At 50.3% G+C, this 60,974-nt stretch overlaps 1 protein-coding gene and 1 pseudogene across 5 annotated transcripts; both read left to right on the top strand.

Annotated features, from left to right (window-relative positions):
• Window positions 1-448: 448 nt before the first annotated feature.
• Window positions 449-28,615, top strand: LOC118679460 (annotated as a pseudogene).
• A 5,972-nt stretch (window positions 28,616-34,587) lies between these two features.
• NOM1 (nucleolar protein with MIF4G domain 1) lies at window positions 34,588-50,696 on the top strand. Of its 5 annotated transcripts, XM_036356150.1 has the most exons (12): window positions 34,588-35,288; window positions 35,349-35,716; window positions 37,787-37,914; window positions 39,516-39,711; window positions 43,626-43,949; window positions 45,818-45,928; window positions 46,622-46,786; window positions 47,540-47,661; window positions 48,251-48,383; window positions 49,041-49,172; window positions 49,448-49,557; window positions 50,390-50,564. In XM_036356150.1, the coding sequence occupies exons 1-12, from the start codon at window positions 34,610-34,612 to the stop codon at window positions 50,562-50,564; spliced, it is 2,643 nt and encodes an 880-aa protein (XP_036212043.1). In that variant the 5' UTR covers window positions 34,588-34,609. The 5 variants fall into 5 exon arrangements, with proteins under 5 accessions (XP_036212043.1, XP_036212044.1, XP_036212041.1 ...); XM_036356151.1 differs by having other exon boundaries at window positions 34,588-35,716; window positions 43,626-43,748; window positions 50,390-50,696; XM_036356148.1 differs by having other exon boundaries at window positions 34,588-35,716; window positions 50,390-50,696.
• Window positions 50,697-60,974: the final 10,278 nt, after the last annotated feature.

Below are 60,974 nucleotides of genomic sequence, written 5' to 3'. Positions count from 1 at the left end.
TCTCCTCTAATGAAATTCAAGTTCGGTTAAGCCTCTTAGGCTGTGACAATACACATGGCGGGCTGGGATGGGAAGAGCGCCGCGGCGCCATACGCAAGTAGATGAGCACACGTCTAACACGGTGAGGCCTCCCTCCTCCCCCCGGCTCGGGAGCAGCAGTGGGTGCGGCTGTGCGAGGTGCGAGGCCGGCAGCGGGACGGAGGGTGACTCCGGGCGCAGGGGACGGCGCAGGCCACCGTGGCTGCGCTTGTTCAACTAGGTCTCTCTCTTCCCAAAACGAGGGTAAGAAAAAGCCAGATTAGCAACGACGGAGGTTGCATTCCTGGCTAACCAGGTCCGGCCAAGAGGCAGGAGCAGGAACCGATCTCTGAAGTGCCACCGCGGCCTGGCGGAGAGCTGCGCTCTGCTCCCGAAGGCGCACGCGAGAGGAGGACGGCAGGGGAGGGACATGGCCATGAGCCCGGCGGGCGCCCTCCGCAGCCATCCCCGCGCCCGCTCTTCCCGGACGCAGTTACAGAATCAGAGCGACATCCGCCCGTCGGTTAGTGACCGCAGGCCAGCAGAGGGCGGGGCTTGCCCGCGGACACCGTCGGGACACCACACCGCTGTCCTTCCTTGCATCCTGAGGAGGGTGACCCTGGCCTGTTTGGGGGTGAAGAGACTTCTACAGCCTCTGTCTTTCTCTCTAGTGTCGCGCAGTAGTCCGCCAGCCTTGCCTCCCCATCCTCGGCGCTGCCCAGGAGCTGAGGAGCTCACCAGCAGCACCCAGCTGGCGCCTCGCAGGGGACACGGGGCTGACCACAACGCCAGTGGCTGGAGCAGGGCGGCTCAGCCCGTCTGGAAGGGGGTTCTCTGCTCAGCTGACAACCGCGAAGCGGCCCCTGCAGTGAGTGACAGGCTGACACAGACAAGAGGCGCAGCCGACCACCCCACAGAGCCGAAGCCCTGCGACGGGAGCCCGGCTGTGACAGTCACAGCCCTGCCCCGCTTAGGAGCTCGGGGTGACCCCCAATTACGGCCAGTGCAGGGGCGCTCTTCCCCTGGAGGCAGCCTGTGAACCCTGCGAGGCTGAGCGGTCTCAAGTCCTGCGTTTCCACCCCTGCAAGTGGCCACCCCAGGCCGGGCTCCCTGTGTCCCCTGATGTGACAGGTTAGGGGCCCTCACAGGGGGCGCTGTCTCACCCCAGCAGGTCCCGTGCCCCTGGCCCCTCACCTGGGCGGTCTGTCTGGCCCCTGCTCCCAGGGCCTGGGACTGGGCCCCTGCCGCGTGGAGGAGGTCACCGCGGCCGCGACCATCGAGCTTTGGGAGCAGAACCAGGAGCAGGAGGGTGCCGGCTTCTCTAACGTCAGGTCCCGCTGTCACAGGCAGGGAGGGGACCAGGCCTTGCCCTCCGCTGCCGGGGACCAGCAGCCATAACTGAGAACCCTCCAGGTGTCCCCAGCACCCTCCCCTCTTCTCCATCAAGTGCTCTCATCCTGAGCTGCTCTGAACCTCCAGTGAGAGCAGGTCCCTCCTGCCTCAGGCGACCAAAAGGGACACTCCCGCGGCCTCTGGCTCTTTCTCCTGCTCCTTCTGAAAGGAGAGGTGACTCTATGAGAGCTGCTGCACGATTTCAGCCAGTCTTGAGCCTAATGTCTCTGTAAACCTGGAGGCACTATTGTAAGTGAAATGAGCCAGACACAAGAGGACCAGTCCCAGGGGGCCCATCACGGGAGGCTCCAGAGACCTGGCACGGGATGGGGGCGGGGTGTTCAATGGGACGGAGTTTCAGTTTGGGAAGATGAGAAAGTGCTGGGGATGATGGTGGTGATGGTTGCCCAACAGTGTGAATGTACTTAATGCCACCGAACTGGACGCTTACAAACTATTAAAATGGCGCCCTGTCCAGTGTGCTCAGCGGTTAGAGCACCAGCCCACTCACAGAGGGTCTTGGGTTTGATTCCCTGTCAAGGTCACATACCTGGGTTGCAGGTTCAATCCTCCGTCCTGGTTGGGCCAGGTATGGGAGGCAACCAATCAGTGTGTCTCTCTCTCATTGCTTCTCGGCCTTTTGGCTAAGATCAAGTGCAGTGTGTCTCTCTCACCTTGATGTTTCTCTCTCCCCTTTCTCTCCCTCCCTTCCACCCTCACTAAAAATCATTGGGAAAAAATACTCTCCAGCCGGGGCCGGCGTGGCTCAGTGGCTGAGTGTCGACCTATGAACCAAGAGGTCACAGTTCAATTCCCAGTCAGGGCACATGCCCTGGTTGCGGGCTGGATCCCCAATGGGGGACGTGCAAGAGGCAGCAGATCAATGATTCTCATCATTGATGTTTCTATCTCTCTCTTCCTTTCCCTTAATCTCTGAAATCAATAAAAATATATTTTTAGAAAAAGAAAAAATATCCTCGGGTGAGGATTAACAAAAATAAATAATAACTTTATTTAAATGATGAATTGACATTATGTGTATTATACCACAACAAAAATTTTTGTCAAAATATCTCTGTGTAAGAGACTGAACTATTTCCAGGGTAAAAGAATAGGAGTCAGAGATTTTTGCTCAAACTAATCTGGTGGGAGCGATAAAGGTTTGGGAGGGATGAGCGAAGGTGGGTTCTATTTCTGAGCTGAGCGGTGGGCACATGGGGTTAATTATACGGTCATCTGAACTTTTGCATATTGTAAAGTTTTCCACGATAAAGCGTTAGGGAATGAAAGGGGCATCTGTCTGTCGTTTTTCAGTACAGGACATTGCTTCTGTGATTCCTCTGCGATTCACTGCACGGCCCGAGATGGCACAGCTCTGAGGTCGCGCTAGTTAAAAGCCTTACGGATAATGACGGATTAGGACATGTCTACCCGCCTCGTAACGGCGGCTGTTAGAGCGAGAGCTTCGCTGTGGGCGGGGGAACCAGGGCGATGGGATTTCAGAGCTACTAGTCAACAGTGCAATCTGGGCACAGCTGATGGGAGGAGAGGGGCAGACAGCGGCTCCTCGGGGAAGGCTGGAGGCCAGGTGCCTCCCTGCCTCCGTTCGCTCTGGGGGGGGGGGGGGGGGGGCGGCTGCGCTGTGTCTGCACCTGCGTGTGGATCCTCGGGTTGGGTCGCCGAGGCCGGGAGGGGGAGATGGGGGATCCTCCAGAAAGGCAACTCCAAACTAACTGAACGCGGGGCCAAGTGATGAGAGTGAAGCTTGGGGTGAGCTGCCGGCCGCCCCGCAGGCCCCCTGCGCACACCGCACCGTCCCGTCCCGTCGCGGGACCGGCACGGAGGCTGCGAAGTGGGCTGGGCACCCGGGGCTGGAGGCTACGCTGCCCTACGTGGGACACCCCCGTGCTTGGCATCGTGTCCCTTCCCGAAAGCCCTTACTCGCGGCAGCCCCTGACCTGATGGCATCGAAGCTTCCTCCCCGTCGCCGCGGGGCCGCCTGGGCATGGACACACCCACAGTGCGGTCCGCGCCCTGCGCGTGGCTACTGCGACCTGGGCCAGAGGGTTTGCTCGAGGTCTGCTGCTCAGGTAGGGTCTCTGGACTGTGAAGCTCAGGGCCGGAGCCCGCACGGTGACAAATGTCCGAATTAATGACTCTGCCCGGCGGGGTGAGGGGGTGGGGGGGCTCCGGGGGAGGCTCGCCCTTGACCCAGCTGCTCACATCCCGCAGCTGGGCCTCACCTGGTGCGGACCACGGGGGATGCGCGGGAGGGAGGCAGGAGTCGGTGATTCAGGACAGCGGGAGCCCATCGCCCGCCCTCTTGGGGCTTTCTGTTTTTGTTTTGTTTTTTAGCTTTAGCGCGCATCGTCCTACTATAGCCAACTCTCCGTATCTATATGCACAGAGAGGTGATGCCGCGGAGAATACACTGGGTGGGAGTGGTTCGGAGAAAAGAGAGGCCAGAAAGTTCTGAGCCGCTTACCTCCTGGGAAAGTCGACGGCGCTGGGCATGGCTATATTTATATCGTGTTTCCACCACATCTTAAAAGGTCAAGTGCGTATGGGATTGTGAGATGTATACAAAGGGAGGAATTATTATAATTCTATCATAATTTACTACTTGGTCAAAATAAACTAATAAGATAAATAAATGCAGCTGCTCGTGCCCAGTTGACTAATATGACCTGGATAGAAATAAAATATTGGATGAGCTGAAGAGGTCAAGTTTAAACTAGATTAGCCACAGAGTCTCAGTGTGCCGTTTCGATGTAATTAACATGATGATTTAGTGTGTTTTTAGCTCAGAATCTTCGCAAGCAGGGTTTTTTGTAATAACGTAGAAATGAATACACACCCGTCCACGCTGCAGGGGAATAAAAGGTTGTAATATTTTTGCATTCTCTTGGCAGAGTAATCCATTCCCATCAATCTCGCGCCCTGCCGGGCACCCGGGTGTTTGTCTCCCCATCATTCACAGCCGTTGTTTAATGTGGGGTAGCAGCCACAGTCGTCATTAATATATTAACCTATGGCTCAAAAAGGCCTTGCCATAAACCAGCGCATGACTCCCCCTGACAGGTTTATATCGTAGGGCGTGGAGATATTAACCACCGGCGGCACCAACCTCAGGGATGGGCCTGGTGTTAATAATCAGCTGAAGGAGGCAGGCGGCTGCCAGCAGGAGGAAGTCAGGAAGCGACTCACAGAAACCACCTCCATGCTCCTTGGGGGGGGGGGGGGGGGGGGGCGCGACTGTGCAAAACACTTGGAACAACCTTATCATCAACAACTTGCTCCAGAAAAAAAGGGGGGGCGGTGAGGAGAGGGTTTGGCCACTGGGGTGGGTAGAGCGTCAGCCTATGCACTGAAGAGTCACTGGTTTGATTCCCGGTCGAGGGCACATACCTGGCCCCGGTGAGTGTGTGTGTATGAGTGTGTGTGTATGGGTGTGTGTGTGGGGGGGGGGGGGCAACCAATCGATGTGTCTCTCTCATCAATGTTTCTCTCTCTCTCCCCCTCCAGTCATCCCTTCCACTCTCTAAAAATCAATGGAAAAAATATTCTCGGGTGTGGATTAATAAAACTAACCAAATAAATAAAATAACTGGTTTAAAAAGAAAAGAATGAGGGTGTCTACATGCTATAAAATGGAATGAGTGATCAATGTTTTATGAAAAGTGAACATGTAGTAAGGTTATCTGCTCTGCATCCTAGCATCCAGGGCTCTCAGAGGAGCGGCTGCCTGCTGGCTGATGCCCCGAGAGTAAGCCACCCGTGGCTCCCTGGCCGCGCACAGCTGGTTCCTTACTGGCCGTGCATGTGGGCCTATGAGAGCAGGTCACAGGCCCTCAGAGAAGTGGGCCTGACTGCAAGCCTGTGTCTGTGGGTGCCATTTCTCTGATCCAGATAATTCCTAGTGCAAAGCTTGTCTCATTTAAGCCCATGGGCCTCCCCTCCTGCTCATCCTAAAGTGCAAATGTAGCTCAGTTGGTTGGGCGTCATCCCATGCACCGTGGGGTTGCAGGTTCGATTCCCAGTCTGGGCAGCTGCCCTGGTTTGGGGGCTCAAGCCCCAGGTGGGGCCGTGCAGGAGGCCCCCGATCCGTGTTCTGCTCTCACAATGATGTTCCTCTTTCTTTCTCTCCCCCTCTCCCTTCCTCTCTCTCTAGAAAAATCAATAAAATATTTTAAAAATAAAAATAAAAAATAAAGTACAACCCAACATGGATGAGCTTTGGCAGGAAATACAAGGACCACTCTCAATGAGCCATTGCCTCCTTCTTTTTAAGTTTATTTTTAATCCTCACCCGAGGATATTTTTCCATTATTTTTCAGACAGAGTGTAAGGGAGAGAAGAGGGAGAGGAGAGAGAGAGAGAGAGAGAGAGAGAGAGAGAGAGAGAGATCAATTGGTTGCTTCCTGGGGTGGGGAGCAAACCCACAACCAAGGTACGTGCCCTTGACTGGGAATCTAACCCATGACCCTTCGGTCCGAGGGCCAATGCTCCAACCACTGAGAAACACCAGCCAGGGCATTGCCTCCTTCTTAGCCTGAAGGTCCACAAAGAACAAGTAGGCATTTCTGGGAAACCAGAAATATGAAGGAGAAAGAGCAGGAGAAACAAGAAACAGGGGACCAAGAAGCCATAGGTACTTACAATCCTATGTTGTTTAAAAATATACAGTGTGGCCCTAACCGGTTTGGCTCAGTGGATAGAGCATCGGCCTGTGGACTGAAGGGTCCCAGGTTCAATTCCGGTCAAGGGCATGTACCTTGGTTGTGGGCACATCCCCAGTGGGGAGTGTGCAGGAGGCAGCTGATCGATGTTTCTCTCTCATCGATGTTTCAAACTCTCTATCCCTTTCCCTTCCTCTCTGTAAAAAATCAATAAAATGTATTTTAAAAAATATATACAGTGTTTGCAAACACACTGACATACCTATGTCATACATGTGCCTATATGTGCATTCTGCAAAGATGTGCATGTAGATAATAACAGTGCTAATCTCCAGGTGAGGAGGATGTGATTTTTTCATTGCTGCATTTTTTTCCATTTTCATTTTCCGAACCCACGTTCCAATTACATAAACACATACAATGCTTCTGAACTTATAAGAAACTTTTTTTTTCCAAAATAGAAACAATCAAGTGATCTGACATATTACAGGAAACAGAACAGAACTTCAAACAAGACTCTAAATAATATCCTTGGAGATCCAAGGAAACTGCATTCGTAAAACAGGGGCAGGGTGCCAGAAAAAGGGGGAAAATGACACTAAGAAACTTTAAAGAGAGCGCTGACATTGAAACAAGCCCACATCTGAGCCGGACCTGTGAACCAGCCCAGGGTTCGATTCTCGGTCAGGGCACATGCCTGGGCTGCGTGCTGATCCCCAGTGTGGGGTGTGCAGGAGACAGCCAATCAGTGATTCTTTCTCATCATTGATGTTTCTCTCTCCCTCTCCCTCTCCCTTCCTCTCTGAAATCAATAAAGATATTTTTTAAAAAGAAAGTCAACAGAAAAGCTGGAAGATAGAGCTGAGGAAAAAGGCCAAGAGATAAAAATATATATATATGGGAAATAATAGAGTTAGAACATCAATAACCCCCAAATCCAACATCTAACCAACAAGTGTCCCAGAAAGAGAGCGTAAAGAAACTGTGGGGGGGGGGGGGGGCGGTGCAGGAAGGAAGATGGCTGCAACCGGAAGGGCCGACTGCAAGACAGTGCGCGAGTGACAGAACTAAGGGAGAGGGTGTAAGCGCACGGGGAGTGTGTGTTTGTGAGTTGAGGGACAGCTGTGCTCCAGGGGACTGTGGGGGACTGCCGGATGGGGTTCCCCTGACGGGACAGCCTCACTGCTGCTGGGATCACTCCCGGAGGAACCAGCTCTGACGCCGAGACTGGGCCATCTTGATGGGGAGAGTGGATGTTGTCGGAAGCCTGAAAATCCCGGGAATCTACAACATCGCCCAGGGAACAGCTGCGAACCCAGGAACACCGGTCCCCAAGCGGCCCAGCACGCGGATTCGGAGGAGCTCTGCACCCCCGCACAGAAAGGCCAGATTTCGCCTGGGATAAGGTGGGGTCTGTGGTCCGGGTAGGACAGAGAAACGCGGGAGCTGGAGGATCCAGGGAAGTCTGAGCCCAGAAAAGTCCCCGGCTGCTGGGGCTGGCATGATCCGCGAATGTGGAAGGGGATCTGCAGGGATGCTAACGGAAGGGAACTCTAAAAAGCAACCTGAACTGGGCGCAAAAGGGCAGCCTAAAAATGTTAACAGTGTGCCGGCTGCTTAGACCCAAGGGGAAAAAAGACCGCACAGACTTGCCCCACAGAGCCGGGGTTCACGCACTTACTCTGGCAATTCTCTCTCTCTCTCTCTCTCTCTCTCTCTCTCTCTCTCTCTCTCTCTCTCTCTCTCCTCTTTAAGTCCTTGCTTTTGATTACTAAGCCCAATACATAGGATCACCCAATTGGGGACACTCTAAGAAACTGCAGGGGAAAGTTGTTTTTGTAGAACCTGGGGATCAGAGCGGGGAATAATCATCAGAGAACCAGCTCTGGGGCAGCTCATTCCCCCAAACCAGTATTAAGTGCCACAGGGGAAAAAATCTGAACACTAGCTAGAGAGGACCTATAGACACGGAGGTCAATCCAGAAACACTGCCACCAAGGGGTTGCATCACAAATTGACTCTTCTATAAATACAAATAAAGGAGCATGAGAGGAGAAGCCTGCCTCGAGCCTAAGAGCAGCAGCCTCATGTGGCCTGCCCCTGTCCAAGGAGCAGCAGCTGTGTGAGCAGCCCGCTTCCCTGTCCGAAGAGCAGCAACCACACGAGCAGTCCGACCTGTCCGAGGAGCAGCAGCCGCATGAGCAGTCTTCCTACGTCCGAGGAGAGGCAGCCCTGCGCAGCCCGCCCCCATCCGAGAAGCAGCAGCTGCGCACAGCCCACACCCTGCACTAGTCCAAGGAGCAGCAGCTGCACAAGCATCTTGCCCTCGCCTAAGCAGCAATAGCCACACGAGCAGCCTGCCCAATCCGAGGAACAGCAGCTGTGTGAGCAGCCCGCCCCCATCCGAGGAGCAGCGGCAGCCCACCCTGGTCTGAGGAACAGCAACCACATGAGCAGACCACCCACATCCGAGGAGTGGCAGCTCTACGCAGCACGCACCGGTCCAAGGAGCAGAACCACAACAGCCTGGACCTGTCCAACAAGCAGCAGCCGGTCCTAGGAGCAGTAGCCCCACAAGCAGCCCACCACATCAGAGGAACAACAGCAGCATGCAACCAGCCCCCATCCAAGGAACAGCAGCCACGTGAGCAGTCCGCCCCAGTTCAAGGAGTAGCAGCTGTGTGTGTAGCCCACCCCCATCCAAGGAACAGCAGCCTCATGATCAGCACATCCTCTGTCTGAGGAACAGCAATGGTGTGTGAAGCCTCCCCCCACCAGCCAGAGGAGTCACCACAGCGATGAACAGCACCCACCACAGGAGCTCCTACCAACTGAGGAGCAGCTGCTACAACAACCGCCAGAGGAGCAATCACAGCCCGAGGAGCCACTGCCACCCAAGGAGCAGCCCCTGAACGACTCAACATCTAGATATGTCGGTGAGATCAAACATGGGTAGACAAAGAAACCCCCAAAGGAAAGAAAAGGAAGACTCGCCAGAAAAGCAGCTGAGAGAAACAGAGGCATGCAGCATGACAGAAAAAGAATTCAGATTAAGGGTCCTAGAATGCATAAACCGGATGGAGGAAAAAATCAACAACTTATGCAAGAAGCAAGAAGAAACAGATGAAAAAAGTCAATAAATTATGTAAGAACCAAGAAGAAATGAAGAGTGATATAGCTACAATAAGAAACACCATTGAAAGTTTCAACAATAGACTAGAAGCGGAGGACCGAAATAGCGAATTAGAAGACAGGGAAACAAAACACACCAAAACTGAACTGTAATTGGAGAAAAAAATTAAAAGACAGGAGGAGAGCCTAAGGGAGCTATGGGACAACATGAAACGAAACAACTTACGAATAATAGGGGTGCCAGAACAACAGAAAGAGGAACAAGGGTTAGAAAACCTATTTGAAGAAATGATATCAGAAAGCTTCCCTGAGGTGGGGAAGAAAAAAGTCACACAAGCACAGAGAGTCCCAAACAAGGTGAACCCGAAAAGACCCACACCAAGACACATCATAATTACCATGGCAAATGTTCAGGACAAAGAGAGAATCTTACAGGCTGCAAGAGAGAGATGGAAAGTTACATAAAGGGATCTTCCATTAGATTATCAAATGATTTCTCAACAGAAACACATCAGGCCAGAAAAGAATGGACGGAAATTTACAAAGTGATGCAAAGCAAAGGACTGAATCCAAGAATACTCTATACAGCCAGGCTATCATTCAAAATTGAAGGGGAAATAAGAAGCTTCACAGACAAAAAAAGGCTAAGGGAGTTTATCACCACCAAGCCAGCAATGCAAGAAATGCTAAAGGGACTGGTGTAAAAAAGAAGAAATAAAAAGCTCAGAAAGAAAACAGCCACAAAAAAATAGAAATGGCTACTAACAAGTACCTTTCAATAATAACTTTAAACGTAAATGGACTAAATGCTCCAATCAAAAGACATTGAGTGGCTGAATGGATAAAAAAACATGACCCATACATTTGCTGTCTAAAAGAGACCCACCTCAGAAGAAGGGACTCACACAGACTGAAAGTGAAGGGATGGAAAAATATCTTTCAGGCAAATGGAAATGAAAAAAACACTGGGGTAGCAATACTTATATCAGACAAAATAGACCTCAAAGTAAAGGCCATAACAAGAGATAAGGGAGGCCACTTCATAATACTAAAGGGATCAATACAACAAGAGGATATAACCCTGATAAACATATATGCACCCAATGCAGGAGCACCCAAATACATAAAAAAAAACTCCGGGAAGATATCAAGGGAGAGATCGACAACAATACAATCATAGTAGGGGACTTTAATACACCACTGACATCACTGGATAAATCCTCTAGACAAAAAATCAGCAAAGAAACAGCAATCCTAAATGACTCACTAGATCAGATGGACCTAATTGACATCTTCAGAAAACTTCACCCGAAAGCCACGAAATATACGTTCTTCTCAAGTGCTCATGGAACATATTCAAAAATAGACCACATATTGGGTCACAAACAAAGTCTCCCCAAATTCAAAAAGATTGAAATCATATCAAGCATCTTCTCAGATCACAATGGCATAAAGCTGGAAATCAACTACAATAAAAACAATCCAAAAAAATCAAACACATGGAGACTAAATAGCATGCTATTAAACAATGATTGGGTTACCAATGAGATCAAAGAAGAAATTAAAAACACCCTGGAAACTAATGACAATGAAAACACAACAATCCAAAACCTATGGGACACAATGAAAGCAGTCCTGAGAGGGAAGTTTATAGCTCTACAGGCCTATCTCAAAAAAAACAAGAAAAAATGGTAGTAAATCATCTAACTCTATATCTCAAAGAATTAGAAAGAGAGCAACAAGAAAACCCCAGAGTGAGCAGAAGGAAGGAGATAATAAAGATTAGAGCAGAAATAAATGACATAGAGACCAAAAAACAATACAGAAAATCAACGAAACCAAGAGCTGGTTCTTTGAAAGGATAAACAAGATTGACAAACCTCTAGCCAGGCTCACCAAGAAGCAAAGAGAAAGGACCCAAATAAACAAAATCAGAAATGATAGAGGCGAAATAACAACAGACCCCACAGAAATACAAATGATTGTTAAAAAATACTATGGACAACTCTACTCCAACAAACTAGACAACCTGGAGGAAATGGACAAATTCCTAGAAAAATACAACATTCCAAAACTCAATCAGGAAGAATCTAAAAATCTCAACAGGCCAATAACTATGGAAGAAATTGAAGCAGTCATCCAAAAGCTTCCAGCAAACAAAAGCCCAGGACCAGACGGCTTCACAGGGGAGTTTTACCAAACATTCAAGGAAGAACTAAAACCTATCCTCCTCAGACTACTACAAAAAATTCAAGAGGAAGGAACACTTCCAAGCTCATTCTATGAAGCCAGCATCACCCTAATACCAAAACCAGGTAAAGGCAACACAATGAAAGAGATTTACAGGACAATATCCCTCATGCACATAGATGCCGAAATCCTCAACAAAATCTTAGCAAATCGGATCCAGCAGTACATCAGAAAGATCATACACCATGACCAAGTAGCATTTATTCCAGGGATGCAAGGATGGTACAATATCTGCAAATCAATAAACGTATTACATCACCTAAGCAAATTGAAAGAAAAAAACCACATAGTCATATCAATTGATGCAGAAAAAGCGTTTGACAAAATCCAACACTCATTTTTGATAAAAACTCTCAGCAAGGTGGGAATAGAAGGATCATACTTCAACATAATAAAAGCTATATATGACAAACCCACAGCCAACATCATGCTCAACGGACAAAAACTAACACCATTTCCCCTAAGAACAGAAACAAGACAGGGATGCCCACTGTCACCACTCCTGTTCGACATAGTACTGGAAGTATTAGCCATTGCAATTAGACAAGAAGAAGAAATAAAAGGCATCCAAATTGGAAAAGAAGAAGTAAAACTGTCCTTATTTGCAGATGACATGATATTATACATAAAAAATCCTACCTAAAGACTCTATCAAAAAACTATTAGACTTAATAAATGAATTTGGCAATGTAGCAGGATACAAAATTAACGCCAAGATATCCATGGCATTTCTATACACCAATAGTGAACTTACAGAAAGAGACTAAAAAAACAATCCCATTTACCATCGCACCAAAAAAATTAAGCTACTTAGGAATAAACTTAACTAAAGAGGTAAAAGACCTCTACTCAGAAAACTACAGGACGTTGAAAAAAGATATAGAGGAAGACATAAACAGATGGAAGAACATACCATGTTCTTGGATTGGTAGAACCAACATCATCAAAATGTCCATACTACCCAAAGCAATCTATAAATTCAACGCACTTCCCATTAAAATACCAATGGCATATTTCACAGACCTAGAACGAACTCTCCAAAAATTCATCTGGAATAAAAAAAAAAAGACCCCAAATAGCTGCAGCGATCCTGAGAAAGAACAAAGTAGGTGGGATCTCAATACCAGATATCAAGCTGTATTCCAAAGCCACTGTTCTCAAAAATGCCTGGTACTGGCACAAGAACAGACATATAGATCAATGGAATAGAATAGAGAACCCAGAAATCAACCCAAACCAATATGCTCAATTAATATTTGACAAAGGAGGCAAGAACATACAATGGAGTCAAGACAGTCTCTTCAATAAATGGTGTTGGGAAAATTTGGGCAAATAAAATGAATCTAGACCATCAACTTACACCATACACAAAAATAAACTCAAAATGGATAAAGGACTTAAATGTAAGACGGGAGACCATAAAAATACTAGAGGAATCCAAAGGCATCAAAATCTCAGACATATGCCGAAGCAATTTCTTCACTGATACAGCTCCTAGGGCACTTGAAACTAAAGAGAAAATGAACAAATGGGACTTCATCAAAATAAAACGCTTCTGCACAGCAAAAGAAACCATCAACAAAACAACAAGAAAGCCCACTGTATGGGAGGACATATTTGCCAATGTTATCACCGATAAGGGTTTAATCTCCAACATTTATAGGGAACTCATACAACTTAACAAAAGGAAGATAAACAATCCATTCAAAAATTAGGCAAAGGACCTAAATAGACACTTTTCAAAAGAGTACATTCAGAAAGCCAAGAGACATATGAGGATGCGGAGAAAAAGGAACACTCGTGCACTGCTGGTGGGAATGCAGACTGGTGCAGCCATTATGGAAGACAGTATGGAATTTCCTCAAAAAGTTAAAAATGGAACTCCCATTTGACCCAGTGATCCCACTTCTAGCAATATATCCTAAGAAACCAGAAACACCAATCAGAAAGGGTATATGCATCCCTATGTTCATAGCAGCACAATTTACCATAGCTAAGATTTGGAAGCAGCCTAAGTGCCCATCAACAGATGAATGGATTAGAAAACTGTGGTACATCTACACAATTGAATACTACGCTGCTGTAAAAAAGAAGGAATTCTTACCATTTGCAACAGCATGGATGGAACTGGAGAGCATTATGCTAAGTGAAATAAGCCAGTCAATGAAAGAAAAATACCACATGATCTCACTCATTTATGGATAATAAAGACCATTATAAACTGATGAACAAAAATAGATACAGAGGCAGAGCTGCATCTAACAGACTGTCAAACTACAGTGGGAAGGTCGGGGAGGATTGGGGGAGGGGGGTGTAAGAGATCAACCGAAGGACTTGTATGCATGCATATAAGCATAACCAATGGACACAAGACACTGGGGGGTAGGGGAGGCCTGGGGAAGGTCAAGGGAGAAAAAAAAAGGAAACATATATGCTACTCTTTGTGATACTTTAAGCAATAAAACAAAATTTTAAAAAAAGAAAAGAAACTGAGGTGTGGATATTATTAAAGCAACTAGAGGCCCGGTGCGGGAAATTCGTGCATGGGTGGGTGGTCCCCTCAGCCCAGCCTGCACCCTTTCTAATCCTAAACCGCTGGCCCCTAATCGCTCACCTGCCTGCCTGCCTGGTCACCCCTAACTGCCCCCCCCCACCGGCCTGATCACCCCTCATTGCCCCCTGCCGGCCTGGTCACCCCACGCAGCCCACTGTTCATTCAGTCGTTTGGTCATCCCTCACTCACCCCGCTGCCGGCCTGGTCGTAGGTGGCTATCTTGTGAGGGCATGAGGTTTAATTTTCATATTACCTCTTTATTATATAGGATAATATAAGAAATTATCAGAACCAAAAGACACGAGTGTCGTGGTTGTTAATGTAAAAACCATTGAAACCTGTAAAGAATTTTGTGAGTTTATTTGAGCCAAACTGTTGACATATGCCAGGAAGCAGAACCTCAATGAATTGAGATAATGCTCCAGAGAATGGTGGGGTTACATTTGTATTTATACATTGCAATCAAAGGAGGAACATAGGTGAGTTACATGAAATTCAATTAACATGATAGTGAAGGAATTTGTGGTATCTTGTCCTGGGTCCCAGCACATTTGTTTGTGCCCCAGAGGCTCCAGAAAAAGGGAAGTTACAAGTTACACAGACATTTCAAGGGTATGTTATCATAGATACAAAAAGACAGATAGGCTCAGTTACTGTAAAGGTTGACCTTGTCAGTGAAGATACTGGCCTAGGACGTAACTGCCCACCATAACTGCTTTAGTTAAAGTTTAATTTCAGACCATCCTTTGTGGTTACTTTAGGTCTCTGAGTCTGCAAGACTGCTATGCAGGCCTCCCCTGAGCCTGTCAGGTCAGCATGTGGCCCCTTTCATCCACATGGTCATCATTTTTTTTTTTAGTGATGAATAATATTCTATTGTCTAGATGGACCACAGTTTATTCCACCACCTATTGAGGGACAGCCTGGTTGCTTCTAGGTTTTGGTGATTATGAATTAAAGCTGCTGTAAACATCTGTGTGCAGGTTTTTGTGTGGACATAAGTTTTCAACTCCTTTGAGTAAATACCAAGGGGCATGATTACTGGGTCAGGTGGTGAGAGTGTGTTTAGTTTTGTAAGGAACTGCAGAACTGTCTTCCACTGTGGCTGCACCATGTTGCATTCCCACCAGCAGTGATTGACAGCTCCTATTGCTCCACATCCTTGCCAGCACTTGGTGTTATCAATGTTTGAGTTTTAGCCATTGTAATAGGTGTGTGGTGGTATCTCCTTGCTTTACTTTGCATTTCCCTGATAACATATGATGAGGAGCATCTTCTCATGCTTGTTTGCCACCTGGGAATCTTCTTTGGTGAGGAGTCTGTTAAGCTCTTTAGCCCATTTTTAAATCAAGTTATTTGTTTTCTCTTTGTTGAGTTTTAACAGTTCTTTGCATATTTTGGATTATAGTCCTTCATCAAATAAGTTTTGCAAATATTTTCTCCCAGTCTGTGGCTTATCTTGTAACTAGAGGCCTATGCATGAAATTCGTGCAAGGGGCTCGGCCCTCGCAGCCTCAGCCAGTCCTGGCAGTCCCAGCTTCATCCGGAATGTCGTTTGGCTGTTCAGTCTAATTAGCATAGAGGCTTGTTTTTAATATAGGATTCGATTGATATTGTTCTTTTGTAGAGCAAAAGTTTTTAATTTTAATTAAATTCATCTAATCAGTTATTTCTTTCATGATTCAAGTCTTTGGTGTTGTATCTATAAAGACATCACCATCGAATTAGAAACCAAGATGGCGGCATAGGTTAACGCCGGAGATTGCTGCCTCGAACAGCCACTTCAAAAAACAACTAAACGACGGAACGGACATCATCCAGAACCACAGGAAGGCTGGCTGAGTGGAAATTCTACAACTAGGAGGAAAGAGAATATCATACCCAGACTCAGAGGAGGCGCAGTGCTGAAGTGAAATACTCAGGTGCGATCAGAGCAGGCTGGCGGCGGAGGGTGCGGTTGTTGTTTTCAATCAGGAGGGAGTTTCAGACTCTGAGCTCCAGATACGGGCGAGTCTCTAGACTCAAACAGGACCCAGACTCAAACAGGAGAAGCGGGACTGTCTGGCTTCGGTCGGAACTCAAACGCAGCTTTCTCTCCGAGGTTTGCAGCGGTTGCTGGGACTCTGTGAGGCAGAGCCCCTAGGGACGGAACTGAGAGCAGCCATAACTGCTCGCTCAGGCCCGCCCTGTAGATCCCCGGGACCCGCCCCGCCCAAGCCCTGTGCAGAGCCATTTGCCGGATAGCCTCAGGCAAACGCTAGATTAGCACCGCCCTAGAGATCCAGCACAGAAGCCCTCCCACTGCAGACACAGCGGACTCTCATAGCCAGTTAGCCTGGAGGTCAAATCACCCCCGGTATTGCCGACAACAATCAAGGCTTAACTACAACAAGACTGGGCACAAAGACCACTAGGGGGTGCACCAAGAAAGCATAAAAAATGCGGAGACAAAGAAACAGGACAAAACTGTCAATGGAGGATATTGAATTCAGAACCACACTTTTAAGGTTTCTTAAGAACTGTCTAGAAGCCGTCGATAAATGTAGTGAGATCCTCAAGAAATCTAATGAGACCCTAGATGTTATGATAAAGAACTAACTAGAAATTAAGCATACACGGACTGAAATAACGAATACTATACAGACTCCCAACAGCAGACCAGAGGAGCGCAAGAATCAAGTCAATGATTTGAAATGCGAAGAAGCAAAAAACACCCAACCAGAAAAGCAAAATGAAAAAAGAATCCGAAAATACGAAGATAGGGTAAGGAGCCTCTGGGACAGCTTCAAGCGTACCAACATCAGAATTATAGGGGTGCCAGAAGATGAGAGAGAGCAAGATATTGAAAACCTATTTGAAGAAATAATGACAGAAAACTTCCCCTACCTGGTGAAAGAAATAGACTTACAGGTCCAGGAAGCGCAGAGAACCCCAAACAAAAGGAATCCAAAGAGGACCACACCAAGACACATCATAATTAAAATGCCAAGAGCAAAAGACAAAGAGAGAATCTTAAAAGCAGCAAGAGAAAGAAACTCAGTTACCTACAAGGGAGTACCCATATGACTGTCAGCTGATTTCTCAACAGAAACTTTGCAGGCCAGAAGGGAGTGGCAAGAAATATTCAAAGTGATGAACACCAAGAACCTACAACCAAGATTACTTTATCCAGCAAAGCTATCATTCAGAACTGAAGGTCAGATAAAGAGCTTCACAGATAAGGAAAAGCTAAAGGAGTTCATCACCACCAAACCAGTATTATATGAAATGCTGAAAGGTATCCTTTAAGAAGAGGAAGAGGAAGAAAAAGGTAAAGATACAAATTATGAACAACAAATACACATCTATCAACAAGTGAATCTAAGAATCAAGTGAATAAATAATCTTATGAACAGAATGAACTGGTGATTATAATAGAATCAGGGGCATAGAAAGGGAATGGACTGACTATTCTTGGGGGGGAAAGGGGTGTGGGAGATGCGGAAAGAGACTGGACAAAAATCGTGCACCTTTGGATGAGGACAGTGGGTGGGGAGTGAGGGCGGAGGGTGGGGTGGGAACTGGGAGGAGGGGAGTTATGGTGGGAAAAAAAGAGGAACAAATGTAATAATCTGAACAATAAAGATTTAATTAAAAAAAAACACAAAAAAAACCCAACAAGAAAAAAAAAAAAAAGACATCACCATCAGCCTGGCCAGTGTGGCTCAGTTGGTTGAGCATTGTCCCATGCACCAGGAGGTCACTGGTTTGATTCCTGGTCAGGGCACATGCCCAGTGTTGCAGGCTTGATCTCAAATCAATAAACATATACTCAGGTGATGATTCTTAAAAAAATTAAAAGGTATCACCATACCCAAGGTCATCTAGGTTTCTCCTATATTCTCTTCTAGGAGTTTTGCATTGTGCATTTAGGTCTATGATCCATTTTGAGTTAATTAGACTAAGCTTTTGACAGTATTTATATATGGACAATTCAAAATTGATAAGGTTAATCAGGATCTCAGACAGCTAACTGCACTCCTAAATTCACTGCAGCATTTGCACAACAGTCAAGATATGGAAACAACCTAAATGCCCATCAACAGATGAACAAAGAAAAAATGAGGTGGATACGTACAATCGAATACTATTCAGCCTTAAAAAGTAATGTTTGTCATATTTTGTCACACGCTACAGCACAGATGGAACCTGAGGACACTGTGCTCAGGGGAGTAAGCCAGTCCCCAAGGACAGACACTTGGGGCCCCACTATCTGAGGAACCTAAAATAACCAAACCCTAAGGCGCAGAGAGCACAGGGTGGCTGGCGGGAGGAAGGGAGGAGCGAGGCGTTGCCGTTCCATCGTGTAGTTTCAGTTATGCAAGACAAACAGTCCCTGGAGCCCGCACCGCACCGGCAGTGCCTGTGGCGAACAGCACGATGCTGTGTGCTGCAGCCTCAGTGCGCGCAGAGCTCCTGCGGAGTGTTCTTACCAGAGAGAAGGGGCAGAGGCCCCTTTGGAGGAGCTGGCTGAGGGTCCGACCTTGCCTGTGCTGACGGTCTCACAGTGTATGTGTATGTCCGGACTCACCAGGTTGTGTATATGCAATATGTGCATTTTTATGTGTCAATTGTACTTCAATAAAGCTGTTTAAAAATTTTTAATAAAGCGACTATAATACATTTATTCCAAGTTATTTTTAAATTTTTTGTTGTTAATCCTCACCCAAGGATATTGTTTCCATTGATTTTTAGAGAGAGGGAAAGACAGAGAGAAACATTGATGTGAGAGAAACACATCGACTGGTTGCCTCCTGCATGAGCCCCGACCAGGGCCCAGGCGGTAGAGGAGCCTGCAACCAGGGTATGTGCCCTTGACCGGAATCGAACCTGGGACCCTTTGGTCTGCAGGCTGACACTCTATCCATGAGCCAAACCGGCTAGGGCTATTTTTTTTTAACTTTTTATTTATTGATTTGAGAGAGAGAGAGAGGAAGGAAGAGAAAGAGAGGGGAAAAACCACACCAGTTTGTTGTTCACTTACTTATGCATTTATTGGTTGATTCTTATATGTGCCCTGACGAGGGATCAAACTTCCAACCTTGGCGTATTGGGATGATGCTCCAACCACCTGAGCTCCCCAGCAGGGCCTCCAAGTTATTTTTGAAAAAGTGATCCTTATGCTTTGGATGTCAGCGTCCCTGCCTTGGCATTTAGGTGGCAAGGGCGAAGGTGTATCGTAAGTGCTTAGAGCCCTGATTTATATGCCTGCTCTCACGGAGCACAGCTACGTCTTCCCACGGAATAGGCCGCACAGTCACCACAGGCAACTGGAAGCTTATTAAGTCCCCAGCAAGTCCAAGGTAGAGAGCCATCACTCTGCTCCCCTGGGGAGAGAACAGCTGCATTTACTGGCGACGGGCCCCAGCCCAGCACGGACCCCTCTCAGGCTTGAGAAGTGGTATCTCATGGAAAGAACTGAGTGAGGCGGCTGGACATGTGCACGGACGGGCCCCCCAAATAATCAAGTGAGTCAGTCCACCAAGTGAGTGTGCTTGGTGTTGTCCAAGCGGAGGCCAGCGTTCCTCTGACAGCTCTCTTAACGCTGGCCTGGCCCACAGCTTCCTGCTGTTCTCGGCATCCGCCGACCAGTGGATTTAGTTGTTTCTCAAGGCCTCCGGGAGCATCGCAATGGCTCTGCCTCTCAGGATGCAGAGGAACCTCCCACTTGCTTTTAGAGGCCTGGCCACCAGATGGGCTAAGAGCTGCTCCAAGGCCTTCGGATGGAGGGGCTGTGTACAACGGAGCCGTCTTCATATGATTCCACAAGGAACTGGGGGTCAGAAGGCCCTCCCTGCCCACTCTGGGCTTCTCCATGACATTATGATAAAGGCAAAAGGTGCATTAAAAGCTTGGGATCTATATTGAGGTCATAAAATCTCGCCCAGGACAGTTCCTGTCTAGGGGTCCGTGTGCCAGAAATCGATCGATCAAGGCCATGAGATGGTCTGCAGTATCCCCAGCCCCCGGCTCCATTAAGTACAAGTGAATGCTCGCTGGCCGGACCCTCAAGCATTCCTGTCACTCCAGCATTAAATACACAATTTACCCAAATAAAGTAATTTGCTTTCTATTTATTTTCTTGGGAAAATTAATGGAGAAATATTAGACTTGTTTTGCAGGGTAAAGTCCTAACCATAACTACTGGTCTACAGATGCCTTCCCCACGCACCACAGGTGCTGGCGGCTTCCTGCATCGCCGGGTGAGACTGGGTGGAGCCTGAGTGATGGTGCAGAGTTTGCAGTCAGAGAAACGCCTTTTCATGGCAGAAGCCGGCTATTGCCAACCAGCCAGAGAGAAGATGAAATAGGCAACTGTGTCTGGGCATCAACGTTCACTCGACAAACTTCACCAAGTCTCTCTGAGTGACCCCCGTGCACAGGTTTCCCAGGTGCTCACCTGGGTGGCAGGAGGTGGATCAAACGATGCCCACAGCGTCCCAGCGAGGGGCTTCCGGGGTCACGCCTCATCCCTCCCCCGGGAAGGACCGCTTTTTCGGCAACAGGAAGATTAATCCTACATTTCACAAAGGAGGCATGACGTTCAGCAATAGGAGACCTGGATTTACAATGGCCTCCCGACTTATTGTTGTGTATTTTTCCTAGTAAACCACATTATTTAACACAGTGCATCTAAAGCTAGTGTTTGGGCACTGTTTGATTCTTGCTAAAGATTTGTCTATTGTCTACATCAGTGATGGCGAACCTTTTGAGCTCGGCGTGTCAGCATTTTGAAAAACCCTAACTTAACTCTGATGCCGTGTCACATATTGAAATTTTTTGATATTTGCAACCATAGTAAAACAAAGATTTATATTTTTGATATTTATCTTATATATTTAAATGCCATTTAACAAAGAAAAATCAACCAAAAAAATGAGTTCGCGTGTCACCTCTGACACGCATGTCATAGGTTCGCTATCACTGGTCTACATTATCTCAGACCATGAATCAACCTCCAATAAGATTGTTAAGATAGAGATATTGGTTTTCCTCTGAGTAGTTACTATTTGTCTTCCCTCCCCCCCCCCCACCCCAGGGGAAAAATTAACATATATTTAACGTTTAACACATATTAAACGTTAGAAAAGCAACATAAGAAAGATAGTTTGTAGCTGGGTGCACACGAATGACAAGTATCTTAAATGAGCCCTTTCTGGGACTAAGCAAAATAACACACAAAAAACCCTCACAGACACAGACAACAGTATGGTAAGGGAAAGGGGGTGGGGAAGGTGGAAGAGGGTAAAGGGAGGTAAACAGGATGCAAGGAGACTTGACGGGGGTGGTGAACACACAATAAATACACAGACTATTGTACACCTGAAAACTATATAATTTTATTAGCCAACTAGAGGCCCAGTGCACGAAATGCGTGCATGGTGCGGGCCCTGGGCCTGGCCGGACATCGAAGCACAAGTGTCTGGCATGGAGGGGCAGGTCCCAGCTGACCTCTGGGCCCTGGGTAGCACCTGGGCCCCCAGGCCCCTCCCGCCCCCCTCTGCCTGAGTCCTGGCGCTCGAGTCCCCATGCAGAGATGCGGTGAGTGCGGCCAGACACCACAGGCTAGGGCACAGCGTGGGCCTCTGGGCCACCCAGCAGCACTGCAAGGAAGCCAGGCAGGTAGCGTGCTCTCTCCTGGCGGGCCTCACAGACCGGCTCCTGCGTGAACCCATGGGGAGCCCAACCGGGCCCTGCAGTCCTGGCAGCGGCAGCCCAGCTCGCCCGGGAAGAGGCCCCATGGGTGTGGGGCGGACTCCTGCCACCTGAGCATAGGGCCTTCCCTGGCACTGAGCCCTGGCATCCTGGGGGAGGGCAGCAAGGGGAGTGAGAGCGAGCTCGGTGGACACCCTGCGTTCTCACCACACCCCAGTTTCTGTCCCCCACCCCAAGGTGGCCGGCAAGAGGTTGCAGCGTGTTGCCAATGCCTGCCATGTTCCACGCCACCCCCTGGTGGTCAGCACACGTCATAGTAAGCGGTCAAACTCCTGGTCTCCTGGTCAAACTCTTGGTCGAACGACCACCCAAGAGGACAGTTCGCATATTAGGCTTTTATTATATAGGAGGTCACTCCAATAAATTCAATACATTTTTAAAAATTTAAATTAAATTTAAAAAATAAAGGAGCCCTTTCCACCTGCAATGGCCCAATTAGATTGTCGGGGGGCCAGCAAGGTAGATATGGCCACACCCTCCTTTGGTAAGTGATGAACAGACTGGCAAAGAGGCAAAGCCGGGGCCTCTCTGCAGCTCTGCCCTCCCCCCCCCCCCGCTGCCCCACGCCCCTCCACCGCTGCCCTACCCCTGTGCTGGGCTGCATATCTGGCACTTTGGCCAGACAGGTCGCGCTGTGCTGTCTGTTCCTAAAACACAGAGATAGGAAGGTACTGACACCAGGCCAGGCCTTGAGATACGGTCTCCTGGCCCCTTCCCAGCACGCAGGCCTTCTTTCTCAGAGGGCCTGGAAGTCTCATTCCAAATTTGGGAGACAAAGGACTGGAAAAAGTATAAATAAAGAGAGTTTCCTCCATATTGGGGGGCCCAGAATTTGAAAGACACATTTTCTCTGGGCCTCCACAGAATTTAATAATAAAATGTAACTTCTGTAGTCATCGCTGCAGTTCAGCCTCTGCTTCAGCAGAGTGCTGTGACTGTAGTCAGCTGGCCAGCTTAATAAAGGCTCTTAAATTTAAATTCTGAGTTGGTGGTCTATCTCGCTGAGTGAACCCATAACATTTGGAGGCCGCCAGCGAGATCCCCGGCAGGGGTAAGAGGGACCCCTTATTTAGGGCAGGAGGCTCTCCCCCGGCAGGGGTGAGAGGGACCCCCTATTTAAGGTAGGAGGCTCTCCCCCATTTATCACCAGGCACGCAGCGAGATACCCCACATCCCTGTGGGGAATGACTACCAAGGAGGCCTCCAGTCTCCGTCCTGGGTCCCAGGGAAACGGAGGAGACTCCACCCAAAACTTTCAATTCGGAAACCAAGCCACCTGGACTCTTGAGAGAGGTAAGGAAGACCGGTTGTTAATCTGGAATTGGGACGTCCCACAGAAGGACCTATAAATAGGGCTGGACGCAGCAGTACTCCTGGTCCTGACCCGCGGCCACAACGGTGGCCAGGGTCTCAGGTTCGTGCGGCTGTAGGCTGCACCGGGTTTGTCTGTCTGGTGTTTGTTGTCTTTGTTCTTTGTTGTCTTTGTCTTTGTTAAAATGGGTCAGGGTCAGTCGTCTTCATCGACCCCCTATCAATCTGGCCCACTCCAAGTGAGTGGAAGGGGAGCTTGATCACCTCCCGGGAAGCCATAGAGCTCTCTTAGGCAATTAGTCAGGAATTGGTTAGATTGCTTAAACTGTGAGTAAACATTTGTTAGAAGTCAAAAATCTCAGACTGTCTGGTGTATGAATGTAAGTGTGAGAGTCTGTGTGAAGCGAAAGCTACTTTGTGCTGTCTGGCTGTACACATGAGAGTATTTGTTATCTCTTTCTGTTGTTTGTTTAAAGATAGGGCAAACCCCGCTTTAGGGGGAAGAAAGTAGAGAACTTTTAATTGCTTTGCTCTGATGTATGATTTTGCTGTGTTAGGTTAAAATTTTAGAAGTCTAGGGTTAATTTAAAGGTATAAGGTTGTAACCAAAAGAAGTTTAAACAAAGGCTTGTTAGGTTAATATTAGTACATTTTCTCATGGCCTATGTAGGGTAAGGGAGAGGGACTGCTGGATTTTTATCATGTGGTCCTGAGACCTGCGACTTGCCTGCCCTTCCTGATAGATTTATAGTAGGTCTCTGTTGGGGACAGCACCCGCTCTAACTGGGGGAGGAAGAGAGCTGAAAACTGCTCCAGAGCGGGTGTGAGATGGAGTAGTGGTGGTAGGATTCACTAGACAGGGTAGGAGGCTCGCAGCCTGCTGAGATGGAGGAGCCCTAGGCTGGGGGAAAGGGGGATGGCCAGAGAGATAAAAAATAGTAAAGGAGGAGAAGGATTTGAGTCTCTGGGGCTTAAAGAAGGAAAAATCTAGGAGGGAAAGAGCAGCTAAGGACAGAGTAAATGGTTAATGCAGAAAAAGGGGGGGGGGGCAGTTGGCAGGGAAAGCAGACCAGAAGTTATGTTGATTTTTACTTATCTGAACTATGCTGGAAGCACAGTAGGTTTTTCTCTGCCCCATTTTGTTCTCTTTAACCCTTCCAATGCTAAATTAGACTAATACAGTGTACTTAAAATTGCATAAGGAAGGAAGCACCTGTTCTTGGTAATCTAAGAAATACTGGCTGTTTACTTTATAGTAATCATTAAAGGATTGAGGTTTCTAAGAATAAGGAATTACTGAGTAGGTCTGAGGCATGGTTATGCATTTTTAAAGGACTTAGAAAGAAGGTTTAAAGACTTTATAAAGATTGTGTATGTGATAAGAAGGAGAAGAGAAATGTTGAAAGGAAATTAATCAAATGGTACAGGCCAGTAAGCCAGAAAGAGTAAATAATTTATATTCTGCCTCCTAAACAGAGGGTAAATAGTTATGCCAAAGTACTTAGGGGGGAATAATAAAAGAAATCCAACAGTTACTGTTTTGTTATAACTCTAGAGAGTCCATAAAAAGGACTGGCAAGGAAAATCAGAAGATCTTAAAGCAGGTCAGTAGCTTTTTCTCCTTATGTAATTCCTCCGAAATTTGGCAAATTAAATACAGTCATGGCAATACATTTCTTTGCATAAATTCAATAATACCGGTTTCCAATAGTGGTTTTATTGACCGGAAACTTTGACTGGAATATCATGTTTTAAAGAGCCCTGTCTGAGCTCTGAAGACTTGAAGCCAATAAGAGTGCCACGGAGAAAGCCTGGTATCTTGCTTGGCAGCCCTGAAAATAGCTGGCGCTGGAGCGTCAGAACCATGCCCTACCATCACTGGCGGTTGGTCAGAGTAGAAGGGGAGCACGAAACCCCCACGCACTCTGGGCCATGACGAGTAGGAGGGCTGCTGAGATGGGCCTTGAAGCAAGGACAATGGGCAGCAGATACTGCAGGCAAGCCTGATGGCAGCTAGGTGGCTTGGCTTCCTGGCCCTATGGGGCACATTAAGATTCAATTATGAAATTCCAGCAAAGGTAGTCAGTTACCATTCTTGTTGTGTTTATGCAAACAATCAGGCCAAACTGAATACAGTAAATAAATTAGTATTTTAATAAACAGAGGGATAATTTTAAGGAGAAAAACTCTATTTCAGTGGAGGTTATTAAGACTGAAATGTTTTCTTTCCCTCCCACCAGACCATTTGTTACAGTTTGTCTCTGCCAGGTCGCAAGCCCACCTCCTTCTGTGCCCAGGCCTCATCGTCCCTCTGACAGACAGCAAGGATCTCTTGGCTCTGAGAGATACTTCTGACCCTCCTCAGCACAAAGCAGTTACAGAAGAAATTCAACGCCCATTTTCCCTGAAAGAAGTCAGAGCCAGGATCCTTGAGGTAATATAATAGGCAGTTAGACAGACATGAGCAGAGCAAGGACGATGGGCCAGCTGGCACTGCCAGATGTAACTACGTCTTTCCACCTCTATGTATGTAAGACAAGGGGACTCCCCAGAAGCAGGAGGGAACTAGGCTGCAGACGAAGCAGCCCAGGAGGCTGCCCTAAAACCAGTGGGGCCTCTACAGATTCTAGTGACTCTTCCAGACCCTGAACTACTCATCTCACCAGTTTACTCACGTTCTTTCAGGCTTTACAGTCTACCCAGAAAGCAGACCAGAAGCACGTCCGAGACGCTCTGCCTGTATCCGGTTCATCCCTTCCAACCTGGTGACTCTGTTTGGGTAAAGAAATTTGCCACCCAAGGACTGACTCCTACCTGGAAAGGACCGCCCCCACAGCAGTCAAGGTCGACAGGAACCTGATGTGGCTTCATCACACCTGGCTTAAGGCAGCCCAGGCAAAATAGAGAGTCCAGGACTCTTCGGACCCTCTGAAGATTACTCCTGGCTTTTATCTTATAAACAGGCGCACTGACTTTATTCGGCAAAGAATTAATTCTCCTAAAGGGTCAATATGACTCCCTCCCCAACAATGACCCAAAAGAGTCAATGATTTGACTCATGTACATAAAACCAGTGGGGAATGTGCTGGGCTGCATATCTGGCGCTTTGGCCAGATGGGTCATGCTGTGCTGTCTGTCCCTAAAACACAGAGATAGGAAGGTACTGACACCAGGCCAGGCCTTGAGATATGGTCTCATGGCCCCTTCCCAGCACGCAGGCCTTCTTTCTCAGAGGGCCCGGAAGTCTCATTCCAAATTTGGGAGACAAAGGACTGGAAAAAGTATAAATAAAGAGAGTTTCCTCCATGTTGGGGGGCCCAGAATTTGAAAGACACATTTTCTCTGGGCCTCCACAGAATTTAATAATAAAATGTAACTTCTGTAGTCATTGCTGCAGTTCAGCCTCTGCTTCGGCAGGGTGCTGTGACTGTAGTCAGCTGGCCAGCTTAATAAAGGCTCTTAAATTTAAATTCTGAGTTGGTGGTCTATCTCGCTGAGTGAACCCATAACACCCCCTCCACCGCTGCCCTACCCCCTCCGCCATTGCCCTACCCCCCTCCACCGCTGCCCTACCCCCTCAGCCACTGCCTAGGGCTTCAGGGGACATCAAATGAATCAATATTTTACAAAAAACTTAGAACAGGGCCTGGCTCACAGCAAGCACATAGTAAATGTTACCCATGCCTCTTGTGATTTACACAGAAAAACCAACTTCTATCCAAGGCCATGGTGTTAAGTGTTGTTAGGACAGGACTTTAGTATAAGTCCAGCAACTACTTTTTAAAGGACCCTTAAACTCTCCAATGTCCTGAAAAGGTTGCAGTGTGAGTCACTGAAATGATCAGAATGGTTTCCCAGAGCAGACTCAAGACCCAAGTGACAGAGCAGGGACGCCCAGCCCTGTGGAGAGGTTTCACACATGTGCCCTGCAAGTAAACCAGGAGCAGTGCGTTTCATGGGCCTTCCTGCCAGGCCCTGCCTGAACACACAACCACCTGACAGCAAAGCCTTCCACAGAAAGAGCAAAAACAAAGTCAGTGACAACAAGTCATGAGAAAGCCTACATAACTAATGAAATCGGCTTCACTTTTATCAGGAAGGTAAGGTGTACCTGTGTCAAAAATGTAATGACAGCCCGGCCAGCTTGGCTCAGTGGTTGAGCTTCGACCTATGAACCAGGAGGTTATGGTTTGATTCCCCGTCAGGGCACATGTCCGAATTGTAGGCTCAATCCCGAGTTGGGGGCGAGCAGGAGACAGCCAGTCAATGATTCTCATCATAGCCGAAACCGGTTTGGCTCAGTGGATAGAGCGTCGGCCTGCGGACTGAAGGGTCCCGGGTTCGATTCCGGTCGAGGGCATGTACCTGGGTTGCGGGCATATCTCCAGTGGGAGATGTGCAGGAGGCAGCTGATCGATGTTTCTCTCTCATCGATGTTTCTAACTCTCTATCTCTCTCCCTTTCTCTCTGTAAAAAATCAATAAAATATATTTTAAAAAAAAAATGATTCTCATCATTGACGTTTCTATCTTTCTCTCTCTCCCTTCCTCTCTGAAATCAATAAGAATATATTTTTAAAAGAAATGGAACGAGCACGCCTCCTCGCTGCCGCTCAGCTGTCCGGCCACCCACCTGTGGCTGCAGCGGCGGTGCCCGCCCCCGGCAGCACCTGGCAGGACAGTCTTAGAGACAGTCTTCGATGAAGTCCTCCTGGCAGATGTTTGGACAGTGGCGATCCTGCTCCTCTGACCGTAATGAAGAGGCCTGAGTTGGGTGTTACCTTAACCAGCGCCACTGCTGGTACTTACACAGTTTTCAAAATGTGTTCACGGACGCAGACACCTGGTCCTCGCAGATGCTGATGATCTTTTTGAGAGAGAATTGTCGGCGGCTCCAGCCCCGGCTGGCCTGACTGTTTCAATCCCAGAGTCTTTGTGTGTCAGCCTTCAGTGTCAGCGTACAGCCAGCTGCCGGGCTGCTTCCGAGCAGGTAGCTTTGATGGTGGGGACCAGGGTTTCCTGGACATGTGTTTTAGCAGCTGGGCAACAACAGCTACCGGACAGCACCTGCCATGTGTTTACAGCCTAAGCAGCATTTCTGTGTGCTCCTACCTCCCAGCATTTAAAGCATTTGGTGCAAATGCCAAAGTTGTGCATTTCCTGGGACGAATCAAACCGTGGAATTATACCTATGATCCTAAAACAAAAAGTGTCAAAAGTGAGTCCCATGATCCCACCATGACTCACCCTGAGTCCCTCAGCCTGCGGGGGGGGGAGGGCACCTTCCCCACCAGCGCTCACCTCTGCCGCAGCGCCGGCCTCGTCTCAGACCCCCCACCCGCACCTCCGGGTGGAAGGTGTCTCCGAGCCGTGTCACAGTGTCCCCCGGGGAGACCCCGGCTACGGCACAGCCTTTTGTATCCTCAGAAAAACGGAAGGAGAGCTGGGAACAGGGCCAGGCTGATGACATGGGAGCAGATTCCTTTGCCAACATCAAGAGGAAACCTGCCGCTTACCTCCAATAGAAACACGGCACTTTTCCATGGACACATCCCCTTCACAGGCACTTTTTCCGCATCCTTATTATCTAGAGCTGGGGCTGTTACAGTTGCTAGAGGCTTTCACTACAGTTCATCAGAGAAGGGGTTTGTAGGACAAGTGATAACTGAGCAGAAGTGATGAGGCAGCAGCTGTTATACGGGCAATGGCCTGTTTTTGAACCTGGGCTTACTCAGCTGATGCTTCAGAAATTCTGTTATGCTGTGGCCAATGTCCGTGGTGAGGGAAATCAAACTGTTCAGATGGCTGTATCGGCTCTTAAAGTGGGCGGAGCCAGGGCCAGCCCAGTCCCCTGCAGAGTGGGCCTGGTCTCTCTCTGGCTTGCGTTGTGCCTTCGTAGGCACGCATTTCAGAATTGTCCAGGGCTGCCCGCGTGATCACGGTTCTGCTTTGAGGGGAAGACAGCCTGTGGCACTGCCGAGGGATTCATCAACCCATCAGCACACGGCATTAACCACCTTCTTCCCTCGCTTTAGTGTCTGAAGATGCCCCAGTTTTCCGTGTACAGGAGGCAGCATGCTAAATGCTTCTGTTCAGTTCTGTATTTCTGAAAACAGCAGTAGCACCTTATATGAAAAATAGACCTTTTGCCATGAAAAAAGAAAAGGAAAGAAATGGAACGACATAACAAAGAGAGAGAGAGAGAGCGCGCGTGCACCCTGGCCTTTGCTGCTAAGTGGTTAGAGCATCGACCTACACACTGAAGGGTCTTGGGTTCAATTCCCGGTCAAGGGCATGTACCTGGGTTGCAGGTTCGAACCCTGGTCCCCGTGGGGGCGTATGCAGGAGGCAACCAATCCATGTGTCTCTCACATTGATGCTCTCTCTCCCCCCTTTTCTCCCTCTTTTACTCTCTCTAAAAATCAGTGGAAAAAATATCCTTGGGTGAGGATTAACAAACAAACAAATGTAACAACTGACCCTTAATTCACGGGTCTATAGGTGACACGCACTGAAAATGAAGCTGGCATCTATATACTAGGATATAAAAGGCTAATATGCAAAGTGTCCCCTCAGGAGTTCGACTGGGAGACCAGTAGTTCAATCACTCGTTATGACATGCATTGACCACCAGGGGGCGGCACAGAACATGGTGGGCAACCAGCAGCGGTGGCGGGGCGTTGAGTGAGCGAGGGAAAGAGGAGGCGGGGAGGTGGGGAGACAGGGAACCTGATTAGTCCTGATCGCTGGCCAGGCCTAGGGACCCTACCCATGTACGAATTTTGTGCACCGGGCCTCTAGTCTCTACATAACAGACAAGTACTGAAAACAGGGAGAAAGAATGGAAAGGCTCATGAAAATCAATGCTGCCCTGAGCTGAGCCAGGAGGCGTGCCTTTACCTCACTCAGAAGCGGGAGCTGACCTGGGGCCACGCTGGAACAAAGGTTTGCAGGGGCTTTGGTAATCGAAAAAGAGATGGATAGCCATAACAAAAGCCACACCATTAATAAAAAAGGGATCAATGACACAGACAAATATGCTTACAGATCATTGCCTCAACTTGAGGCCCGAAGAGGCCAGACGCATCACTGCTTTCACATTTATTTATAGATCAGAGTCTTCATGTGATAAACAGTTGGTTTGTAAACTAAAAACACTGAAAAATCACAATATATAACTATGACTTTCTGTCATGTGGCAGACAAGGTCAGGTGCTGAGCTTGCCCGACAGCTCCTGCCTAACAAACAACAGGCCTGGGCCCTGGGGACAAGCTCAGCCAAGGGCGAGGGTCCCTGGAAGTCGCTCCCATGGAAACGTCCTTCCCGGGTCTCACCGGACGGACGGGCTGCAGCAGGTGAGCGCTGTCCCATCTCCGCTGGGACCTTGCAGCTCTTGGCTCAGCTGCTCCACAGATGATCACATTCCGGAAGGAACAGACTGGGTGCGGTGCCTCTGAAGTTCATTGCTGCCCAACGTGATCTCAGTCATTTGCTCCCTTGTTCATCCACCCTTGGAATGCCCACAGTGAGCCGGACCCTGGGCCCTGGGGCAGGAATGTGCTGCAGGACGCAGCAGGGACAGACCCCGGGCTCCTCCCTTGGTGAGGCAGATGCAGGGTCTGGCTGGGAGCCGGTGATCCCAGACTGCCCAGCAGAGAAGCGTAACTGGGAGTAGGCTGACTGCCCGGGACACAGGGGACTGTCTCAGCAAAGGAGGGCTGGTCAAGCAGAAGAGGGGAGAGTGCTCCAGCCAGCGGGTGGGCAGAGGACAGCCCGGGAGCGTGAGGCTCGTCTCTCCTGCCCACCCGGGTCCTGCAGAGGGGGACAGGCTGAAACTGTAGGAAACAGGCCTCTGTGGTCCATCCTCAGCATAGTTAACTTTTCATGGAGAAAACTAACAGCATGCTGCCAGTTGGTTACCGATTTCCCCCGGGCAAACAGGATGTAGGAAGGAGGTGGGAGGGTATAAGAACAAAGAGCTGTGTACATGACCAGCAGCACATCTTCCAGAAAGATCTGCCACAACTAGACAAAGGGAGGTGGAAGCAACTAGAAAAGGCCTCAGCCTATTTTTTAAAATAACCCAATAGGAGACAATAAGACCTAGGTGATGTCCTGGGGGGAGAGAGGGACTGTTCGCCCTATAGTACTCAGCCAATGAGGACCGGAGAGGGATTCTTGCACATTAGGAATAAATAGCCTGTGATAGCTGCTCCCGTGCTGTGCAACTAGACACCGGATCTTGCAAGACCACACTCAGTCTCGTGTTCGCCACTTCGTGTCTCTCACAGAAATGAAGGTGAAGGGGTCTTGTGTCCCAGACAAGGCTGCATACTTGCCTCTGCAGGTACAGGGAGCCACAGAAGAGTCTCAAGCCGGGGAGTGGTGAGGAGAGGCCTGGGTTAGAGTGAGACCTCTGCTGGCGATGGGCTGGAGAGGACCCATGGGAGGGGCTGCCCAGGACTATGGTCAGAAGGGTGGGCCAAGAGACTCGGTAGCACCCAGGGTCTACCCAAATGTTCTCCATGAGGGTTGATGGGATGGATGTGTGGGAAGACACCTGGGTTGTGGCTCAGTGGCTGGCTGGTTGTGGGAACCACGCCAGAGTCGTCGGACAGTCAAGGGAACTCAGAGGGTAAAAAGCCTTGTTGATAGTACACCAACAGCCAAGGCCACTCTGAACATGGGAATCTTAATCAGAATGTTCAAAGCTAAGATACCGTAAGCAACTGCAAGGCCACAGCAACCTCACGGTGCACTGTGCTCTTCTATAATCGAAGTGATTGATGTCATTATTGAGCAGAGGCCTCCTTTGTCTCATGATATAATACATGGTACTGACCAGCTAGAGGAGTGTGCTGGAGAAGCTGAGGCAGGCTCAGAGGGTGTAGCTCCTATATGTGCAGGAGAAGCTGGAGAGGCTGCAGAAGCTGCTGAAGCAGAGAGCTCAGGCGCCGCTAAGATGGGAGGCGGTGCGTCTAGAGGCTGCGTGGGCTGCTCAGATAATAACTGTGGGCGCAGAGACTCTACTGCTGGGTGGGAAGGATATGTATTTAGGTGTGCGGCTGCCTAAATGGGACCGCTGTGAAGGACTGTGGTGTCTGATGGCTACATGTCCACTGGCTTCTGCACTAAAGACTCTCTTATACACCCACAACCTCTCATGGCTTCTCCATCTAAGACCCAGCATCCAAGAAGGTCCAGTCCCTGGCAGAGGGGCTTGGACCCAACAGTTAGTGCAATGGGCAGGGTTTGAGAAGGAACCTGGTCACAACTGGTGTAGTTGAGCAGAATTCAGAAGAATCTATGGGCTCAGAGCAGCTGTAGCTGTTTTGACACTGCTGAAGGGGGCTGAGGAAGGGGGTTTAGGTGGCCTTGCAGCCTAGGGCCCCCCCACTCCATCCCCTATCACAGGGCATCTCCATGCTGACCTTTCACCTAGCAAATGGGCAGAGGTGAAAACCCAGAGCCAAGTCTATGAAGGAGGGGGCGTGGGGAACAGGCTGTCACTCCCAATTTGAGTATGAGCTGGCACAGAAGTGGATTGGAAATTTGGAATTACCTGTTAATTAAAAATATAGATTTATATACTTTCCCTAAGCAATTTCTAGGATGATAGCCTTGTGAAACACTGGCACAGTCCTGAAAACACACACACACACACACACACACACACACACAGAGGGATGCTGGCTATAGCATGTTTTAATAGTGCAAAAATACATGTATTTATTTTTATTTTTTTGTTTTGTTAATTCTCACCTGAGGATATTTTTTTTCATTGATTTTTAGACAGAATGGAAGGGAAGGAGGGAAAGAGAGAGAGACAGAAACATCAATGATGAAAGAGAATCACCGATTGGCTGCCTCCTGCATGCCTCCCACCAGGGATCAAGCCCACAACCTGATCATGGGCCCTGACCAGAAATCGAACCATGACCTCCTGGTTCAGAGGTTGATGCTCAACCACTGGCCACGATGGCCGGGCCATATGTTGAATCTTAATCCCCAAGGTGATGGTATCAGGAGGTGGGGACTTTGGAAGGTGACTAGGTAATGGGGGTGGCGCCGTTGTGAGTGTATGCAGCACTAGAGGAGTGGGCACAGATGGAGATGAGCTTTTGTTGCTGTTCATCCTCACCCAAGGATATTTTTTGCATTGATTTTTAGAAAGAATCAATGGATTCTTTGGGGAGGGGGAGAGACAGAGAAACATAGATGTGCAAGAGACACATTGTTTGGTTGCCTCTGGCACGCGCCCCAATGGGGCTAGGGATCGAGCTTGCAACAGAGGTACGTACCCTTGACCAGAATTGAACCCGAGATCTTTCAGTCCCCAGGCCAATGCTCTAACCACTGAGCACCAGCTAGGGCAGAAGATGAGCTTTGTCAAGGCTATTCTTGCCTCTCCCTTGCACAGCCCTGCATACAGGCCCTCTGGGCAGAAATCAGCCATGGCCCCACCAGTCGGCATGAGATGGGAGGTACCAAGATGCAGGGGCAGGCCATTGCCCCAGGCACCCCCAACCCCCTCCTGCTCCAAGCCCACAGACTGCGGGCTGGGAGTTCCTTCCCCCGTGGCGCTTCTCTCAGGAGCTTAGGAGACTGTGGTCCAGGCAGGTGGGCAGCGACCAGAGCTCTCCACACTGAAGCTCGTCCAGCCTAGGGGGTTCCAAATACTCATCCCCAGAAATCAAGGTGCGGGCAGGGTGGGCTTCTCCTGGGGCTGCAAGAGAAAATCAGCCCCGGTCTCTCCCAGCTGCTGGTGTGGCCAGCTATCCTCGGTTCCTTGGCTTGGAAACTGACACACACACACACACACACACACACACACACACACACACACACACACGCTCTCCCCATCGCATGGCCTTCCGCCTGGGAGTGAGTCGTTTTCCCTCTTATAGGAACACCCTACTGCAGTTGGGGCCCCTAATCCAAACCCTCCTTTGAGCTTGATTACATCTGCACAGGCCCTTTCCCGAATAAGGTCACGGTCACTGCTCCCACAGGCACGGCCTCGGGACGCTGGTTCACCGGTGCGTGTCTCTCCGCAGAGGAGTGAATGGTGGAGCACCCCCAGGAGAAGCACCACACGGCACTCAGAGACAGGGAGGCCGGGCGTGAGTGGAAAGGTCTCAGAACACAAGCTGAGCACGAAGATCCCCATCAGTACACGGAGGAGCAACAGGCCAGTTTCCTAGGGCATGCTCTCACCCGGTAAAGCGCCCGGGGAAGACTCCCGCCATGCGACCAGCACGGCCCCTCCGAGCCAGGGCGTGCGGAGCCTCCACCACGATCTGCGGGGCTTTCGCGTGGGAAGTGAGGCCGCGTCCTGCACCCCGCTCCTCGGTTTACAAACCGTTCTGAGACTGGGACACGTGGGCTGCGCGGTTCCCTGCGCTGCCGCCCTCCCGCCGCCAGGGGACGCCGCCCGCCCGCCCCGCCCCGCGCAGCGTGCCGCTTTCCGCCCGGAAGTCCCTTCCCTCCCGGAAGTCAGCATCCGTGCGTCCGGAAGATGGCGGCGTCCACCGACGCGGGAGCGTCTGGCCGGGGCGGCCGCCGGCGGCGCGTGGGCCGCGGGAAGCGCGGAGAAGGGCGCGGGCCCGGCGGCGGGGCGGGGCCCCTGAAGCGGCTGAAGCTCGCGGTGGAGGAGTTCGTGCAGGCGAGCGGCGAGGGCCGGCCCTCCGGCGGCCGCGAGGGGCCCCGGGCGGAGCGGCGCGCGCGTCCCGGCGGGAGGAAGAGCCGCCGGGAGCTGAGGAAGGAGAAGCGACAGCTGAGGAAGGCGCGCCGGCTCCAGAGGACCGCAGCCCCGGGCGGCGGGGCCGGGGAGGGGAGCGCGCCCCGGGCGAAGGGCACCGAGGGGCGGGCCCCACGGCCACCGCGTCCGGCCCCGCCGCCTCCCCGGGCCCCGACCAGGGCCGCCGCCGGCAGCACCCGGCCCTCCGCCGCTGCCGCTGCCGCCGCCGCCCGGAGGCGGGCGCTTCTGGCGGCCAACGAGGAGGAGGACCGAGAGATCCGCAAGCTGGAGCGCTGCCTGGGCCTGCACCGGCGCCGGAGGAAGGGGGACGCCGGCTCGGTGCCGCCCAGCTTCGCCCGCGACGGGCTCGACTACATCCTGGGAGCCCTGGGGGCGGCGGAGGGGCGCGGCCTGTGCGACAGCAGCAGCGAGGACGACGGACCGACGGCGCGCCACCGCGACGCGGGGAGTGAGGCCGAGGATGGAGGCGACGCGGGGAGTGACTCGGAGGATGGAGGCGACGCGGGGAGTGAGGCCGAGGATGGAGGCGACGCGGGGAGTGACTCGGAGGATGGAGGCGACGCGGGGAGTGAGGCCGAGGACGGGGGCGACGCCGGGAGTGACTCGGAGGACGGAGGCGACGCGGGGAGTGACTCGGAGGATGGAGGCGACGCGGGGAGTGACTCGGCGGATGGAGGCGACGCGGGGAGTGAGGCCGAGGACGGGGCCGGGGAGCAGGAGGAGGAGGACGCGCCGGCGGAAGAGCCGCAGAAAGCAGCGGCAGAGAGGAGAGCGAAGGAGAAAGCGGGCGGAAGGAGAGTCCGGTTTGCGGAAGACGAAGAAACGAGTGAGAATTCCCGGGAGGATGTGGACGCAGCCGTTCAGGTATCGAGTGACCAGTCCCTGCTCGCGACGGGGACGGAGCGCGGGGCTCGGGCACAGGCGGTGTGTTCGGCCGGGAGGGTGGGCCGGCTCTGCCGGCTTTTCGTGTGAGTTCCCACAGTGACGCGCTAGGGAGGGGCCCAGAGGCCTCCCATCCCGGGACTGAACGGCCAGTCCCGGGCGCCCTGAGAGGACGTCTCCGCCCGGCCTCCCCGCCTGGCTGGGCCCCTCCCCTCGCTCCGCTCCTGACCCCCCCCCCTCCCGCCCTCGCCTGCCTTTTCCTCCGGGGCTCCGGGGGAGTCTGGGGCGCCAGCACTCCCTTCAGTAGCCTGACCCTGAAGGTCCGGTTCACCACCGGACACGGGACACGGCGTCCGGGCCTGCGCCTTCCCTGCCGGCGGCACCCGCGGGCACCGGGCAGGCAGCCGGTGGAAGTCCCGCTGCCTTCTCACCACGTGGCCCTTATCCACAGTTTTGCTTTGTGTGGATTGTCACCTGCTGTGAACCAGGGTCCAAAGATAATTAAATGAAAAGTTACACAGAGAAACATTTCATAAGTGGACTTTTAAAATATATTTTTAATGACTTCAGAGAGGAATGGAGAGGGAGAGAGGTAGAAACATCAGTGATGAGAGAGAATCATTGATCGGCTGCCTCCTGCACGCAAACCAGACACGTGCCTGACCAGGAATTGAACCGTGACCTACTGGTTCACAGGTCCATGGTCAACCACTGAAGCGTGCCCACCGGGCAGTTCGTAAGTTTTAAGTTTAAATGTTCGGAGAAGGGTGATGGGATCTCATGCTGTGCTCCATCCAGGAATCACCCACACTCTGTGCTACCCGCCTTTGAGTCACTGAGTAGCCGTAGGATCCGAGTTTTCAGATCAGTTGCCATAACATTGCATCGTTTGTGTTCAAAAGCCCTTACTTAATGGCCCCAAAGTGTATGCATGGTGACGCTGGCAATTTGGATGTGCCAGAAAGAAGCACCAAGTGCTTCCTTGAAGGGTAAAGGTTAGTACTATCTGCAGTTTCACGCATCCACGGGGGCTCGGGACGGATCCCCTGCCAAAAAGGGGCCGCTGTATTGTATCATCTCCCTCCAGATAGATTACTTCTGCTTGCAAGGCTTCTCCTCACTTTCTCACTGGTGTTTATCTAGCTCCATCTTCGGCAACACGCTGCCTTCCCTTCTCTCCCTGGTACCTGGGACCCAGCGCTTTTTGAGCAGGTCCGAGTGCTGTAGTTCCTCTTAGAACGTTATTTCTCACTAGTCTTGGTTTTCTTCCCCAGGCCGTTGAGGTCATTGGCGCACAGTGTGAACTAAGGGTTTCTCAAGTGTAACCGTTTCCGTGTACATCAGTGCTTTCGCCAATAGGCTTAAGTCACTAACACCAAGGGCCGTGATTATAGATGTTTCCTAAAGGCTTGTCCCTCGGGTGCCCAGGGAGTGTTGGCCAGTGATCACAATTTGTAATCCTTGCAGTTGTTACGCTAGGAGCTAGTGAGCAGTGGGTTGGTTTTGATTTTAGCATGTAAATTTAGATACTAGTTTTCAACAAGTTGGAAATTACCATTTTTTTACTGATTTTTAGAGAGGGGAAGAGGGAGAGAGAGAAAGAAACATTGATGTGATAGGGAAACATCAATGCATGCACCCTGGCTGGGGATCAAACCTGCAACCTTTTGACGTATGGGACAACACTACCCAACTGAGCCACCTGGCCAGGGCAGTTTGGAATTATTTTAGAACACTTTCCCTACAAAACTGGTGGTACCTTTGGTGTTTGTGTGTTCTGTCCCCAGAAAGTAAACCTGGGCCAAGGGTAGAATGTAGAGCTCTGTCCGCAGATCAGAGGGACACGGCCAGTTTGCACTGCAGATGGAAAAGAATGAGTGGGAGATGCATGACATCAGCGCCCACGGTGAGCCCACAGGTGCTGAGGGGCGCTCCGCGGGTGCTGATGGTTAGTAAGCAGCTGTCAGTGGTCACAGCTCTGCCAGTTCTGTGAGCACAGTGAAGGGGGTTTGCTCAGTGTACATTTTTGTAACTTACTTCTGTCCTTTCTAGCAGAGTCTTTGTGAAAATGCGGGAAAGTACCTCCCCCCTCACATGCTGCGAGCTGAGGAGACAGTGGCTGCCCGGAAAAGGGAAGAGAGAGAACGGCTGAAGAAGCATGTCCAAGGCCTAATTAACAGGTAACCCTGAAACACTGTTACATTGTCACTGAAAGAGATGGTCTGTTTTCTAAAAATACAGCTAGCCTGGCCAGCATGGCTCAGTGGTTGAGCTTCGACCTATGAACCAGGTCACAATTTGATTCCCAGCCAGGGCACATGCCTGGGTTGTGGGCTCATTCCCCAGGGTTGGGTGTGCAGGAGGCAGCTATCAGTGATTCTCTCCCATCATTGATGTTTCTATCTGTCTCTCCCTCTCCCTTCCTCTCTGAAATCAGTAAAAAATGTATTTTAAAAATAAATAAATACATAAATATACAGAAACTATCCCAGGAATTAAAACACAGTGAGGGGGCAGGACTGTGGCCACTGACTGGCTTATTTCTTTTTCTTTTTTTTAATCCTCACCTTTTCTCTTTGGTACATTGAACCTGTCAGAGTTTAAAAGCAATGCAGGTGCCCACTTGGTTATTCTGAGACGTCCTGGAGCAGGGGCAGCAGGATTGGCCCTCTTCCCTGCAGAGCCAGTTCATGGTCCAAGGTGGCCCTCCAGTCAGGAGCGTGGTCCTCCACCCCAGGCTCATTCCGTGTGTGTGTGTGTGTGTGTGTGTGTGTGTATGTATGTATGTGTATGCGTACGCACGCGCACAGCTCTGCAGTGCCACCCCTTGCTCAAGACAGAACAGAGCCAGTGCCCATGGCTCTCCTGCTACCACTGTTGCCCCCCCCCGCCCCCCATTGCTTTTTAAAATCTTTCTTTCTGATGAAAACAAAACACTTTCCATGGTGCATCCTGAAATTTTGCTTTTTGGTGTTAATCCTCACCCAAGGATATTTTTTCCATTTATTTTTAGAGAGAGTGAAAGGGGTGGGAGGGACATCGATGTGAGAGAGACACATTGATTGGTTGCCTCCTGTACGTGCCCCAACCAGGGCTGGGATTGAACCTGCAACTCAGTTACATGCCCTTGACTGGGAATTGAACTCACAACTCTTCAGTGCATGGGCCAGCGAATGCTATAACTACTTAGACACACCAGCCAGGGCAGAACATGGTGAGCACAGGTGCAGTGCGTAGCTTCCGTGTGCACATGATTCCTTCCTTCTCCACCCAGGAAACAGGGCAGCCTTTCCTCATGTTTAGGAGCCCGAGATTTTCATATCGACAGGAAAATGGGATGTGGGAATTTTTCCCAACAGCACATACTGCCGTGCAAGGATGGCTCCCTGGGGACCTTGGGCAGGGTTCCCATGCAGCATCCTCAGCACCGTCTGGTCTTAAGGGGGCCCAGTGTGTCCTCCACTGGGGACGTAAGGTTAGCGTGCAAGTGGGGCATCGGTCTTAGGGGCAGTCCTGTGTGTCCTTCACTGTGGCTGCATTTCAGCCGGAAAGGAAAAACCACAGTCACGGTTTTGCAGGGTTCCAGAGGACTGTGTCCTCCTCATATATGCGGGGCTGTTGGGGGGCAGGGTAAACATTGTTCATGAGGCAGCGTGTCCATGAACTAGGACGTGGACATTGGTGGTATTGATAGCTTTTTCTGTTGGTTTTTTTAACTGCCCTAAAAAGTAATTCCTAATTTGAAACGTCACTGCAGCTCTGTCTTTATAACTGTCTGCAGGTTGAGTGAGCCGAACTTGGCCTCCATCAGTGGGCAGCTGGAGGAGCTGTACATGGCCCACAGCAGGAAGGACATGAACGACACCCTGACGGGCATCCTCATGAGTGCCTGCGCTCCGGGCACGGCCATGCCGGGCAGGCTGGTGATGGAGCACGTCCTCCTGGTCAGCATCCTGCACCGCACAGTGGGCATCGAGGTAGGCTGCAGTGGGTCTCAGCGGTGCTTGCTTTAGCGGCCAGCACAGTCTGGTGTGTGTCATATTCTAAACCACATCCAGTAAATACTTGATTTTGGTCAGCGGTTGCCTTTGTGCGGGGTTCATCCTAACAAGTGTTTGTTATTTATTTATCTTTCTCTACGTCTCAGACTTGCCTTCGTTTTCCTCGTGTTTCCCCTGGAACACTGACTCATTTCAGGAGTTCAGAAGGCAGGGGGGGTGTGATCTTACCTCTGAGGTGTTTGTACTCGTTGGAAGATCTTTTTTTCTTTTTTTTTCTTTTTTTTTCATAAGTAAGAAGGCCACCAGAATGTCAGGTAAAGCTGGACCCCCGTGAGGAGACAGTGACAAGCCTAGGCTTGGAGCCAGCAGGCAGGCCCAGACCTCGGTGCCCGTGTCCTCGTCTGAGGCGGGGCTGCGGCAGCTTTTTCTTTGGGGTGCTGCACAACTCTGGTGCCTCATCGGTGCCGCTGAGTGTCCTTGTCCCCACCCCTTCATCACCCTCCGAGTCAGCACCCCATTCCCTCCATGTGGCCAGTCCCAGGGTTGTTGAAGGAAGGGGTCTATTTCCAGAGTGCAGACAAGGGCGGAGGCGAATGGGTGGCGAGTCGGCCATGATGCTTACTTAGTGGGTGCGGTTTCTGTGCAAGGAAGAACTTGGGGATGCCTTTGGGTCTGTGTGTGAGACAGTCTTAATGGTGGGTTTGGTTTCTTTACCTTCTGATAGCCCCATCCCAAGAACAGGCCTGGCCGCAAAGCACCGCTGCAGAAGGCCCAGTGTGATCCAGGCTCCATGTCCTCGCTACAGGGTCCTTGTGGTCTCCCAGCGGGATACTTAGGGCAGATGTTGATTGGACCCCACTTTGCAAGTTCAGCAAAGCCAGAGGAGCTGTGTGATGTCCCAGCCCATGAGCTGGGGCAGGGCAGGGACGTGCTTTGGCTCCAGGGCCAGCTGTCGCTCACAGCCCTGGTCTTACAGCCATTTCATGTGCTGGTCTTTGCTCTCTCAGTCCCAGTCTGGAGAATCACTGGGGTTTACAGAGGGGGGCTCTTACGGTACCACACACAGACTCGCCACAGTGAGTCTCCTTTGTGGTGTTAGGGTCCCACAGTGACAGCAGTGTGGGGCAGACGCTACCTGCGGCCAGAACTCGGTTCCTGCCCCTGTTTCTGCCTCTATAGTTGGTCTAGCGAGTTTTACCAGTAGCGAGCGTCCTCGGGAGCCTGGGTACGTGCTCATTACAGGTAGTTAACTTCTACCGGCAAGGTGGCACGTGCAGGGTGTGTGGGCACCAGGGATGCGGGCAGAGGACAAGCTCAGGCTTCATGTGCACCAGTTGCTTAGGAAGTCGGCCTTCTGAAGTCAGGGTTTTGTTTCTGAGAGCGACTCATCCTCACCACAGCGAGTCCCGCTCCTCCCTGCAGAGTGTGACGGGCCGGGGCGCCTACCTCCTGCCCTGTGTTGCCACGACTTGGCGCTGTTCCAGGACTTTCCTCACCCCCTCACCCCCCAACCCCCACCCTTCTGTGTCTGACCAGGATCCTCCACAAACCAAATGGTTTTGCCTGAGACAGAATTTCACTGAGTCATAAAAGCCATAGACCCTGACCACTGGACATGAAAACATGAGGTTATTGGTCCACTTCTCAACCTTCACTCATAGCATGAAGGACACCAGAGAGACTTGTTCCAGGGAAGCCATTATGGTGCTTCAGCTAATGGTGTCCCCTGAAACCTGTGCCAGAGCGATGAGCTCTCCAGATGCCGCGCCCATTAAACTCCAGTTCTATGGGACCAGGAAGGTCCTCATGGAGTCCAGAGTGGGTCACGAAGCCCATGGCATGAGTCACCACTGAATTGCTCTTGAGCCACTTAAAAATAAAACATCAGATTTGTATTAAAATCCTATTGGAATTCATGTATGTGCTTAAATAACTTCAGTAACATGAACAGTATTGCTATTTTTAAATGCTACACTAAGTTATATTTTATTTTGAAGAAATCAAATAAGTTGAAAATTTGATATAATTAAATCCATTCCTGTGTTGAAAACATTCAATTTGAATTTATTTAATGCATAACATAAATTAGACCCAGCACCCAGTGGAGGTCAGTGCCAGATCTAATTTATGTAAAATACTGCAGAGGCTGCAGTAGAGATGGTCTGCCTGAGACCATTTCCAGTGATGACCATGTGCAAAGTTGGTTTTATCTTGATGTCTTCAGAATTCTAGTTTCTCATTTTTAAGTTATATTTGAACATAATGTAGTAGTCATAGTATGCTCCTCAAGTTGATCTTTAGTGATGGAGCTTGAGTGGGGAGTTGACAGGTTAAAATTATTTATTAAAAATATTTTCATTGATTTCAGAGAGGAAGGAAGAGGGGGAGAGAGAGATAGAAACATCAATGATGAGAGAGGATCATTGATTGGCTGCCTCCTGCACACCCCCTAGTGGGGATCAAGCCTGTAACCGAGGCATGTGCCCTTAACTGGAATTAAATCTGGGACCCTTCAGTCCGCAGACCACCGGTCTATCCACTGAACCAAACCGGCTAGGGCTAAAGTTATTTATAAACTAAAGAATATCCCCAGTCCATTGGCGCTCATCTCTGTGGAGTCATCCTTCCCTCCTGCCCATCAGTGCTTTTCTCTGGAGTCTTCTAACGTTTAGTTTTTGCACTTTGGCAATGACATGTGTATATTGACTCTAACCTGTCTAGTTGAATTCACTTGCACCCACAATTTAACCAGCCCCACAACCTGCACCCCTCCCCCAGGGTTTCCTGCTTCCACCTCCTCTTCCAGGCTCAGCCTGCACTTCAGAATGAGTGCTGTTGTATGTGCAGCATTGCAGGCAGGGATGTGTTGTGCTACTTTTCCAAGGAACCAGATGGCTGCTGGCTGAAGCAGTCCACCTCAATTTTGAAGCGAGAGGGTGTACCTACAGGGGAGGTTCGAGTGCTGTGACAGATTGTCTGTGCTTCGTTCACCCATCCGTGTGGTGTATCAATACTGCGCACTCAGACTGGGTTTTAACCCTTTGCGGTCGTATTAAATTTGGACATGGGTGTCGTACTGGTCGGAATTAATTTCCATTGAAAGAGCAGTGATACATAACATGCGAGATTATGAAGGATAAACAAGCTTTATTAATTCTTTTTTGGAACTACGTCACTACTAGTAGAATCACTACAAACATTATCACTTTCTATGTCAGAGTCAGTAGTCAAGGTGCCAAAATAAAACTCTTCATCGTTACTTTCAGATTCGCAGTACACTTCTTTCGGTAACTTTCTTTTTGCCATTTTGGAGTATTATTTTGAAATATCTTAACAAGCGAGAATGCCTAATTACAGTTAAACGTAATTTGTAAAGCTTTATTTGAAATTCTGCGAAGTATCTCCGAAGCTTGTCGATTTCTTCACTCTCAAAAGGCGACTGACTCGCCACGGTGTTTTGCATGGCACGTGTGGAACGACCGCGTTTGTTTATATTGAGTTTCGATAGCTCTGATTTGTCGGGGCAATGTTTTGGTTCGTGACAAGGTCGCTCAGACACTTAAGAGCTTTCAGAGAAATTATGAACTGATACATGAATGAATAGAGTTAAGATTCGTACGGTTCCTTGCTGTGGTGGCTGAGAGCAGACACGACCGGAACAGTAAAAAAGCTTTGGTGTCTGAGAGTAGACAAACGCCTGCAAAGGGTTAAAGCATGTGCCCTGTGGGAGTGTGTATCCTACCATGTGTATACTTATGCATTAATTTTACAAGTACTGACTCTTTCAGCATAAACATTTAAGCTTTTTCAAAAGAAGGATCCCTGAGAGTAACTTGCTGCCAGGATTGTCAGGTGTTGGCGATGACATCTGGTCTGTTTTCTTTGTGCAGGTTGGGGCTCACTTTCTGGAGGCCGTGGTGAGGAAGTTTGATGACATCTATAAAAAGGGAACCGAGGGCAAAGAGTGTGACAACCTATTCACCATCATTGCACATTTGTATAACTTCCACGTGGTACAGTCTCTCCTCATCTTCGACATTTTGAAAAAACTTATTGGAACTTTCACAGAGAAAGATATCGAACTGATCCTGTTAATGCTGAGAAATGTGGGCTTTTCCTTGAGAAAAGATGATGCTTTGTCACTTAAGGAACTAATCACAGAGACCCAGGCCAAAGCCAGCGGGGCAGGCAGCAAGTTCCAGGACCAGACCAGGGTACGAGGGGTCACTCAACCTGCTTCCTAAGTGCCTAATGCTCAGAAACTGACCAGCACTTAAAAAATAAGTGTTTGGGGTAAATATTACGTTTCATTTCCTAGCAATCTGTTATCTTCTCCTGTGATTTGATGGTTTTATCAATATGTGAACGAACCTTGTTTCTTTACTAAGAACTGAGGTATTTTGTGAGTTTAATAATCAATTTATTTAACACTCATCCATTCAAAAAATGCTTACTGAGAAAGGCCCCGGGGCTCGGGGCTCAGGTGTCAGCTCACCTGGAGTTCAGGCTCAGCCACTTAACAGCAATGTGACCTGAGTCTTCCAAGCCTCAGTTTCCCCTTATAGAAAAAGGGGCTGAGCATAGTTCCTACCTCATTTTCTATTCTGCAGATTCAAAGATAGGGGAGGGCACAGAAGCCCCGGTTCGTGTGGGGCCCATAGGGGAGCAGGACAGAGGCCATTGCAAGGACTTTGGCTTTTATTCTGGAGGCACCTGAAGGGTTCTGAATGGGAAAAGAACATGGGAAGTGTTCACGCTAATGTCACTTTGGCTACAACGTACAAGAGGAAGGTGGTCAGGCAGGGATACGCCCCTGTAGGGGTCAGAGACAGCAGTGGCAAGGATCAGCTCAGCTGTATGGACGTGGGTGTGGGAGTCAAGATTGACCAGGCTGGTGTGGGTGGGAGGGAAGCGAGGAGTGGAGGGGGTCAGTCAGCCCAGGTTCTCAGCTTGGGCCTTCAGTGGACAGCAGCACACACAGGAGGGGACACAGGCTCAAAAGGAAAGACTAAGTGGTTTCTGAAATCCCGAAATGACGGCCCCTGGGTTCGCTGGGAGGAGGTGTGGTCTGAGCCCTCTGAGGAGGTCCTGAGGCCATGGTTGCAAAGCTGACAGACATTGGGGCTGCATGGTCGAGAGAAGGAAGCAGGAAGAAGGTCACAGGAGCCAAGCAGGAGTGTTCTGGAAAAGAAGTTGCCCCCACGTTGAGTGCCCAGAGGTCAGACTTAAAACACAGAAGTCAGCAGAGATAGGAAGTACACTCGTGGTTGCCTAGGGCTGAGGGTTGGCGGAATTGGGGTGTGCCTGTTAATGTGTTTTGAGATTCTTTTCAGGGAGAGGAGTGATGAAAATTCTAAAATTGTGGAGATAGCTGCACAATCCTGAATATACTAAGCATACACTTTCAATAAATGAATTTATGGTATATGAATTATACCAAAGAAAGCCAACATTTGCCAACATTGGCGTGGCTCAGTGGTTGAGTGGTGACCCATGAGCCGGGAGGTCATGGTTCTATTCCTGGTTAAGGCACATGCCCAGGTTGCAGGCTTCATCCCCAGTAGAGGGTGTGCAGGAGGCAGCATATCAATGATTTTCTCTCATCATTGATGCTTCTATCTCTCCCTCTCCCTTCTTTGAAATCGATAAAAATGTTACTTTTTAAAAAGTCAACATTGGAGAAATCTCAGAAAAGGGTTTCTGGGAAGTGTCTGTAGTATTCTAGCAACTTTTCTCTAAGTATAAGTATAACATTTTCAGTTTAAAAGTTGAAAAAATAAAAAGGCCATGAGTAGGGAAGGAATGGCAACAGGAGGAGTGACTCAGAGCACAGCGCCAGGCGGGAAGGAGCACAGGAGGGGCAGCGGAGCAGGGGAGGGAGCGAGATCTGTGGGTAGTGGTCAGCCCAGTGGAGGTCCGTGCTGGATCTAATTTCTGTTAAAATACTGCAGAGGCTGCAGTAGAGATGGTCTGCCTGAGACCATCTCCAGTGATGGCCACGTGCAGAGTTGGTTTATTTATTCCCAAGTTGAAAGGTCAGTTGTTTAGACAATTTGAAATGATGTTTTCTCTTTTTTTAAAGATTCGGTTTATGCTGGAGACGATGTTGGCACTGAAGAACAATGACATGCGGAAAATTCCGGGTTATGACCCTGAGCCTGTAGAGAAACTGAGGAAATTGCAAAGGGCTTTGGTAAGTCACTTTGATTGTGGCGTTTGAGCCTCCGTGTGGACGTGAGCCCAGCATGGAGGTCTGGGAGGTAGCTGGAGCTGTGAGTCAGGTGCCTGGCCTGGTCAGCAGGAGTTTGTGTGGTGAGACCCAGTGAGTGGCCATGTGCAGGGAGTCCCTGGGAGTTAAGCATCCCCGAGACTTAGCCTGTAGTGCTGGACTCGCCTGCACATCGAAATCACAATAGAACCTTCTGATGACTTTAGAAGAGGGCCCCATCAGGACCAGAGGCGTTTCAGCACGGAGGAGGGGGCTTGTCTATTTAATTTAAGCTCCCTGGGTATTTTTTACATGAGACCCTGTCAGGGCGAGTCTGCCCTTTCTTTAGTCAGATCCAGAACCACTGACTCAGCAGACCCCAGGCCCCTCTAGGTCGTGTTGCCACCACCAGCCAGACGGAGCTTCCCTGTGGCCTGAGCCTCTTGCTCTGCTGTGACAGCGGACGGCGGGGATGGGCCCGTAGACCTCAGACACGGATCCTGGGAGAGTGCCTCTCACTTGGCATTATTCCACATGGTGACGTCCCAGTTGTCAGTGACTTATCACAGTGTGCACACAGCAGAAATGCCATTGTCAGAAACATGAGGCTGGGGGAGGGGGTCGGCAGACAGACTGGTCCATCTGAAGCGTTTCACCAGCTCCTTTTCCTCCCGTCAGGTGCGTGGCGCCGGCTCGGGCACAGAATCTCAGCTGCGCGTGTCCTGGGACAGCATCCTGAATGCCGAGCAGACGGGGCGCTGGTGGATCGTGGGGTCAGCCTGGAGCGGGGCCCCCATGATCAGCAGTCAGCAGAAGGCCCCGCAGAAGCCACTGGCAGGCACGGTACGCACCGAGCTCACCGCGACCAGCGTGTGGCTGTCCCCACGGCGCCTCTCTGGCTCTCCCTCGAGTGGCCACCTTCCTCTTTGTTGGATGGTATTGAGATGGGCAGACATGGGCTTATTTGCAGACCTTGTAGAAATTGGTACTATTTTGTGATATGATTTAATTCAATTTCTGTTGTTACTTTATAAGGGATTTGTTTCAAGTCCCAAAACACGTTACATGAAAGAGTTAGAAACTGGATGAGGGCACAGAACATCAGAACACTTGCAAACAGACCGGCTCTTGAAACAGACACATTGCCTCCCAGGAAATGTGGCCGCTGGGCACTGACCCGGAGCTCAGACTGGCAAAGTTCTGTGCACTTCTTTGTACTTTATACTCACTGAAGTCCACATGTTCTTTAGTTTCTTTTTCCCCCCTGAAGCCCTTTTTCTGTCCCAGGATCCCACATCACTGCGGCTCTTGTGGCTGTGGCCACTCACCTCTGTCTTATCTCCTTGTTGCTCAGGCTGACAGGCCTCTGCCACGGCAATCTCCCACATCCAGTGTGTTCTCGCCTGGGGAGTTACCCAAGAATAAAGATGTTGCATTTACATATGCGTGCCTACAGTTCACAGTTACGCTTAGGGCAAGCCATAGAACCGGACGCATTATTTTTTAGAAACCTAACTCTACTGACTGCAGCTTAACCAGAGTCACAGATCTCATTAAAACTTGAGTGACCCACATCTCAATCGTCCCCCTTTTCAGGTTAGCGCCAAGATGCTGGAACTCGCCCGAAAGCAGAGAATGAACACCGACGTCAGGAGAAACATATTTTGTACAATTATGACTAGTGAGGATTTCTTGGACGCATTTGAGAAGCTTCTGAAGTAAGCATTGTGTGAACGCATGGCCCAGTGGCTGCTGATTGTCATGAATTGCTTAAAATCTCCAGATTAAATTTAAAATGGTCTGGTATCGTTTCTGTAGTTAGTTGCAATAAGATTTAAAAAGTGCCTGTGCAAGGTACTCCTAAAGAGAGTGATAGGAATTTTCCTCATTTGCTTCAAATTCAGAATGAAATAGAGGGAAATAGTACAGGGCTGGACAGTGTCTGAACTCGGCCCTGCACTGGCAGGAAGTGTGCTTTTGTGGGAAGTCAGGACGATGGCAGGAACCTGACGAGGCTCACAGTCCAGTGCTCGTCCTGTTTCTTGTCCCTCAGAACCAGTGACAGGCCTTTGTAGCTGGCACAAGACTCACCAATCAGTGTCGACTCCATGGTCACCACAGCCAGAAACACTAAGGCCAGGGGACAGGACCCAGCCTGTCGCTCCTAACCCTAACCCTAACCCCCACCTCTGCTCCACTCCCTTTTAACCAAACTGCCAGAGAGGTGTGGCCCTGGAAAGGTCTCTGCCTTAAACCTGTTCAGATTTGGCAAATTGAAATTTCCCCGTTGCTGTCTGTGTTTTGTAGGCTTGGGCTTAAGGACCAGCAGGAAAGGGAAATAGTCCACGTTCTCATGGATTGCTGTCTGCAGGAGAAAACGTACAACCCTTTCTACGCCTTCCTGGCCGGCAAGTTCTGCGACTATGAGAGGAGGTTCCAGGTAACTTATTAGAAGGCCAACAGGTTAGAAGGCCAGCGCTCCGCTGTCCTCTGAGCATTCTGTCAGACTGGCCCACCCCAGGTGGGACCTTAGGCAGGTCCCGGGGAGAGTAGCTGACCTCAACCGAAGCCGTGTCTGCCATGTCACCTTTCTGGGCACAGGTAAGGGACTGTCACAGCCCAGTAACCAGCGGAGTGCCTCTGGTGCCGCACCAAACTGTCCTTTTCCAACATTCCTGCTGCCTTGAGGGGCGTGTGGCTGTCTCCTGTCACCTGTGCATCAGAAAGGACAGTGGAGTTGTCCTCAGAGTCTTGATTTTTAAGATACTACAAATGAGTGAATAAGCAGAGTATCTTTAGATTGTATTTTTAAATATATTTTTATTGATTTCAGAGAGGAAGAGAAAGGGAGAGAGAGATAGAAACATCAATGATGAGAGAGAATCATTGATCGGCTGCCTCCTGCACGCCCCCCACTAGGGATTGAGCCTGCAACCTGGGCATGTGCCCTGACCGGAATCGAACCAGGGACCCTTCAGTCCACAGGCCCATCCTCTATCCACTGAGCCAAACCGGCAAGGGCTAGATCGTATTTTTAGTCATTTGTTCTAATAACTTGTTGCGTTTAAACTTTTCTTCTTTTCCGTTCTTACATTAGATGACGTTCCAGTTCAGCATATGGGACAAATTTCGAGACTTAGAGAACTTACCAGCCACCAACTTCTCCAATTTGGTTTATCTGGTGGCCCACTTGTTGAAGACAAAATCACTCCCACTTTCCATTTTAAAGGTTTGTAAGATAGCTGAAACTACTGAAAGCAATGAAAATGATGACAATTGTTTATATTTAGCGCCTTAAAATTGTGCTTGTGCTTTTGCTCACTCAAGTCTAGAAATTAAGTGCCTGCTGGACCTCCCCACCAGCAGTGCGTAGGCTTTCCGTCATTTTATAAAGCTGGACATAGCCTTATTTAAGGGGGGGTTGTTTTTTACTCTATTTAGAAATTATTGGAAAAGTTGACTAAATCAATGTAACTTTATTTTTCTTCCTATCCTGACTGGTAGGTGATTGAGTTCAGTGAATTGGATAAACCCAGAGTCCACTTTTTACGAGAAGTGTTACATGTGCTGTTGATGGGAACAGAAGCTGAAGACCTCTGTTTCATTTTCGCAAGGTATGGTCCCAGCCTTGCTGACACATCGTGGGAAAGAGAGGGCGCTGTTCCCACTTACAGGTCACTCCTCACTGGTAAAAGCAAGGTGGTTGTACTCTGTGTCTACTTAACCCCTAGAGTGCCAGGGAGCACGATCGTGCTCCTTCTGTCTTTCGCCAAAAGTGCCGGGAGCGCTATCGCGCTCCTGCTGCAGTGTCACTATTAGATGCTAGTAGTTCACTCTTTATTGACAGATGGCACCCAAGTGCAGATTTACAAATGCAGTAAAGGTTTCCTTAAGTTTTTGAATATGTAACTTCATCTACTTGAGATTCATAATTTTTTTTCCTAAACTGTAAAATCAGCAAAAATGCCTTGGCAATTTTAGCATAGTTCCTAGGATATTGGTTGGCACTCAAAGGGTTAAGTCAATTTTAGTTTTAAGCTAGTACAGTATGTTATACATTAGATTTTGGGAAAAGGAAACCTGCCTGATAGCAAACTAGTAATGATTTCTTGCAAATAGGGTATGTTAAATTCTCCCTTGCAAATTTTTTATTTTATTTTTTAGAGAGGAAAGGAGGCAGGGAGGGAGAGAGAAACATCAATCAGTTGCCTCCCACATGTGCCCCAACTGGGGATCGAACCCATAACCTAGGTATGTGCCCTGACCAGGAATCAAACCTGCCACCTTTTGGTGTACGGGACCGACGTTCCAACCAACTGAGCCACACAGGCCTGGGCGAGAGTTCTCTTTTTAAAAGCAATAGTTTCTGTCTCCCCACCCAAGACGTCTAGAACGGAGAGCTAGGTCGACAACTCGTGCCTGACAGTTTGTACGGTTTCTTTCCAGGGTGTCCGACAACCCAAAGCTGGGTGTGCTGCGCGAAGGTTTGAAGCTCTTCATCAGCCACTTCTTGCTAAAGAGCGTGCAGGCGCACCGCAGTGCCGAGGAGGCCAGTGCGCTGCGGGAGCGAGCGGAGCTCGCCACCAAGGCCTTGCAAGGAAGGCCTTCGCTGAGAATGTAGGGACCTATCTGCCAGGCGCCCTTTTAACCCAAAGGCCTGTTACTCTGCTGGCTATAAAAGCTGGGGAGAGCCATATCATGGTCTGTTGTATTTACAGTATTATATTTTGAGATAATTTTTGATCCAAGGTTATATTGTGCGTGTTGTAAACCAGTTTTTTCAGGGCTTGTGCACGTGTGTGTGTGTGTGTGTGTGTGTGTGTGTGTGTGTGCGTAGGAGGCATGGGCAGACACACTGGACAGTGTTCTCTGAGTAACAGGACTAGGGTGAGTAAAAGTGGGACTTGTGTGGTTCTTATTTTTTCATAGATAAGATGGGCCACTAGAGGGTGCAGTTATAAAGAAATTGACATGTTTTTTTATCTTTCTAAACATATTAGTTAAAAGTTCAGAAGCCATCAGTTAAATATAGTGCCTGATATTTAATTGATTAAGCATTTGGAATGCAGGTGTTCCAGAAAAGTGAGGGATTACCGTGAGCCGAGGAAATGTCGGTGCCATGTAGTGTGAGTGGGTTGTTCGTGTGACACCTCTGAAGCCATGACTCGGTGCAGCACGTGCTCCCTGTCTGTGTTGGCCACTTACACCCATCAATTCCAGGTCGTGATGCACTTTTCTAAACAGCATTGAACTTCCTGGGGCTCCTGCTGAGGTGGGGGCTGGGAAGAGTGAGACATGGGGCCGCCTGCTGATATGCAGAATGACTGTGAAGAGTCACCCTTAGTATGTGCTTTCCTCTTAAATGGGGAGGCTCGCTTTAAATGTCACCATCACTTATTGCAAAAAGTCACCAAGACTTGTGTTGAGAATATGACTTTGTATAGGATACATACCCACAAACCCTACAGTGCACTGTCCTTCCACAGGGCTGCCTTGGGAAGCTGCCAGACCTGAGGGAGGCCCCTCCTGGTCAGACTCCCCTTTGCCACACACTATCAAGTAGTGTCAGCAGCTCATGACTAGAAATACAATGTGCAGTCCCAAGTGTCTCTAAACTAATGGGCTAAGTTTCTTTCTTTTTTTGTTGTTTTTTAATTTTATTTTATTGTGGTAACATCTCTTTTTAAAATACATTTTTATTGATTTCAGAGAGGAAGAGAGGAAGGGAGAGGGGGAGAGAGAAGCATCAATGATAAGAGAAAATCATTGACCGGCTGCCTCTTGCACACCCCACATTGGGGATTGAACCCGCAACCCAGGCATGTGCACTTGACGAGAATCAAACCCGGGACCCTTCAGTCTGCAGGCCCACGCTCTATCCACTGAGCCAAACCAGCCAGGGCACGGGCTAAGTTTTGAAACGTGGAGAATTCAGTTCAGGTTTGCTGTAACGCATCTCGGACATGGCTGCTCCTCCTGCTCGGAGTCCCCCAGCGGGCTCCGAACGTGGACAACAAAGAAGCTGAGGTGTCGAGCGTGCTGGAGCCTGCACTTCATTCAGGGGCTTTTCAACAAATGTGTGCCAGGTGGTGGTCAGGGTGCAAGCAATGCCACTCCCAGGGCAGGGGCTGGGATGTCTGTTTCCTCAAGAAGAACCTCCACTTAGTGACAGACCTTTCGCTCTGACGCAGGCTCCTGACGACCCCTCATAGTCTCTGCCCTATTCTTGCTCCAGGGGGCTGGCTCTTGACCCCTCTTACCAGGCAGTTCAGAGGCTGATAGTTCCTGGGACTTGCCAGGTCAGCAGTGCCGCCGCGGGCTCAGCAGCGGTGAGAGTGAAGATGTCTAGAGACATCCTGATAGGTACGCATCAGGAGTTGGTACCTTTAAATGAAGAGGTTGAGGGGGGCAGACAGGAGTTTGGGAAGCTTGGTGGTGCTTTCGTCAACATCTGGATCTGGGTCAGTGGAGCCTGCAGAGGTCGGGGTTGGGGTGCAGCCCTCCCAGCTCTAGGTGCAGTCTCAAGTGCCTGGAGGAGAGTAGGGGGGCAGCTCCGACCGTGAGACAGCGGAGCCATGAAAGGGGCTGGAAAACCAAGATGGCGGCATAGGTAAACACCGGAGGTTGCTGCCTCACACAACCACTTCAAAAATACAACTAAAAGACGGAACGGACATCATCCAGAACCACAGGAAGGCTGGCTGAGTGGAAATTCTCCAACTAGAAGGAAAGGGAAAAGCATACCGAGACTCAGAGGAGGTGCAATGCGGAAGTAAAATACAGAGGTACAGAGGCGCATGTGGAGAGGGTTGGCGGCTGAGGACACGGTTGTCTTTTTCAATCGGGAGGGAGTCTCAAGCTCTGAGCTCCAGTTCCGGGCGAGTCTCTGAGCAGTCGGAACTCGAGGGCAGCTTTCTCTTGGGGGTGCTTGCAGCGATTGCTGGGACACTGAGAAGCAGGGCCTCTGAGGGCAGGACTGAGAGCAGCCATACTGCTCGCTCCACCTGCCCTGTTGATCCCCTGAGGACCCGCCCCGCCCAAGCCTCGCATGGAGGCTTTTGCATATGAAAGGCGTGGGCTTTTGCAATCTGATAATTACCTAACAAACTGCAGCTGGCCCAAGTCCCCAGGGCAACTTGCATTGCATCACAGCTGGCTCCTGCTGGATAGCCTCAGGCAGAGGCTAGATTAGCACCTCAGAGATCCAGGAGCCAGTGTGCCCGGTGGTCAGAGTGGGACCATCCAGATTGCAGCTCCTCGGATTCATAAAGGACACACTTGGGGTAGACTCAGTGAGCACCAAAGCCCCACTGAAGCAAGTCTTGCCCTGGAGGGATGTCTCCAGCACAGAAGTTCTCCCACTGCAGACACAGCTGATTCTCACAGCCAATTGGCCTGGAGGTCAATCCCTCCCAGTGTTACCTACAACAATCAAGGCTTAACTACAACAAGACTGTGCACAAAGCCCACAAGGGGGTGCACCAAGAGTGTCTACCTCAGGTAATTGGGGAGGCTGAGCCACTGGGCCCTTTAGGACACCTAGTACAGAAAGCCACTCTGTCGACACAGCGATGCATAAAAAAATGTGGAGACAAAGAAACAGGACACAAATGACAGAACTGGAGGAAAGCAGGCTGCTGGATATAGAGTTCAAAACCACACTTTTAAGGTTTTTCAAGAATTTTCTAGAAACTGCCGATAAACTTAATGAGACCCTCGATGTTGTGATAAAGGACCAACTAGAAATTAAGCATACACTGACTGAAATAAAGAATATTATACAGACTCCCAACAGCAGACTAGAGGATCACAAGAATCAAGTCAAAGATTTGAAATACGAAGAAGCAAAAAACACCCAACCAGAAAAGCAAAATGAAAAAAGAATCCAAAAATACGAAGATAGTGTAAGGAGCCTCTGGGACAGCTTCAAGCATATCAACATCCGAATTATAGGGGTACCAGAAGAAGAGAGAGAGCAAGATATTGAAAACCTATTTGAAGAAATAATGACAGAAAACTTCCCCTACCTGGTGAAAGAAATAGACTTACAAGTCCAGGAAGCACAGAGAACCCCAAACAAAAGGAATCCAAAGAGGACCACACTAAGATACATCATAATTAAAATGCCAAGGGCAAAAGACAAAGAGATAATCTTAAAAGCAGCAAGAGAAAGACAGTTACCTATGAGGGAATACCCATACGACTGTCAGCGGATTTCTCAACAGAAACTGAGGCCAGAAGGGAGTGGCAAGAAATATTCAGTGATGAATACCAGGAACCTACAACCAAGATTACTTTATCCAGCAAAGCTATCATTCAGAATTGAAGGTCAGATAAAGAGCTTCACAGATAAGAAAAAGCTAAAGGAGTCCATCACCACCAAACCAGCATTGTATGAAATGCTGAAAGGTATCCTTTAAGAAGAGGAAAAGGAAGAAAAAGGTAAAGATACAAATTATGAACAACAAATACACATCTATCAACAAGTGAATCTAAGAATCAAGTGAATAAATAATCTGGTGGACAGAATGAACTGGTGATTATAATAGAATCAGGGGCATAGAAAGGGAATGGACTGACTATTCTCAGGGGTGAGGGAAGAGACTGAACAAAAATCATGCACCTATGGGTGAGGACAGTGGGTGGGGAGTGAGGGCAGAGGGGGGTGGGAACCAGGTTGGGGGGAAAAGAGGAACAACTAATAATCTGAACAATAAAGATTTAATTAGAAAAAAGAAAGGGGCTGGAAACGGACATTAACTTGGCTTTGGGGGTCATGTAGAATCTGCTCCAAAACACACCCTGGCTCTGCAGCTATAACCGTTGAGGCAGCTGCATGCTGGGAGCCCCTGAAGAGCATCATCCCTGCACACACAGGGTTCAGGCTGTGTGCACAGTGCGTCCAGGGGAGTCACAAAAGGTGGGTGCAGTGGGTCCAGGGGAGTCACGTAGGTGGGTGCAGTGGGTCCAGGGGAGTCACGTAGGCGGGTGCAGTGGGTCCAGGGGAGTCACGTAGGCGGGTGCAGTGGGTCCAGGGGAGTCACGTAGGCGGGTGCAGTGGGTCCAGGGGAGTCACGTAGGCGGGTGCAGTGGGTCCAGGGGAGTCACGTAGGTGGGTGCAGTGGGTCCAGGGGAGTCACGTAGGTGGGTGCAGCGGGTTGTCTTGGGGAGGTGAGCCTGGCCTGGGAACGGGAGCTTCGCCTGTTCTCAGCCTGACGCTTTGTATCCGGTTCTGCACGGATGGGCAGCGGGAGGGGGGTTCACAGGTGACATTTATCTTGAGAGCTGGGTAATGATGAAAAATGGTGTTTGCAGGATAAGATGATGAAAGGGGATGTGGGGCCCGCTTTGAATGTCCTAAGGTACCTTCGGGAACACCAAGGCCTGTGCATTGGGAAACAATGTGTCCTGTGTCCCGGGGCCCCTGGAGCCCAGCGGTTTGACCTTGAGCATGTCCGAGCCAGGATATATGAGCTGGCCTCCTGCAGGTTATCTGGCCCACGCTTTCCCACTCCCCCAGCTGGGAGCGAGGTGTCTGACGACTGACGACCCCTCGTGGTCTCTGCCTTATTCTTGCTCCAGGGGCCGGCTCTTGGCCCCTCTCACCTCCCATGCCCGTCTACCCGGGCTGCCTCCTGGCCTCCTGCCCCTCACCAGGCGGAGTGAAATACAGATTCTGGCCCAAGTAAAATGGTTGAAGGCACTTTAAAATTATCCTCTATGGAGACTCAATGGAATATTCCTTTCATTCTACTTGTCAGAATTGTTTCCAGAGAAAGGGCAAATTCTAACTCTTATTTCTTCGCCAATTGCTCACAGTTGCCACATTTGCTTTTTCTTTGTATATGCAGACGTGCAACTGCACACACGTTCTGGCTGTAATCACCAGAAAATAGAGATTGTGACACCGAACTCCTGAACCATTGGCCTGTGTCTCCTGAGGCAGGACACTCTCCCATGCCCTCGGTGCCATCATCCCCCCCGAGGACACCAGCACTCGCCACCCCGTTGGCAGGCAGGCCAGGTTCACGCTGCTCCTTGTTCGAAAGTCAATTTTCTACAGCTGTTTTTCCCTGGATAGACCACCAAGCTTCACACATGGCATTTCCTTGCTGATTCTCTTTAATACAGAACCCCCCACCCGCTCCCTGGTTCTTAGCGTTCCTCACACAGGTTTCTGAGCAGTGCTGGCCGCTGGCCTGTGAGCCCTGGGTGTGGGCGAGCCTTGCATGTGTGGGGAGCTGTGGAGTAAGCGCGCTCGGGAGAGCTCAGGGTTGAGGGTCAAGCACTTAGTCCAGTGAGGCTGCCAGACTCCACCGCAAAGGCAGCTTTTTAACCTTTGTCATTCTTGATTTTGTTTTTTAGAGAGGAAGGGAGAGGGAGATAGAAGCATTGATGAGAGAGAAACATGGACAGGCTGCCTCCTGCACTGGGGATGGAGCCTGAAACCTGGGCATGTGTCCTAACCGGGAATTGGACCAGCAACCTCTTGGTGAATGGGATGATGCCCAACCACTGAGCGACACTGGCCAGGTTGCTTTTGTCATTTTTAAGGGAAATTAATCACCAGAAGTTCAGGACATTTTACAAGGGAAGAAATGTGGATTTCCTATTCACCAGTATTTTCCCTGTGGTTCAGGCGGCCCCGAGGCCGGTGGTTGCCCAATGCTCATTTTCTCATTCTGCCGCTTCTGCTCCATTGTTAGTTGCATTCTTCTTTAAAAACGCTCCTTCCTGCCCTCACCGGTTTGGCTCAGTGGACAGAGCGTCAGCCTGCGGACTCAGGGGTCCCAGGTTCGATTCCTGTCGGGGGCATGTACCTTGGTTGCGGGCACATACCCAGTAGGGAGTGTGCAGGAGGCAGCGGATCGATGTTTCTCTTCTCATCACTGTTTCTTACTCTCTATCCCTCTCCCTTCCTCTCTGTGAAAAAAAAATCAATAAAATATATTAAATAAATAAATAAAAACGCTCCTTCCTGTGCCCCTCTCCGCTTTTCCCGGGAAAGACCAAACCAGCCATGTTTAGACGGCCAGGGTGGGGCCAAGGCAGCCAGAATCATGATGTTGGCCAAGGCCGTGCAAGGACATGTTCTCAGCAAGAGGCACCAGACTGGGCGGGTGTCGGTGGCCTGGCCCACCTGCCCACGAGTGCGCCTCCCCACAGGTTGCCTACCGAGCTTCCCTAACTCCCGCTGCATCGACCTGAACTCCGGCTAGTTCCCCTCAGGGCCCAATATCCGGCTGGGGTGGTTCCTTCCATCAGCAGCACGTTGTGTTGCATCGCCCATGGCATCACACCTGTGCAGTCCCGTTTCTACTGGGGAGGAGGACCCTGGTCGGCATGCCTGCTGCCAGTCATGAGGTGCAGGGGACCAGAAGATCAGACCTCCCAGCGCTGACCAGCAGCTCAGGGCCAGCCTCCACGGACTGTCACCTCCGTGGTCACCCATCGGAAATACCTGTGAAGCAGGTCGGCACTTGTTTTCTGTGGTTCAGGTTTGTCCTAGAACGATAGAGTAGCTCCAGGCCGCATTCCCTACAGACAGGCGGGTCATGTGCTCTCGCTTCACACTGCGGGTGGTTCTGGCCATTGAGAGAGCCAGACGGGTGGCCAGCTGACCTGGTTGAACAGGGTTTCTCGGGAGGGAGGACTCGGTGCTCGCACCGGATGCCCTATAACGGGTCGGTTGGACACCCCGGGAGGCGGCACACTTCAAACATGCTGTCTGGTGAGGTCTTCAGGGCGCGACGGCCTACGGTAAGCTAGCTGGTCACAGTCCCACCGCCACACGGCCTGGGGTGCCTGTGCCGGGGGCGGGTCCGGCAGCGACTCCCTGCAGTCTCTGGCCCCAGTGTTTCTGCTTATCTCATAGTTTGATCAGTAACTTGGCCAAGGAGACAGAGGGTTTGCTTCTCAGTTTTGCTGACAACCCGACGTTGGCAGGAAAGGGCACTTCCGAGTCAGTGTACGACTGCTAATGCGTTTTGTGTCCTTCAAAAGCAGGTTCCCGTCCAGACCCAGGAAAGCAGAGCCTGGCTCCCCGTGCAGACGGGCCTCCAGTGCTGCTTCCTCCCTGGGACCGGCCGTGAGTTCCGCCGAGGGCCTGTGTGACTCCTGGAAGCTGATGGGGAATCCAGTGTTTTTACTGTCTGGGAAAATGATCCTTCATGAAACTAAAGCAAGGATTGCAAAATAGTTCAAAATGGACCAGGGCACTGAAGGCCAGGTGGTTCCAGCATCTCCGAGTCAGCACGGCAGGTGCCGGGGAGAACAGGGCTCAGGTGGGGTCAGTAATATTACTTCACTTTGCCCAGCCTCGGCCAAAGCTCTTCCGGGAGTCAAATCCGAGCTGCTGTGCCCCAGGTGTGATTATCCGACAAGATGCAGAAATAACGTGCTGCAGCCACGGGTTTGGGAGTAAGTGCTTACCCAGGGCTCGCCGAGCGGAGAAGCCCGCTCCTGTGTCTCGGGCACAAAACACCTGTTTCCTCAGCAAAAGTGCAGTGTGATTATTTGAGATTTATATCCTGACCCTCCGACTTCTGATGAGTGAGGAAGCACATTTCAGTGTGGCCCCAACTGGCTAGCGAGGCCATGCCGCCGTCATTAGCACCCTTGCACTTTTTGACTCAAATGGACGATCAGGTTTTGAAAGCCCTCTGTTTCCTAAGTCAGATTTAACAGGGCAGACAGCGTCTGCTTTTCCACTTCAGCAGCTGTGGGCCTAAAAAGCCATAGGCGAGGGGCAGAGCTTGGGGAAACTGGGGACACTGCCGCCTGGGCCTGGGAACCCACGCGCCTTACACACAGAATTCTCCCAGAGTGGGCCACAGGGTCCTCAAGGGCAGGCGGACAGGGAGTGGGCTGTGGGGATGAACCGGAGCCTTGTCCCCTGGGCGCAGTGCTCCAGGCCAGGAGCCTGGTCTCCGGAGAGTGTCCAGCCTGCCCAGCACTGAGCGTTGGCTGTCCTGTCAGGAGGGCGAGGGACGGGGAGTCCCATTTGCCATCGTAGCTTTGGGGCTGCCTCTCCCTGGCCTTGCTCTCCTGGGTGGATGACTGTGGGGCTGGGAGACTGCACTTCCTCAGGGACCAGTGGTGTGGGGGCCTCCCGCTGCTGGCTGCTGGGCTGAGCTCCTGAGAAACATGCGGAGAAAGGAGCCCCCAAGGCGTGGGGATGCGTGTGGTGGGCAGGGGATCCCATGGGACGGTCAGGAGAGAATGATCTCGCTGCCCCCTTCCCTCCCCGCCCCCCCCCGCCCCCCCCAGAGAGCCAGGCCTCTGACTGGTCCCACTGTGCAGCCTCTTCAGAATCACGGGGGGGGGGGGGGGGGGGGCGGTATCGGGTCACTCCCAGCCCATCTTCCCCACCAACCCATTCTCCAGGCTCTGGCCTCTCAGGGGACCAACAGGCGACTGGCAGGGAGCCTGTTTCCCACACCTGCCCTCAGAGATCTGCCCTCTGTGGGCGGGCGCCAGCCTGCGGCTGCTATCTGCCTGGTGGAAGAATATGCGCTTTGTTACCTGTGCGCGCCGCCCGATAAAGCAGAACGGTATCACCGCGTCGCGATTAGGAGGCAGCTGGCGCGGAGGCTGGGTGCCATGTATGAGTAAATATAATTTGTTTCTGTTCTCTGATTGGGAAGGTCGCGGCGGTTTAACCCTGTGGAAGGCCTCCGACACATTATCTGCTCAGGCAGAACTGGGAACGAACACACCGGGCTCGTTAAAAGCGAATTACAGTGTTTTATGAAGATAGGACATAGGAGGCTCGGCAGCCTGGCGGGCAGGGGCGCAGGGACGCCAGGCCCACCTGCCGAGAGCGGGCCACCAGCGAGGGGCAGCTGGTGACTTCCCTGGCGGCTTCTGGGGAAATTCGGGGTTTTTCAAGCAGTTTTGAAAGCAGCCCAAAGTACATGTGCGAGAGGCCGGTGTCGTCTTCGCCTGGGAAAGGAAAGCGGAGGATCCGAGGGCTGCGAAGTGGCCTGTGTTTCTGGTTTAAATTTAGCAGAGAACGGCCGGCCGTGGTTGCCGCACTGGCTTTGTGCTCAAAGTGAAAGTTGGGGGCAGGAAAGAATTCTCCAGTCCCCGCCCCCGGGCTCAGGGCTGTCCTGTCGGAGTCACTTGTTGGAGCGACACTGAGAAACCAAGAGCCTGCAGCAGGGCCAACAACATGTCCTTGTTGGCGTGTTGCGCTCTTGAGCGTGACGTGTACCTGAGGGCAGGTACTGGCAGGTCACCCGGCTGTGCAGTGGCCAGTTAGGAGAGTGCTGGACGGTCAGGGAAGGGACAGTGGTGGCCAGAGCCCAGGGACAAGCGTGGGTGTGTCTTTACCCGAAGTGCGGTGAGGAGGACACAGTGCCGCGGTTGTCAGCCAGAATCCCTGGGTGGAAGGTGGTGCCTTCGCTGAAGTGGGGAAGAAATGAACTTCATGCATGGGGTCCTTTTTATGTGCTCATCTCTCTGCTGGGCACTCTGGGGAGTTAGACCTGGACAGTCAGGTAGAGACAGTGGAGGTGCCCAGGGCTGGGGAGCGAGGGTGGTGTCGACTGGGGAGAGTTTGGGCTGGGGACGGAGTGCAGCAGGGGGATGGGCACACATTGTGGATGCAGTTAATGCACTGAATTGTGCACTTATACATGGTTCACATGATCAATATTGTGTAGATTTCACCACAATTAAAAAGGGACCACAGTAGCCCTCCCCAGTTCGGCTCTGTGGACAGAGCATCGGCCTGTAGACCTAACGGTCCCGGGTTCGAGTCTGGTCAAGGGCATGGACCTCGGTTGCAGGCTCCTCCCCGGCCTGAGCTCTGGTCAGGGTTCGTGCAGGAGGCAATCAGTTGATTTGTTTCTCTCACATCGATGTTTCTCTCTGTCTTTCCCTCTCTCTCCCACTCTCTCTAAAAATCAATGGAAAAATATCCTCAGGTGAGGATTAACAAAAATGATTTTTTTTAAAGGAACCAAAGTAGACACTGTAGCAATTTGTTAGTTGTTTCCCAATATCCATTCACCTTTGCTCCCTCAGA

This window comes from Myotis myotis, unplaced genomic scaffold (genome assembly GCF_014108235.1).
Source record: "Myotis myotis isolate mMyoMyo1 unplaced genomic scaffold, mMyoMyo1.p scaffold_m19_p_25, whole genome shotgun sequence".
Taxonomy (NCBI): Eukaryota; Metazoa; Chordata; class Mammalia; order Chiroptera; family Vespertilionidae; genus Myotis; species Myotis myotis.
The sequence above is the reverse complement of the archived record's forward strand: the minus strand, read 5'-3'. Positions and strand labels throughout refer to the sequence as shown.

Excerpts from the sequence above, each read along its gene's own strand:
- NOM1 (XM_036356148.1), top strand. The coding sequence starts at position 34,610 with ATGGCGGCGTCCACCGACGCGGGAGCGTCTGGCCGGGGCGGCCGCCGG. Across the intron at positions 45,929-46,621 it reads GGAAATTGCAAAGGGCTTTG|GTGCGTGGCGCCGGCTCGGG; the intron begins GTAAGTCACTTT and ends TCCTCCCGTCAG. Across the intron at positions 49,558-50,389 it reads CTCTGTTTCATTTTCGCAAG|GGTGTCCGACAACCCAAAGC; the intron begins GTATGGTCCCAG and ends GTTTCTTTCCAG.